The sequence below is a fragment of the Panthera onca genome, chromosome B3, assembly GCF_046562875.1.
Source record: "Panthera onca isolate mPanOnc1 chromosome B3, mPanOnc1 haplotype 2, whole genome shotgun sequence".
In the NCBI taxonomy this organism is placed as follows: domain Eukaryota; kingdom Metazoa; phylum Chordata; class Mammalia; order Carnivora; family Felidae; genus Panthera; species Panthera onca.
In genome coordinates this window covers 69,614,021-69,686,109 of record NC_138344.1, presented here as the reverse complement: position 1 = coordinate 69,686,109, position 72,089 = coordinate 69,614,021, and the positions used below count along the sequence as shown (strand labels likewise).

Genomic DNA, 72,089 nt, shown 5'->3' with positions numbered 1-72,089 from the left:
TTTTAATTGGATTGTGTTTTTGTTTTTGTTTTTGTTTTTGCCACTTAATTGAGTTTCTTATATGTTTTGGATATTAACCCCCTTATCAGGTAAATGGTTTGTAAATATTTCCTCCAATTCTATAATTTTTCTTTTGACTCTGTGATTATTTGTTGTCGTTGTTGTTGTTGTTGTTGTTGTTGTTGTTGTTGTTGAGGTTTTTTTGGATGGTGGGAAGTTTTGCTGTACAGGAGTTTTTTTAGTTTGATTTAGTCCAACTTTTCTAATTTTGCTTATGTTGCCTATGCCTTTGGTATCATATCAGAGAAATCATTGCCAAACCCACTGAGGGTATTCTATGTTTCTTCCATGAGTTTTACAGTTCCATTTCCTATATTTAAGTCTTTAATCTATTTTGAGTTGACTTTTATATATGGTGCAAGGATCCAATTTCATTCTTTTTCATGTGGATATTCAGTTTCCCAACCCTTTTGTTGAAGAGACTATCCTTTCCCTACTCTGTATTCTTGGCACTCTTGTCAAAATTTAGTTGATCATTTATGTGTGAGTCTATTTCTGGGATCTGTAGTTTGTTCCATTGGTCTGTATGTCTGTCTTATACTAGTACCATAGTGTTTTAACTATTGTAGCTTTGTAAAGTATTTTGAAATCAGGAAATATGATGCCTCTACTTTGTTCTTTCTCAGTATTTCTTTGGCTGTCAGGATCATTTGTGGTTCAATATGAATTTTAGGGTTTTTTTTCTTTTTCCATTAAAAATGGCATTGGAATTTTGATAAGGATTTCATTGAATCTGTGGATCTCATTGGGTAATATGGATGATAACAATATTCCAATCTGTGATCATGTTCTTCCATTTATTTTCATCTACTTTAATTTCTTACATCAATGATTTGTAGTTCTCAGTGTAGGAGTCTTCTACCTCCTTGGTTTTACTCTTTTTGATGCTATTATAACTGTGACTGTTTTATTAATTTATGTTTTAGATAAGTCACTGCTATCATTTGGAAACACAATAGAATTACCATATGATCCAGCAATTTCACTTCATGGTATGTAGTCAAAAGTATTTAAATCAGGATCTCAAATAAATATATGCACTCCTATGTTCATTGCAGCATCATTCACAATAGTCAAGATGTGGCAACAACCTAAATATCCATCAACAGATGAATGGATAGAAAAAAAATTGGTATATACATGCAATGAAATATTATTCAGGCTTTAAAGAAAGGAAATCCTATAATATGTGACAACATGATGAATCTTGAGTACATCGTGCTAAGGTGAAGCCAACTAGTTACAAAACAACAAATACTGCATGAAAAATCTTATATGATAACACAGTCAAACTTACAGAAAAAGAAAGCAGGGTGGTGGTTTCTGGGGCTGTAGGGAGGGGGAAATGGGAAGGTATTAGTCAAAGAGTACAGAGTTTCAGTTCAACAAAATGGTAAGTCTTAGAGATCTAATGTACAGCATAGAGCCCATGGTTAACAATACTGTATTGCATACTTAAAATTTTGCTAAGAGGGTAGATCTTATGTTAAGTGTTTTTGTCACATAAATACATAAACGTAAGGAAGGAGGAACTTCTGGAAGTGATAGCTTTGTTTATAGAATAGATTATAGTGATGGTTTCATGACTATATACGTAACTCTGAATTCATCAAGTTATATATTTTAAATATGTTCAGCTTTTTGTAAGTCAGTCATACCTCAATAAAGTAGTTTTTTAATTTTTTTAATGTTTATTTATTTTTGAGAGACAGAAAGATACAGAGCACGAGTGGGGAAGGGGCAGAGAGAGAGAGAGAGAGAGACACAGACACCAGAATCCGAAGCAGACTCCAGGCTTTGAGCTGTCAGCACAGAGCCCGACGCAGGGCTCAAACTCACAAACTGCAAGATCATGACCTGAGCCGAAGTCGGATGCTCAAGTGACTGAGCCACCCAGGAACCCCAAGTAAAATAGAAAGAGTAAACCATTTGGAAATGATGAGTTGAAGTAGCCATGGCTTTAGTCCCTTATATAAGCAGAATCCACAGAATGATATTACAATTCACTTTTTGTAGGAAGGAAATAAAGCAATAGATCAATGTTTAGGGCCATTCAGATAAAAATTTGTAATCTTCTACTTCCTAATACTAGTCTGGTGTTGCTAACAAATGATTAGCTTAACTTGGAGTTACTGGGACATAAGAAAATTTGCAGAAAAGTGTATCAATCTGATTATCCTAGAAATTTCTCCACTTGTTTATTCTCCAAAAGAAGGGTAGAAAGAGCTCCAGACACTACTCAGAATAGCAGAAAGACATATAGGTATGAGCATGGGAGCTACACGTTCCCAAAGTAGCTGTTTTTACTGCTATCAATGCAGCAAGGCTTGTAGAAGACTGTTGTTGCTAGGACTTAAATAAAATTTTGCTAGTGACTATGAAATTCTTTCCCTTTAGAGTTAGGAAACCAAGGTACAGGAAAGATAAATGGCATTGCTGAAGCTAAGGAACAAGTTGGTGGTAAATCCAGAATTAATACCTTTGACCCTTGGTTTCCATTCAGTCCAGGTTATTTCTACTACAACATGCTTCTTTTTCTATGATGGTTCAACCATTGCATCTAGTCTGTGGCCCAGAAAATCATAATATATCAAAGCTAGTTTCTTCAGATTGTCCAAATTCTTCACATTTACTCCACTAGACTCAAATCTTCTGCTCTTACTTTATACTTCATCTGGAGATCAACATTTAAAACATCTGTGCAGTTCCAGTGAATAACTTTTCCAATATGGAACATGAAGTCATGATTTGACTCCACTTATCCTGCTGTCTTCTATATTTATTTTGGTTGTGAGTTATATGTTCCAATTCCCCTATTTAATTACAGAATTGATTCATTTCCAATTCATTAGATTCCTCTCTCTCTTCTCTATTTCTTCATGGAAGAGTTTACATCCATGTAACCTACCTGGACCACTATCCAAACCATAATGGAGTCGAAAGACCACAGAATCCAGAACTCTTACTTTTAGAGTATTATTAACATGTATCATAAAAAAGACAGTTGAGTAGCAGCACTGAAATATATACACGATTTCATTTTTAATATATACTGCTAAATGGTCCTGTATGGACGTCTCATGATCACAATGTTTATTTGAAAGAATACATTTAAATATTTACTCTTATTAGATACTTATTGATTAGACCAAAGGGTATTACATCACTGAATGGACACAGCTTACTAATGCCTTCTTTCAATGATCAGTGGACTCATGATGAGTTAAGGAATGGAATTACCATAACTGAGAAGCACTGGGTGTATCATTCCACATATGAATGAAATCATATGGTATTTGTCTTTCTCTGACTGACTTGTTTCGCTTAGCATAATACACTGTAAGGGGCGCCTGAGTGGCTCAGTCAGTTAAACATAATACATTCTAGTTTCATCCATATCATTAGAAATGGCAAGATTTCATTCTTTTTGATCACTGAGTAGTATTTTATTGTGTGTGTGTGTGTATATATATGTGTACATGTGTGTGTATACACACACACACACACATACACACACACACACACACACACACCCCATATCTTTTTATCCATTCATCAGCCAATGGACAATTGGGGTCTTTCCATAATTTGGCTATTGTTGATAGCACTCTATAAACATTGAGGTGCATGTATACCTTTGAATCAGCACTTTTGTATCCTTTGGATAAATACCTAGTAGTGTACTTGCTGGATCATAGGATAATTCTATCTTTAATTTTGAAGAGCCTCCATACTGTTTTCCAGAGTGGCTGCACCAGTTTGCATTCCCACCAACAGTGCAAAAGGGTTCCCCTTTCTCTACATCCTTGCGAACATTTGTTGTTTGCTGAGTTGTTAATTTTAGCCATTCTGATAGGTGTGAGATGGTATCTCACTGTGGTTTTGATTTGTATTTCCCTGATGATGATTGATGTTGAGACCTTTTCATGTGTCTGTTAGTCATCTGAATACCTTCTTTGGAAAAGTGTCTATTCATGTCTTCTTCCCATTTCTTCACTGGATTGTTTTTTGGGTGTTGAGTTTGATAAGTTCTTTGTAGATTTTGGATATTAACCTTTTATCTGATATGTCATTTGCAAATATCTTCTCCCAGTCTGTCAATTGCCTTTTAGTTTGTTGATTGTTTACTTGGCTGTGCAGAAACTTTTTGTCTTGATGAAGTCCCAATGGTTCATTTTTGCTTTTGTTTCCCTTGCCTCCAGAGACATGTCTAGTAAGAAGTTGCTACAGCTGAGGTCAAAGAGGTTGCTGCCTGTTTTTCTCTAGGATTTTAATGGTTTCCTATCTTTTTTCCACTGAATATTCTTTCCTGCTTTGTCAAAAATTAGTTGGCCATATGTTTGTGGGTCCAACTCTGGGTTCTCTATTCTATTCCATTGATCTAAGTGTCTTTTTTGTGCCTGTACCATACTGTCTTGATGGTTACAGCTTTATGATACAGCTTGAAGTCTGAAATTGTGATGCCTCCAGCTTTGGTTGTCTTTTTCAACATTGCTTTGGCTATTCAGGGTCTTTTCTGGTTCCATACAAACTTTAGGATTGTTTATTCTAGCTCTGTGAAGAATGCTAGTGTTATTTTGATAGGGATTGCATCGAATATTTGGACTGCTTTGGGTAGTATCAACGTTTTAACAATATTTGTTCTTCCAATTCATGAGCATGGAATGTTTTCCGTTTCTTTGTGTCTTCTTCAATTTCTTTCATAAGCTTTCTATAGTTTTCAGACAACAGATCTTTTGCCTTTTGGGTTGGGTTTATTCCTAGGTATCTTATGGCTTTTGGTGCAGTTGTAAATTGTATTGACTCCTTGATTTCTCTTTCTACTACTTCTTTGTTGGTGTATTGAAATGCAGCCGATTTCTGTATATTGAGTTTATGCCCTGCGACTTTGCTGAATTCACGTATCAATTCTAGCAGTCTTTTGTTGGAGTCTTTCGGGTTTATCATGTGGATTATCATGTCATCTGCAAAGAGTGAAAGTTTGACTTCTTCTTTGCCAATTTGTATGCCTTTTATTTCTTTTTGTTGTCTGATTCCTGAGGCTAGGACTTCCAGTACTATGTTGAACAGCAGTGGTGACATTGGACATCCCTGTCATGTTCCTGACCTTAAGGGGAAAGCTCTCAGTTTTTTTCCCCATTGAGAATGATGTTAGCTGTGAGCCTGTCATATATGGCCTTTATGATGTTGAGTTATGTTCCTTCTATCCCTTCTTTCTTGAAGGTTTTTATCAAGAAAGGATGTATTTTGTCAAATACTTTTTCTGCATTTATGAGAGGATCAATCCTTTCTTTTATTAATGTGGTGTATCACATTGATTTATTTGTAAATATTGAACCACTCCTGCAGCCCAGGAATAAATCCCACTTGTTCATGGTGAATAATTCTTTTAATGTACTGTTGAATTTGATTTGCTAGTATCTTTTCGAGAATTTTTGCATCCAGATTCATTGTGGATATTGGCCTGTAATTCTCCTTTTTAGCAGGGTCTTTGGTTTTGGAATCAAGGTAATGCTGGCTTCATAGGATGAGTTTGGAAATTTTTCTTCCATTTCTATTTTTGGACTGGTTTGAGAATGAGTATTAACTCTTCTTTAAATGGCTGATAGAATTCCCCTGGGAAGCCATCTGGCCCAAGACCCTGAACAGATACAAAAAGATCAAGATCATACCATGCATATTTTTCAGATCACAATGCTATGAAACTTGAAATCAACCACAAGAAAAACTTGGAAAGACTTCAAATACATGGAAGTTCAAAAATATTCTATTAAAGAATTAATGAGTAAACCAGGAAATTAAAGAAGAAAAAAAAGAATTCATGGAAGTAAATGATAATGAAAACACAACAGTCCAAACCCTTGAGGATGCAGCAAAGACAGTCCTAAGAGGAAACTACATTGCAATACAGGCCTATCTCAAGAAGCAAGAAAGGTCTCAATTACATAACCTAACCTTACACCTAAAGGAACTAGAAGAGGAGCAGCAAATGAAGCCTAAAGGCAGCAGAAAAGAGAAAATAATACAGATTAGAGCAGAAATAAATGATATAGAAACAAAACCAGTAGAACAGATTAATAAAACTCAAAGCTGTTTTTTTTTTTATTTTTTTAGTTTATTTTTGAAAGAGACAGAGCGCGAGTGGGGGAGGGGCAGAGAGAGGGAGACACAGAATCCCAAGCAGGCTCCAGGCTCTGAGCTGTCAGCAGGTGCTCGAACTCACAAACCACAAGATCATGACCTGAACCAAAGTCTGATGTTTAACTTACTGAGCCACCCAAGTGCCCCTAAAAGCTAGTTTTTTTTTAAATAAATAAAATTGATCAAGACTTATCAAAAAGAAAGAGGATTCAAATAGATAAAATCATGAACAAAAGAGGGGAGATCACAACCAACAAACACCACAGAAATGCAAACAGTTATGAGAGAATACTATGAAAAATTATATGCCAAGAAACTGGGCAATATGGAAGAAGTGGAAAAATTCCTAGAAACTCACATACTACCAAAACTAAAACAGGAAGAAATAGAAAATTTGATCAGGCCCATAACCAACAAAAAATTGAATCAGTTATCAAGAATTTTCCTTGGGTTTGGCTTCTTAAAATTCTAAGGTCACTGTGCTTCACCTCAATTATGGCATAGATCGGAATCATGGAAATGGTGAAGTTGAGAATTATGAAGACCATTTACAGGGGGATTCATTCAGTCTTAGGAATTAATTCCATCAAAATTTGATTGAAGCCAGCTTACCCTCTTGTCTTCTCATTCGTGAGATAATACTTCATACATGATCATTTTATATATCAATCATGTTCTTAACTTTTTGAAAATTATACTTTGACAGTTTTGGAGATCCACCAAGATATTCAAGTGGACTCACCTTCTGGGGACAATAAACTGTGTTTTCTGAGCTATGCACTTCATAAGACATTTAGACTTAGTTACGTCTCTTCTGGGTTCTTACCTTCACTAACATTTTGATCTCTGTTTTATTTTTCTGCTTTGGTAGTTTTTGTTTGTTAGTTGGTTTGTTTCTGGTTATGCCAAGTTTGTTTCCAGTGCTGGTTTTGCACATGACTAATAAGTTGTTCCTCATTGGTGACAACAGAGATTGTGAATTTGGTTACATGATTTAATAATTTGGCAGTCTCTATTAGGATAGTGAGGATCCATCATGGGTTGAATTCTGTACCCCCCATCAAGATTCATGTTGAAGTCCTAACGCCTGGTAATTCAGAATGTGAATTTAGTTTGGAAATAAGGCCATTACAAATGTAATGAGTTAAGAGTAGGGTGAGCCCAAATCCAATATGACTAGTGTCCTTTTAAAGGGGGGAAATTTGGACACAAACAGACATGCCTGGAAGAAAACTAATGGGGGTGGGGGGGAGGGAGACAGAGAGAAGACAGCCATCTACAAGTCAAGGAGAAAGACCTGGAACTGATCCTTCCCTCACAGCTCTTAGAAGGAACCAGTCCTGTGACCACCTTAATTTTGAACTTCTGGTTTCCAGAACTGTGAGGTAATAATTTCTGTTTCTGATACCTAGTCTGTGGTGCCTTCGTTGCAGCAACTTTAGCAAACCAATACAGGACCTATTCGCTATCAAATGAGAAATGAGGAGAATTTGGTTTGTTTGTCTGGGTTTTTTTTTATCTATTTCTGTAAAAATATGTCTTGTTTCTGATGGAAACAAAGTTTCTTTGAGCTCCTATGTCTGTATGTGTCTCTACTTTTGATGTCTTGGTAGATAGGAATCTACCTTTGATCTGTAGGTAAGGTTGTAAAACTGAATCTAGGAGCTTTATGATGCCTTTGTTTCTGTAATTGATAAAACTTTTACTCATTGTATGACTATGAAATATTTTTCTACCTCAAGGAGCTACTAATAACGTTTATACAAAGCCTCCGAAAATAAAGGTTTTGTAAGAATTGGTTTATAGAAGTTAACAAGTGCTGACATGAATCTAACATATCCTTTATCCCAAAAAAAGTTTTAAAAAATGAACTTCTATATTAAATATGCTAGTTTTTTTTCAGAAAAAAAATTCTTATAAAATTTATTAACTCAGAAGCATTTTTATACAATATTCTAAAATCACATAATCTAAATAAATTCTTGGACAATTCAGACTAATTTGATAATATGTCTTACAGAACAGCTACAGATCTCCCTGATCTTCACAGTACAGACCATAAAACAAGCACTTAAAATTAGAAAAGATGTAAAATTCTATGTTCAACTAGTTTATTATACTTCTGACAGTTCTGTAGTGTGTCCACTTAAACATAATATCTAATATCCTTAGCAATTTTAAGACCTTGATTTAGTGTTAAATAAAGTAATTATAGGATATTGTTTGCAAATTGTTAAAACAAGATTAAATAGTGGAGCACCTGGGTGGTCCAGTTGGTTGGGCGTCTGACTTCGGCTCAGGTCATGATCTCACGGTCTGTGAGTTTGAGCCCTGTGTTGGCCTCTGTGCTGACAGCTCAGAGTCTGGAGCCTGTTTCGGATTCTCTGTCTCCCTCTCTCACTGCCCCTCCCCTGCTCACATTCTGCCTCTCTCTCTCTCTCAAAAATAAATAAACATTAAAAATTTTTAAAATAAGATTAAATAGTGAACCATTGGTCACAGTGTGTGTGTGTGTGAGAGAGAGACAGAGACAGAGACAGAGAGACAGAGAGAGAGATTTATGTCTTTGTAGAGTATCTATATCTTTTGATCAAGTTAGTGAATGTGCTCATTTAAGAATAACATTTATTGCCTATAAGAAAGTGTAAGAAGGATATGTGTGGCTGCTGGGCATTATATTTAGTGTGTTCATAAGCTTTGCTAGTTTACTAAAATGATCATATATGACAGACAATTCTCAATTCCTTCAAAAACACAGTGAAGTAGAAATTAATTATGTTGGTTAAAAGTTATCATTGGGGCACCTGGGTGACTCAGTCCATTGAGTTTCCAACTCTTGATCTCAGCTCAGGTCTTGATCTCAGGTCATGACTTCAATCCCTACATTGGCCTCCATGCTGGGAGTGAAGCCTACTTTAAAAAAAAATTATAATTAATATGGGTGACTGAGAATATACCAGAAGTAACATGACCAAAAAGTATCACTGACTATGCAAGTAATAGAATCTGGTTTGTTTATCAAGGAAAAAAAAATACATTTACCTTAAGATAAAATGTTATTCCTGAATTGGAAAGGAATAGTAAGAGGTCCGGAAGATGGCGGCGTAGGAGGACGCGGGGCTCACAGCGCGTCCTGCCGATCACTTAGATTCCACCTACACCTGCCTAAAGAACCCAGAAAACCGCCAGAGGATTAGCAGAACGGAGTCTCCGGAGTCAAGCGCAGACGAGAGGCCCACGGAAGAGGGTAGGAAGGGCGGAGAGGCGGTGTGCGCTCCACGGACTGGCGGGAGGGAGCCGGGGCGGAGGGGCGGCTCGCCGGCCAAGCAGAGCCCCCGAGTCTGGCTGGCAAAAGCGGAGGGGCCGGACGGACTGTGTTCCGACAGCAAGCGCGACTTAGCGTCTGGGAGGTCATAAGTGAACAGCTCTGCTCAGAAAGCGGGAAGGCTGGAGGACAAAGGGAGGGAGAGCTGCTGAGCCCCCGGACGGCAGAGCTCAGCTTGGCGGGGAACAAAGGCGCACGCCAGCGCCATCTCCCCCGCCCATCCCCCAGCCAAAATCCCAAAGGGAACCAGTTCCTGCCAGGGAACTTGCTCGCTCCACGCAAACACCCAACTCTGTGCTTCTACAGAGCCAAACCTCCGGCAGCGGATCTGACTCCCTCCCGCTGCCACAGGGCTCCTCCTGAAGTGGATCACCTAAGGAGAAGCGAGCTAAGCCTGCCCCTCCAGCCCCCGTGCACCTTGCCTACCCACCCCAGCTAATACGCCAGATCCCCAGCAACACAAGCCTGGCAGTGTGCAAGCAGCCCAGACGGGACACGCCACCCCACAGTGAATCCCGCCCCTAGGAGAGGGGAAGAGAAGGCACACACCAGTCTGACTGTGGCCCCAGCAGTGGGCTGGGGGCAGACATCGGGTCGGACTGCGGCCCCGCCCACTAACTCCAGTTATACACCACAGCACAGGGGAAGTGCACTGCAGGTCCTCACCACACCAGGGACTCTCCAAAATGACCAAACGGAAGAATTCCCCTCAGAAGAATCTCCAGGAAATAACAACAGCTAATGAACTGATCAAAAAGGATTTAAATAATATAACAGAAAGTGAATTTAGAATAATAGTCATAAAATTAATCGCTGGGCTTGAAAACAGTATACAGGACAGCAGAGAATCTCTTGCCACAAAGATCGAGGGACTAAGGAACAGTCACGAGGAGTTGAAAAACGCTTTAAACGAAATGCAAAACAAAATGGAATCCACGATGGCTCGGCTTGAAGAGGCAGAGGAGAGAATAGGTGAACTAGAAGATAAAGTTATGGAGAAAGAGGAAGCTGAAAGAAAGAGAGATAAAAAAATCCAGGAGTATGAGGGGAAAATTAGAGAACTAAGTGATACACTAAAAAAAAATAATATACGCATAATTGGTATCCCAGAGGAGGAAGAGAGAGGGAAGGGTGCTGAAGGGGTACTTGAACAAATTATAGCTGAGAACTTCCCTGAACTGGGGAAGGAAAAAGGCATTGAAATCCAAGAGGCACAGAGAACTCCCTTCAGACGTAACTTGAATCGATCTTCTGCACGACATATCATAGTGAAACTGGCAAAATACAAGGATAAAGAGAAAATTCTAAAAGCAGCAAGGGATAAACGTGCCCTCACATATAAAGGGAGACCTATAAGACTCGTGACTGATCTCTCCTTTGAAACTTGGCAGGCCAGAAAGGCTTGGCACGATATCTACAGTGTGCTAAACAGAAAAAATATGCAGCCGAGAATCCTTTATCCAGCAAGTCTGTCATTTAGAATAGAAGGAGAGATAAAGGTCTTCCCAAACAAACAAAAACTGAAGGAATTTGTCACCACGAAACCAGCCCTACAAGAGATCCTAAGGGGGATCCTGTGAGACAAAGTACCAGAGACATCACTACAAGCATAAAACATACAGACATCACAATGACTCTAAACCCATATCTTTCTATAATAACACTGAATGTAAATGGATTAAATGCGCCAACTAAAAGACATAGGGTATCAGAATGGATAAAAAAACAAGACCCATCTATTTGCTGTCTACAAGAGACACATTTCAGATCTGAGGACACCTTTAGATTGAGAGTGAGGGGATGGAGAACTATTTATCATGCTCCTGGAAGCCAAAAGAAAGCTGGAGTAGCCATACTTATATCAGACAAACTAGACTTTAAATTAAAGGCTGTAACAAGAGATGAAGAAGGGCATTATATAATAATCACAGGGTCTATCCACCAGGAAGAGCTAACTATTATAAATGTCTACGCGCCAAATACCCGAGCCCCCAGATATATAAAACAATTACTCATAAACATAAGCAACCTTATTGATAAGAATGTGGTCATTGCAGGGGACTTTAACACCCCACTTACAGAAATGGATAGATCATCTAGACACACAGTCAATAAAGAAACAAGGGCCCTGAATGATACATTGGATCAGATGGACTTGACAGATATATTTAGAACTCTGCATCCCAAAGCAACAGAATATACTTTCTTCTCGAGTGCACATGGAACATTCTCCAAGATAGATCATATACTGGGTCACAAAACAGCCCTTCATAAGTTTACAAGAATTGAAATTATACCATGCATACTTTCAGACCACAATGCTATGAAGCTTGAAATCAACCACAGGAAAAAGTCTGGAAAACCTCCAAAAGCATGGAGGTTAAAGAACACCCTACTAACGAATGAGTGGGTCAACCAGGCAATTAGAGAAGAAATTAAAACATATATGGAAACAAACGAAAATGAAAATACAACAATCCAAACGCTTTGGGATGCAGCGAAGGCAGTCCTGAGAGGAAAATACATTGCAATCCAGGCCTATCTCAAGAAACAAGAAAAATCCCAAATACAAAATCTAACAGCACACCTAAAGGAAATAGAAGCAGAACAGCAAAGACACCCCAAACCCAGCAGAAGAAGAGAAATAATAAAGATCAGAGCAGAAATAAACAATATAGAATCTAAAAAAACTGTAGAGCAGATCAACGAAACCAAGAGTTGGTTTTTTGAAAAAATAAACAAAATTGACAAACCTCTAGCCAGGCTTCTCAAAAAGAAAAGGGAGATGACCCAAATAGATAAAATCATGAATGAAAATGGAATGATTACAACCAATCCCTCAGAGATACAAACAATTATCAGGGAATACTATGAAAAATTATATGCCAGCAAATTGGACAACCTGGAAGAAATGGACAAATTTCTAAACACCCACACTCTTCCAAAACTCAATCAGGAGGAAATAGAAAGCTTGAACAGACCCATAACCAGCGAAGAAATTGAATCGGTTATCAAAAATCTCCCAACAAATAAGAGTCCAGGACCAGATGGCTTCCCAGGGGAGTTCTACCAGACATTTAAAGCAGAGATAATACCTATCCTTCTCAAGCTATTCCAAGAAATAGAAAGGGAAGGAAAACTTCCAGACTCATTCTATGAAGCCAGTATTACTTTGATTCCTAAACCAGACAGAGACCCAGTAAAAAAAGAGAACTACAGGCCAATATCCCTGATGAATATGGATGCAAAAATTCTTAATAAGATACTAGCTAATCGAATTCAACAGCATATAAAAAGAATTATTCACCATGATCAAGTGGGATTCATTCCTGGGATGCAGGGCTGGTTCAACATTCGCAAATCGATCAACGTGATACATCACATTAACAAAAAAAAAGAGAAGAACCATATGATCCTGTCAATCGATGCAGAAAAGGCCTTTGACAAAATCCAGCACCCTTTCTTAATAAAAACCCTTGAGAAAGTCGGGATAGAAGGAACATACTTAAAGATCATAAAGGCCATTTATGAAAAGCCCACAGCTAACATCATCCTCAACGGGGAAAAACTGAGAGCTTTTTCCCTGAGATCAGGAACACGACAGGGATGCCCACTGTCACCGCTGCTGTTTAACATAGTGCTGGAAGTTCTAGCCTCAGCAATCAGACAACAAAAGGAAATCAAAGGCATCAAAATTGGCAAAGATGAAGTCAAGCTTTCGCTTTTTGCAGATGACATGATATTATACATGGAAAATCCGATAGACTCCACCAAAAGTCTGCTAGAACTGATACATGAATTCAGCAAAGTTGCAGGATACAAAATCAATGTGCAGAAATCAGTTGCATTCTTATACACTAACAATGAAGCAACAGAAAGACAAATGAAGAAACTGATCCCATTCACAATTGCACCAAGAAGCATAAAATACCTAGGAATAAATCTAACCAAAGATGTAAAAGATCTGTATGCTGAAAACTATAGAAAGCTTATGCAGGTAATTGAAGAAGATATAAAGAAATGGAAAGACATTCCCTGCTCATGGATTGGAAGAATAAATATTGTCAAAATGTCAATACTACCCAAAGCTATCTACACATTCAATGCAATCCCAATCAAAATTGCACCAGCATTCTTCTCGAAACTAGAACAAGCAATCCTAAAATTCATATGGAACCACAAAAGGCCCCGAATAGCCAAAGTAATTTTGAAGAAGAAGACCAAAGCAGGAGGCATCACAATCCCAGACTTTAGCCTCTACTACAAAGCTGTCATCATCAAGACAGCATGGTATTGGCATAAAAACAGACACATAGACCAATGGAATAGAATAGAAACCCCAGAACTAGACCCACAAACGTATGGCCAACTCATCTTTGACAAAGCAGGAAAGAACATCCACTGGAAAAAAGACAGTCTCTTTAACAAATGCTGCTGGGAGAACTGGACAGCAACATGCAGAAGGTTGAAACTAGACCACTTTCTCACACCATTCACAAAAATAAACTCAAAATGGATAAAGGACCTGAATGTGAGACAGGAAACCATCAAAACCTTAGAGGAGAAAGCAGGAAAAGACCTCTCTGACCTCAGCCGTAGCAATCTCTTACTCGGCACATCCCCAAAGGCAAGGGAATTAAAAGCAAAAGTGAATTACTGGGACCTTATGAAGATAAAAAGCTTCTGCACAGCAAAGGAAACAACCAACAAAACTAAAAGGCAACCAACGGAATGGGAAAAGATATTTGCAAATGACACATCGGACAAAGGGCTAGTATCCAAAATCTATAAAGAGCTCATCAAACTCCACACCCGAAAAACAAATAACCCAGTGAAGAAATGGGCAGAAAACATGAATAGACACTTCTCTAAAGAAGACATCCGGATGGCCAACAGGCACATGAAAAGATGTTCAACGTCGCTCCTTATCAGGGAAATACAAATCAAAACCACACTCAGATACCACCTCACGCCAGTCAGAGTGGCCAAAATGAAGAAATCAGGAGACTATAGATGCTGGAGAGGATGTGGAGAAACAGGAACCCTCTTGCACTGTTGGTGGGAATGCAAATTGGTGCAGCCGCTCTGGAAAGCAGTGTGGAGGTTCCTCAGAAAATTAAAAATAGACCTACCCTATGACCCAGCAATAGCACTGCTAGGAATTTATCCAAGGGATACAGGAGTACTGATGCATAGGGGCACCTGTACCCCAATGTTTATAGCAGCACTCTCAACAATAGCCAAATTATGGAAAGAGCCTAAATGTCCATCAACTGATGAATGGATAAAGAAATTGTGGTTTATATACACAATGGAATACTACGTGGCAGTGAGAAAAAATGAAATATGGCCTTTTGTAGCAACATGGATGGAACTGGAGAGTGTGATGCTAAGTGAAATAAGCCATACAGAGAAAGACAGATACCATATGGTTTCACTCTTATGTGGATCCTGAGAAACGTAACAGAAACCCATGGGGGAGGGGAAGGAAAAAAAAAAAAATAGAGGTTAGAGTGGGAGAGAGCCAAAGCATAAGAGACTGTTAAAAACTGAGAACAAACTGAGGGTTGATGGGGGGTGGGAGGGAGGGCAGGGTGGGTGATGGGTATTGAGGAGGGCACCTTTTGGGATGAGCACTGGGTGTTGTATGGAAACCAATTTGACAGTAAATTTCATATATTAAAAAATAAAAAAAAAAAATAAAAATAAAAATAAAAAAAAAAAAAAAAAAGGAAAGGAATAGTAAAAGATAAAACCAAATGGATACAAAAAAAAAAAAACAAAAAAAAAAAAAACAAACCTTCAGGAAGTAAATTTTATTTGCTTTAGTTATATATATATATATATATATATATATATATATATATATATATATGTCTTTATTTTTTAATTTAACTCTAATTCAATGGGTTACATATGTCCTGATGTTTATAGCAGGATTATCAACAATTGCTAAATTATGGAAAGAGCCCAAATATCCATCAACTGATGAATGGTTAGAGAAGATGTGGTATATATACAAAATGGAGTATTATTCAGCCATAAAAAAAAAAAAAAATGAAAATCTTGCCATTGGCAATGACCTGGACAGAGCCAAAGAGTATTATGCTGAGTGAAATAAGTCAATCAGAGAAAGACAAATACCATATGAATTCATTCAAATGTAGAATTTAACAAACAAAACAACTGAACATGGGGGAGAAAAAAAGAGAAAAATCATGAAACAGAGCCTTAACTGTAGAGAACAAACTGATGGTTATCAGAATGTTGGTGGGTGGGGGGTGTGTTAAATAGCTGATGGGAGGGGCGCCTGGGTGGCGCAGTCGGTTAAGCGTCTGACTTCAGCCAGGTCACGATCTCGCGGTCCGTGAGTTCGAGCCCCGCGTCGGGCTCTGGGCTGATGGCTCGGAGCCTGGAGCCTGTTTCCGATTCTGTGTCTCCCTCTCTCTCTGCCCCTCCCCCGTTCATGCTCTGTCTCTCTCTGTCCCAAAAATAAATTAAAAACGTTGAAAAAAAAAAATTAAAAAAAAAAAAAAATAGCTGATGGGAGTTAAGGAGGACACTTGTTGTGATGAATACTAGTGTTATATGGAAGCGTTGCATCACTATATTGTATACCTGAAACTAGTATTACACTGTGTGTTAACTAACTGGAATGTAAATTTAAAAACTTGAAAGTAAACTATATATGTGTGTATGTGTATACATATATGTGTGTATATACATATGTGTGTATACACACACACATATATATATAACTTTAAATAATGAGTCTGAAAAGAAGCAATGACAGATGTGAAAATTTTGGCAAATTTTGCACAGCTCAGCTTTGATAGGCTTATTTGAATAAACTTAGAAATGCTTTGCTATCAAATACTACATTAAAGCAAGACTAGATTTGTTTTTGCTATTAGAATTACATAACATTTATCTTGTTTTATTCATTCTTCTCCTAACTGGAAGCAGTACATGTAATTCTTTGTCTTCTGTGTAATTTTCTTAGTATGCAAAGCTTCAGTGGTTCACAAAGTAGGTTGTGAACAAGTTTTTAATAGAAGACAAAAGGAAAGGTAAGGAAAGAGAAAAGAAACTTTCATCAAAAGTAAATAACATTTGTGAAACTTTGGTTCAGTTCTTTATGGAGATGGGGCAGGATATATACTGTAATATATACTCTAGGTCAGTATCAAAAAGTGTGAAAGCCATTGCTCTGGGTGACTCTACCCTTGCCATTTAGCTATTCTCCTCTCATTGACATTCTATGGCTGAGCTGCTTTGGCCAAAACAAGTCATTCAAGACATGAAACCTGTGGAGGAGGCAATTTATACATTCATAATCGAGAAATAGAAATTTAAAGGAGACAGCAGTAATGTATGGTGACAGATGTTAGATAACTTTATTGTGGTGATCATTTTGCAATATATACAAATATCGAATCATTTTGTACACCTGAACCTGGAATAATGTTAAGTTTCAATTATACATCAATTAAAAAAAGATAAATTAATTAATAGGACAGCAGTAAGGGAAGTTAGAAGGGGACAGAGCTGCAAGTGAAAGGAAGTGAGAAAAGAAGGAGGAATGGTGGCACAGGGAGAAGGAGAAGTAAGGAAGCTGAAAAATGAGAGGGAACGGGGCTAGAGATCTTCATAGCCCAGAGACCATACGTGACTGAGGAAAAATGAAGAGGAAGAAGCAGAAGGGAAAAGGGAATGAAGATTTAATGGGTTTGAATAACATAATACTAATCAAGGAGAAAGATCCTGGTGTTTTCCCAGTTCTTTATATTCTGAGAATACATGGCTTCTACCCAGACATGTACCCATTGGGATTGTATATGTGTGTTCTTAAAGATTGTGTGTGCTCTCAAAAACACTTCCGTCCTTGCACAGGCCTGACAGAGACCCACAGAAGGGGTAGAATATGGACAAGCTGCAGCATACAATAAGAAGACTTCATTCATTTCTGTCAGCAAACCCCAACTGAGTACCAGTAGGAATTCCTTTCTGTGAGACAGACTCCTGTCAAAAAAAGGAGACAGCTCTCCCTGTTCTGAAGGCCTTAAAGAAGTCTACCGTCTTTTGTATTTCCAACAATTACTTCATATAAATATTATTCCTTAGGAATTGAGGCTCAAAATTATTGTAATCTTAAGTTTGAAATACTTCATATGTAACTCCTCTCTTTTCAAAAGTAAATGTCCCTCCCTCCTGAGTGAAAGAGAAAAATAGACTCAGTACCAGTGTGTATAATCAAAGCAAGGTAAGACAAACAAGAGCTTCTCACTGAGTTTGACCATCAATAATGGACATCAGTAATCAACAAGGGCTCTTCACAACAGCAGACATTCCTTAAGAGATCTTCCTGTAATTCACTAGCTGTCTGCATACTCTCCTCATTGCCACCTGCATTTCTTGGTTCCTGAATGTATAGATAACTGGATTTAGGAAAGGAGTGAGAATAGCATCAAAGATGGCCAGAAACTTATCCAGGTGTATGGAGGGAGATGGCCATGTATAGACAAATATCAAAGGACCAAAGAACAAGAATACCACAGTGATGTGAGCTGACAGTGTGGACAGAGCCCTGGATGAACCAGCCGAAGAGTGTTTCTGAACAGTGAGAATGATGATGATATAGGAAATGATCAGTATGAGGAAGGAGCCAACAGAAATGAATCCACTATTGGCTGTGACCATAAACTCTAGTCGGCCGGTGTCCGTGCAGGCAAGTTTGATGAACCGAGGAAGGTCACAGTAAAAGCTGTCCAACACATTAGGACCACAGAAGGGTAAGTTTACCACAAACGCCAGTTGAACCATGGAGTGGATGAGGCCAGTCATCCAGGCAGCCACTAAAAAGAAGAGGCACATTCTTGGGCTCATGATGGTCAGATAGTGGAGAGGCTTACATATGGCAACATATCTGTCAAAGGCCATGGCGATGAGCAGCACCATCTCCACACCACCAATGACATGGATAAAGAAGATCTGGGCGATGCAGCCACCAAAGGAGATGACTTTACGTTTTCTGAAAAGATCATAAATCATCTTGGGAGAAGTGACAGAAGAAACTCCCAGGTCAATGAAGGAGAGGTTGGCCAGCAGAAAGTACATGGGGGAGTGTAAGTGAGGGTCAGAGGTCACAGTGAGCATAATGAGGGAGTTTCCCATCACGCTTGCCACATAAAACGTGGAGGAGAACACCAAGAGGAGAAGTTGGATCTCCCAGGAATCGGTGAGTCCCAGGAACACAAACTCTGACACCACAGAGTGATTCACTCCATCCATTGGCGTTGTTGGCACAGCTGCCTGAAGAAGGACAATAGGAGAAAATGTAAATGATGATAATTATGTTAATATATTAGGAGAGATGGCCACAATTATGAAAGCCTGTTTCTACTTTAGCATTAGAACTGACCTAATATGCTCATGGCCTCTCGAATGTGATTACCCAGAAAAATCAGTGGCTGTCGTGTGGAGCTGCTCTCTACCACCAAGTTGTCTCTGCATTTGATACCCTCTGCTTCCTTCCAGGGTTGGTGCTGCAATTACTCATGAGCTATAAGATAGTCAACATGAGCCAAAGCTTTTGATTTTGGGTCCCCAACTAATACAATCTGGCCCCAGTCACACAGAACTAATCACTATTGCAATCCCTTCCAAGTCTGTAAAACTTCATCTGACACACAGACCCTTCTTCTCTTCCATCCCAGTCCCCACCTCTGGAAACATATTCATCTTTAATATTACTGAAATGCTTAACACATTTACAAAGTCTTGCTTTATTATTACTAGCATGAACACCAAGCTTTCTTTGCATTTAATACCACTCTGCTTCCTCCCAGGGTAGATACTATGATGTTTTTCATGAGATACAAGATTGGTCAACTTGAGTAATAAGAATTCAACCACCAAATTCTTTTGATTTTTGTTTCAAGACCAATATAACCTGGCTCCAGTCATATAAACTTCACCACTCCTCAGCTATTTCATTCACTTCCAAGAATACAAGACTTATTCTGACAAACAGACCCTTCCTCCTAACTCCCCACCTCTGGAACATATTTATCTTTAAGGCTTATTAAATTTTAACCACATCTGTGAGGTCTTGCTTTATATCGCTAGCATTTATTTTGCTATGTCTTGTGTTTTAATGAACTAAGTACAACTTCTAACTCACCAAAATACTGTAAGCTCCTTGAAGGCAAAGATTATGATTTATTCATATTTGGATTCCCTGAAGTAATGAAGAAGTGGTCCACACAGAGGTGCAGGTCCATAAATTCTCTGTTCGGAGTTTGCATCATGCTAAGTGCAGAAATTGAGAGTGCTTAGAAACTTCTCCAGCAATCTTACATCACAGCCAAATCCATAAGTAGGAACTTATATTTTCTAGAGTGTCAATCCATGAAGGATTGTTGGGGGGGTGGGGGGAAGGAGAGCAGGGGAACCTACTCCTTCACCATTTAAGAAGCACTGCCATAGAATACAGGACATATGATCCGAGAGGCCTAAACCATGAAGGGCATCATGGTATGGTGAAAAGTATTTTGTTCAAACCTCCATATAAATTACCTTGTAATTTTAGTTTTATTTAGAGAAGCAACATAACATAGTGGAAAGAATATGGATACTGGATTCACAAAATCAAGACTTATACTCTGGTTTACCCACTAAGTAGATATTGAGTAAGTTAATTAAATTCTTGAACCTCAGTTTATCTATAAAATTGCAATTAATAATACTAATTTTTCTAAGTTGTAGAAATAAAGTTTTTCATCATGTATTCAATATGTAAATATTTAGCAAATATTGATAGCAAATATTGATTTAGCAAATATTGATTCCCCTTTATTTTGCTCATCCTTAATAGTGTTCAATACATGAGATAAATGAATGAATAAGAAAATTAAATGGCATTGGCCAACACAGAGCATCAAAATTTCTTTATTAATTAATTTGGTTTTTTTTTTATTTAAATCCAAGTTAGTTAACATATAGTGTAATGATGATTTTAGGAATAGAATTATTAAGGATTCACCACTTCCACGTAACACCCAGTGCTCATTCCAAAAAGTATCCTCCTTGATACCCATCGCCCATTTAGCCCATCTGCCTCCCCAACCAGCAACCCCACCAGCAACCCACAGTTTGTTCTCTGTATTTAAGAGCCTCTGATGGTTTGTCTGCCTCTGTTTTTATCTTATTTTTATTTCCCTTCCCCTGTGTTCATCTGTTTTGTTTCTTAATTCCACATATGAGTAAAATCATATGATATCTGTCTTTCTCTGACTTATTTTGCATAGCATAGTACACTCTAGTTCCATCCACATTGTTGGAAATAGCAAGATTTCATTCTTTGTGATCTCCAAGTAATATTCCAGTGTGTGTGTGTATGTACACACATACACACACACACACCACATCCTCTTTATCCATTCATCAGGCTATGGACATTTGGGCTCTTTCCATACTTGGGCTTTGTCAATAGTGCTGCTATAAATATTGGGATATATGTGCCCCTTTGAATCAGCACTCCTGTATCCTTTGCATAAATACCTAGTAGGATCATCAAATTTTCATGTCTCAAAGATCTTTCAGCAATACATTATAATCATCTCCTTCCACATAACACAATATTCATAGTATTTTAGCAGTCAAAATAAATACCACCTTATGTAGCTTAAATATATTTCCTCTCACAACTCACTGTATTTCTTTATAGTACTTACGACAAATGTAATTTATTGATTTTTTTCTTTGTTCTCCTTCCTGATGTACTGCAACCTCCACGCAGTGAAGAACTACATCTGTCATGTTATCCAGTGTATCCTAAAACTTAGAATCACACCAGGTACAGAATAGAGATATGTAAATATATCAGGAAATAAGTATTTGCTGAAATAAGAGGATATATTTAGATGATTAAAAATATGTTTAATTAGATAGGGAAGGTGGCAGCATAGGAGGATGCTGGCCTCACTGCATCCTGCTGATTGCTTAGATTCCACCCACATCAGCCTAAATAACCCAGAAAACTGCCACAAGACTAGCAGAACGGACTCTGGGAGCCAAGCATAGACAAGAGGCCCACAGAAGAGAGTAGGAAAGGCGGAGAGGCTGTGTACGCTAAACGCACTGGTGGGAAGGAGCCGGGGCAGAGGGGCAGCCTGCCTGGCAAGGCAGAGTCCCTGACTCTGGCTTGCAAAAGTGGAGGGGCTGGACTGTATGAGCTCTGACAGCCAGTGGGACTTAACATCTGAAAGGTTAAAAGTCAACAGCTCTGCTCCTAGAGAGCAGAGAGGGTGAGAGGACATTGGGAGGGAGAGTTGTTGAGCCCTGAGAGACAGAGCTCAGCTCAGCGAGGAACAAAGTCGCTGGACAGCGCCATCTCCCTCTCCCATCCAAAACCCCAAAGGGAACCAGTTCACTGAACTTGCTTGCACCTTACAAACACCCAACACTGTGCTTCTGTGAATCCATCCCTCCGACAGGTCTGCCTCCCTCCTGGTGCTGCAGGGCCCCTCCCGCAGGGGACCACCTATGGCAAAGCGAGCTGAGGCTACTCCTCCCACCCCTGTGCACCTTGCGGATCCACCCCAGCTAATATGCCAGATCCCATTGAAGCAGCACCCCAAGCCTGGCAGTGTGCAAGTAGCCCAGACAGGGGCCACACCACTCCACAGTGAGTACTGCCCCCAGGAGAGGGGAAGATAAGGTACACACCAGTCTGAATGTGGCCCCAGTGGTGGGCTGGGGACTGACATCAGGTCTGACTGTGGCCCGCCCACCAACACAAATTAACTCCAGACAGCACAGCGGAAGTGCCCTGCAGTTCCGTGCCACCCCAGGGACTATCCAAAATGATGAAATGGAAGAATTCTCCTCAAAAGAAACTCCAGGAAGTAGTGACAGCTAAGGAATCGATGAAAAACAATTTAAGCAATATAATGGAACAAGAATTTAGAATAATAGTCATAAAATTAATTGCTGGGCTTGAAAAAAGTGTAGAGGACAGCAGAGAATCTATTGCTACAGAGATCAAGGGACTAAGAAATAGTCATGAGGAGCTAAAAAATGCTATAAATGAGGTGCAAAATAAAATGGAGGCGACCACAGCCCAGATTGAAGAGGCAGAGGAGAGAATAGGTGAATTAGAAGATAAAATTATGTAAAGAGAGGAAGCTGAGAAAAAGATTTAAAAAATCCAGGAGTATGAGGGGAAAATTAGAGAACTAAGTGATACAGTCAAACAGAATAATATGTGTATAATAGGAATTCCAGAAGAAGAGAAAGAAAAAGGTACTGAAGGTATACTTGAACAAATCATAGCTGAGGACTTCCCTGAACTGGGGAAGGAAAAAGGCACTGAAATCCAAGAGGCACAGAGAACTCCTTTCATACATAACTTGAATCGATCTTCTGCATGACATATCATACTGAAACTGGCAAAATACAAGGATAAAGAGAAAATTCTGAAAGCAGCTAGGGATAAACAGGCTCTAACTTACAAAGGGAGACCCATAAGACTAGTGGCAGACCTGTCTACTGAAACTTGGCAGGCCAGAAAGGAATGGCAGGAAATCTTCAATGTTATGAGCAGAAAAAATATGCAGCTGAGAATCCTTTATCCAGCAAGTCTGTCATTCAGAAGAGAAGGAGACATAAAGGTCTTCCCAAACAAAAACTGGAGGAATTCATCACCACTAAACCAGCCCTACAAGAGATCCTAAGGGTGATTCTGTGAGTTAAATGTTGCAAGGACCTCAAAGTACCAGACATATCACTACGAGCATGAAACGTAGAGACATCACAGTGACTCTAAACCCATATCTTTCTATAATAACACTGAATGTAAATGGACTAAATGCTCCAACCAAAACACATAGGGTATCAGAATGGATAAAAAAAACAAGACCCATCTATTTACAGTCTACAAAAGACTCATGTTAGACCTGAGGACACCTTCAGATTGAAAGTGAGGGGATGGAGAACTATCTATCATGCTACTGGAAGTCCAAAGAAAGCTGGAGTAGTCATACTTATGTCAGACAAACTAGACTTTAAATTAAAGGCTGTAACAAGAGATGAAGAAAGGCATTATATAATAATTACAAGGTCTATCCTTCAGGAATAGCTAACAATTATAAATGTCTATGCACCAAATACAGAAGCCCCCAAATATATAAAACAATCACAAACAGAAGCAACCTTTTTAATAAGAATGTGGTCATTGCAGGGGACTTTAATACTCCACTTATGACAATGGATAAATCATTTAGACACAGGATCAATAAAGAAACAAGGGCCCTGAATGATACATTGGATCAGATGGACTTGACAGATATATTTAGAATTCTGCATCCCAAAGCAACAGAATATACTTTCTTCTCGAGTGCACATGGAACATTCTCCAAGATAGATCACATACTGGGTCATAAAACAGCCCTTCATAAGTATACAAGAATTGAGATCATACCATGCACACTTTCAGACCACAATGCTATGAAGATTGAAATCAACCACAGGAAAAAGTCTGGAAAACCTCCAAAAGCATGGAGGTTAAAGAACACCCTACTAACGAATGAGTGGGTCAACCAGGCAATTAGAGAAGAAATTAAAAAATATATGGAAACAAACGAAAATGAAAATACAACAATCCAAACGCTTTGGGGTGCAGCGAAGGCAGTCCTGATAGGAAAATACATTGCAATCCAGGCCTATCTCAAGAAACAAGAAAAATCCCAAATACAAAATCTAACAGCACACCTAAAGGAAATAGAAGCAGAACAGCAAAGGCAGCCTAAACCCAGCAGAAGAAGAGAAATAATAAAGATCAGAGCAGAAATAAACAATATAGAATCTAAAACAACAGTAGAGTGGGTCAACGAAACCAAGACTTGGTTTTTTGAAAAATAAACAAAACTGACAAACCTCTAGCCAGGCTTCTCAAAAAGAAAAGGGAGATGACCCAAATAGATAAAATCATGAATGAAAATGGAATTATTACAACCAATCGCTCATACATAAAAGCAATTATCAGGGAATACTATAAAAAATTATATGCCATCAAATTGGACAACCTGGAAGAAATGGACAAATTCCTAAACACCCACATGCTTCCAAAACTCAATCAGGAGGAAATAGCTTGAACAGACCCATAAGCAGCGAAGAAATTGAATCGGTTATCAAAAATCTCCCAACAAATAAGAGTCCAGGACCAGATGGCTTCCCAGGGGAGTTCTACCAGACGTTTAAAGCAGAGATAATACCTATCCTTCTGAAGCTTTTCCAAGAAATAGAAAGGGAAGGAAAACTTCCAGACTCATTCTATGAAGCCAGTATTACTTTGATTGCTAAACCAGACAGAAACCCAGTAAAAAAAGACAACTACAGGCCAATATCCCTGATGAATATGGATGCAAAAATTCTCAATAAGATACTAGCAAATCGAATTCAACAGCATATAAAAAGAATTATTCACCATGATCAAGTGGGATTCATTCCTGGGACGCAGGGCTGGTTCAACATTCGCAAATCAATCAACGTGATACATCACATTAATAAAAGAAAAGATAGGAACCATATGATCCTGTCAATCGATGCAGAAAAGGCCTTTGACAAAATTCAGCACCCTTTCTTAATAAAAACCCTTGAGAAAGTCGGGATAGAAGGAACATACTTAAACATCATAAAAGGCATTTATGAAAAGCCCACAGCTAACATCATCCTCAATAGGGAAAAACTGAGATTTTTCCCTGAGATCAGGAACACGACAGGGATGCCCACTCTCACCGCTGTTGTTTAACATAGTGTTGGAAGTGCTAGCATCAGCAATCAGACAACAAAAGGAAATCAAAGGCATCAAAATTGGCAAAGATGAAGTCAAGCTTTCACTTTTTGCAGATGACATGATATTATACATGGAAAACCCGATAGACTCCACCAGAAGTCTGCTAGAACTGATACATGAATTCAGCAAAGTTGCAGGACACAAAATCAATGTACATAAATCAGTTGCATTCTTATACACTAACAATGAAGCAACAGAAAGACAAATGAAGAAACTGATCCCATTCACAATTGCACCAAGAAGCATAAAATACCAGGAATAAACCTAACCAAAGATGTAAAAGATCTGTATGCTGAAAACTATAGAAAGCTTATGAAGGAAATTGAAGATGATATAAAGAAATGGAAAGACATTCCGTGCTCATGGGTTGGAAGAATAAATATTGTCAAAATGTCAATACTCCCCAAAGCTATCTACACATTCAATGCAATCCCAATCAAATTGCACCAGCATTCTTCTCGAAACTAGAACAAGCGATCCTGAAATTCATATGGAACCACAAAAGGCCCCGAATAGCCAAAATAATTTTGAAGAAGACCAAAGCAGGAGGCATCACAATCCCAGACTTTAGCCTCTACTACAAAGCTGTCATCATCAGACAGCATGATATTGGCACAAAAACAGACACATAGACCAATGGAATAGAATAGAAACCCTAGAACTAGACCCACAAATGTATGGCCAAGTAATCTTTGACAAAGCAGGAAAGAATAACCAATGGAAAAAAGACAGTCTCTTTAACAAATGGTGCTGGGAGAACTGGACAGCAACATGCAGAAGGTTGAAACTAGACCGCTTTCTGACATCATTCACAAAAATAAACTCAAAATGGATAAAGGACCTGAATGTGAGACAGGAAACCATCAAAACCCTAGAGGAGAAAGCAGGAAAACACCTCTCTGACCTCAGCCGTAACAATCTCTTACTCGACACATCCCCAAAGGCAAGAGAATTAAAAGCAAAAATGAATTACTGGGACCTTATGAAGATAAAAAGCTTCTGCACAGCAAAGGACACAACCAACAAAACTAAAAGGCAACCAACGGAATGGGAAAAGATATTTGCAAATGACATATCGGGCAAAGGGCTAGTATCCAAAATCTATAAAGAGCTCACCAAACTCCACACCCGAAAAACAAATAATTCAGTGAAGAAATGGGCAGAAAACATGAATAGACACTTCTCTAAAGAAGACATCCAGATGGCCAACAGGCACATGAAAAGATGCTCAACATCGCTCCTTCTCAGGGAAATACAAATCAAAACCACACTCAGATATCACCTCACGCCAGTCAGAGTGGCCAAAATGAACAAATCAGGAGACTATAGATGCTGAAGAGGATGTGGAGAAACAGGAACCCTCTTGCACTGTTGGTGGGAATGCAAATTGGTGCAGCCACTCTGAAAAACAGTGTGGAGGTTCCTCAAAAAATTAAAAATAGACCTACCCTATGACCCAGCAATAGCACTGCTAGGAATTTACCCAAGGGATACAGGAGTACTGATGCATAGGGGCACTTATACCCCAATGTTTATAGCATCACTCTCAACAATAGCCAAATTATGGAAAGAGCCTAAATGTTCATCAACTGATGAATGGATAAAGAAATTGTGGTTTATAGACACAATGGAGTACTATGTGGCAATGAGAAAGAATGAAATATGGCCCTTTGTAGCAACGTGGATGGAACTGGAGAGTGTGATGCTAAGTGAAATAAGCCATACAGAGAGAGACAGATACCATATGTTTTCACTCTTATGTGGATCCTGAGAAACTTAACAGAAACCCATGGAGGAGGGGAAGGAAAAAAAAAAAGAGGTTAGAGTGGGTGAGAGCCAAAGCATAAGAGACTGTTAAAAACTGAGAACAAACTGAGGGTTGATGGGGGGTGGGAGTGAGTGGAGGGTGGGTGATGGGTATTGAGGAGGGCACCTTTTGGGATGAGCACTGGGTGTTGTATGGAAACCAATTTGAAAATAAATTTCATATATTGAAAAATAAAAGAAAAAAAAGAAAAGAGAGAGGACCCAAATAGATAAATCATGAATGAAAATGGAATCATTACAACCAATCCCTCAGAAATACAAGCAATTATCAGGGAATACTATGAAAAATTATATGCCAACACACTGGACAACCTGGAAGAAATGGACAAATTCCTAAGCACCCACACACTTCCAAAACTCAAACAGGAAGAAATAGAAATTTTAAAAAGACCCATAACCAGCAAAGAAATGGAATCAGTTATCAAAAATCTCCCAACAAATAAGAGTCCAGGACCAGATGGCTTCCCAGGGGAGTTCTACCAGACATTTGAAGTAGAGATAATACCTATCCTTCTCAAGCTGTTCCAAAAAATAGAAAGGGAAGGAAAACCTCCAGACTCATTCTATGAAGCCAGCATTACTTTTATTCCTAAACCAGATAGAGACCCAGTAAAAAAAAGAGAGCTACAGGCCAATATCCCTGATGAATATGGATGCAAAAATTCTCTAGAAGATACTAGCAAATCGAATTCAACAGCATATAAAAAGAATTATTCACCATGATCAAGTGGGATTCATTCCTCGGCTGCAAGTCTGGTTCAACATTCACAAATCAATCAATGTGATACATCATATTAATAAAAAAAAAAAAAAGAACCATATGATCCTGTCAATTGATGCAGAAAAGGCCTTTGACAAAATTCAGCATCTTTCTTAATAAAAACCCTCAAGAAAGTTGGGATAGACAGAACATACCTAAACATCTTAAAGCCATTTATGAAAAGCCCACAGCTAACATCAACCTCAATGGGGAAAAACTGAGAGCTTTCCCCCTGATATCAGGACACAACAGGGATGTCCACTCTCACCCCTGTTGTTTAACATAGTGTTGGAAGTGCTAGCATCAGCAATGAGACAACAAAAGGAAATTAAAGACATCAAAATTGGCAAAGATGAAGTCAAGCTTTCACTTTTTGCAGATGACATGATATTATACATGGAAAACCCGATAGACTCCACCAGAAGTCTGCTAGAACTGATACATGAATTCAGCAAAGTTGCAGGACACAAAATCAATGTACATAAATCAGTTACATTCTTATACACTAACAATGAAGCAACAGAAAGACAAATAAAGAAACTGATCCCATTCACAATTGCACCAAGAAGCATAAAATACCTAGGAATAAACCTAACCAAAGATGTAAAAGATCTGTATGCTGAAAACTACAGAAAGCTTATGAAGGAAATTGAAGATGATATAAAGAAATGGAAAGACATTCCCTGCTCATGGATTGGAAGAATAATTATTGTTAAAATGTCAATATTACCCAAAGCTATCTACACATTCAATGCAATCCCAATCAAATTGCACCAGCATTCTTCTCGAAGCTAGAACAAGCAATCCTAAAATTCATATGGAACCACAAAAGACCCCGAATAGCCAAAGTAATTTTGAAGAAGAAGACCAAAGCAGGAGGCATCACAATCCCAGACTTTAGCCTCTACTACAAAGCTGTCATCATCAAGACAGCATGGTATTGGCACAAAAACAGACACATAGACCAATGGAATAGAATAGAAACCCTAGAACTAGACCCACAAATGTATGGCCAAGTAATCTTTGACAAAGCAGGAAAGAATAACCAATGGAAAAAAGACAGTCTCTTTAACAAATGGTGCTGGGAGAACTGGACAGCAACATGCAGAAGAATGAAACTAGACTACTTTCTTACACCATTCACAAAAATAAACTCAAAATGGATAAAGGACCTGAATGTGAGACAGGAAACCATCAAAACCCTAGAGGAGAAAGCAGGAAAACACCTCTCTGACCTCAGCCGTAACAATCTCTTACTTGACACATCCCCAAAGGCAAGGGAATTAAAAGCAAAAATGAACTATTGGGAGCTCATGAAGATAAAACCTTCTGCACTGCCAAGGAAACAATCAACAAAACTAGAAGGCAGCCAACAGAATGTGAAAAGATATTTGCAAATGACATATTGGACAAAGGGCTAGTATCGAAAATCTATAAAGAGCTCACCAAACTCCACACCCGAAAAACAAATAATTCAGTGAAGAAATGGGCAGAAAACATGAATAGACACTCCTCTAAAGAAGACATCCAGATGGCCAACAGGCACATGAAAAGATGCTCAACGTCGCTCCTCATCAGGGAAATACAAATCAAAACCACACTCAGATATCACCTCACGCCAGTCAGAGTGGCTAAAATGAACAAATCAGGAGACTATAGATGCTGAAGAGGATGTGGAGAAACAGGAAGCTTCTTGCACTGTTGGTGGGAATGCAAACTGGTGCAGCCGCTCAGAAACAGTGTGGAGGTTCCTCAGATAATTAAAAATAGACCTACCCTATGACCCAGCATTAGCACTGCTAGGAATTTACCCAAGGGATACAGGGATGCTGACGCATAGGGGCACTTGTACCCCAATGTTTATAGCAGCACTTTCGACAATAGCCAAATTATGGAAAAAGCCTAAATGTCCATCAACTGATGAATGGATAAAGAAATTGTGGTTACATACACAATGGAATACTACATGGCAATGAGAAAGAATGAAATATGGCCTTTCATAGCAACGTGGATGGAACTGGAGAGTGTGATGCTAAGTGAAATAAGCCATACAGAGAAAGACAGATACCGTATGTGTTCACTCTTATGTGGATCCTGAGAAACTTAACAGAAGACCAGGGGGAGGGGAAGGAAAAAAAAAAAAGAGAGAGAGGGAGGGAGCCAAACCATAACAGATTCTTGAAAACTGAGAACAAACTAAGGGTTGATTGGGGGGTGGGAGGGAGGGGAGAGTGGTGATGGGTATTGAGGAGGGCACCTGTTGGGGTGAGCACTGGATGTTGTATGGAAACCAATTTGACAATAAATTTCATATAAAAAATATGTCTAATTAGGAGCATCTGTGTGGCTCAGTCAGTTAAGTGTCCAACTTCAGCTCAGGTCATGATCTCACAGTTCGTGATTTCAAGCCCCGCGTCGGGCTCCATGCTGACAGCTCCGAGCCTAGAGCCTGCTTCAGATTCTGTGTCTCCCTCTTACTCTGCCCCTCCCCCCCTCACACTCTGTCTCTTTCTCTCAAAAAGTAAACATTAAAAAAATCTGTTTTAATATATCCAATTATATAATTAAGATAGGTAAAGAGTTTGTGCATAGTTCCTAAGCAACAGAGAAAAACAGAAAATAAAGGATTGTGAAAGTGAAGAAGAGTTAGGAAAAAGAGAAGAAATAAACAAGATTAAAAGGGAAATCTAAAAAGGTTGAAGGAATTAGGAAAATATATACATAACAAAGAAAAGAAGAATAAAGCTTACTTTAAATTAAATAAAGATAGTTTATGAGGTATGATTTGCAATACTTTCTGGACCCATTCTTGACAAATTCTGTAATCACAAATATAGTATTATATCTCCAGGTGTCTTTTAGGTGCTAAGGCTCTTGGGAAAGTGTCTCAAAAGCCTTTATCAGCTATGCACATAGAGCTGTGAATTTATTTGTCTTTTGGCTCTCCAATATCCATCAACTGGGTAAGAACCGAGAATTTTAGGGAAAATGACTTTAAAGCCAAACAAGCTATGAATATGGAATTAGATGTGCTCAGAGGATAAAAATATATTCATTCAAATATCAGCAAATACAGAAGCTTGAAAAGTTTAGGTCATCAGAGTTTTAAAGTGACTTGAGACAGGGTCACATCCAAATCTCAGTCCAGAACAAAAGTCATAAAGAGGTTTTTAGATAGAGACACAAGGATATGTTTATTCACCTAGAAGTCATCAAATACCCATAGGGAAAAACTCCTAAGTGATGATGTTCTGAAATCATCTTCTCTTATTTATTTTCTCTTCTTTGAAATAAATTTTCTTAACCACATTAATTATAGCCATAATTTTATAACTAATTAAACATCCATGATGCAAAAGACAAGGCCCAACTCTGTCTTCTTTTTTGTGATTAATCCTTTTTCTTGGTCCATATGGAAATGATTAATCCTCTGGACAAATCTCCATATATTTAATCCTGTATAGGTGAAGGAAATATTGGTAACTATTCTAGTTCTAAAGATCTAAATAATAGAGTTATCAAGTTAGAAGAGATCTACAGACAGCTGTTAGGTTTGAAAATAGTGCTAATCTAAATCATCATCCATATAAATTTTCTCAATATAAAAATATTGTGAGTTTAACATCTCCCTAAGCTCATACTTTCTATATTTATATCTTTCAAACTATCACCAAACCTTCCTTATACTCAAGTAAAATATTCCTCTGCTTTTACTTTTTATTACTCTAGGAAAAATAAATCTTTGTCCTTTTCAAATAACCTTCTCTCTACCCAAATGCAACAAAATCAGTCACCCCTAAGCTTTTTGTTTGCAAGATTCAACAAACTCAGTATTTTTTATATTTCCTCTTAAGACCTTTTTCTCACTCCCAACCAAAAAATTCTCATTTGTCAACCTTCTTTAAGCCTTTCTTCATTCTACTTACAACTTAGAGATAAAATTCATGTAAAACACTCTAATTCTAAACCATTTAAGGGACCATAAAACTTAGTTCAATCCCCTAGTAGCTTTATAGGTTTTTTTTAGTAGTCCACATTGCATTTTAAAATGACATTACATGGGAAATTATTTATTCAGCTTTGGAGTTTCTGGTCTCCATGTCTTTAATTTTTATTGAAATGTCTATGCAGTCCTTTTCCATCTTATAAACTTAACAAGTTCCTAATAAATTTGCTTTCCTTTTCACAGAAGATGATCAGTTTATACCCATCTATTTTGAAAAGCTAATGGAGAGACAAATACAATTAGTCTTGTTTTTTTGTACCTTCATGTGCCATCAGTCTTTCTCATCTGTTAGTCAAGTGGCAGAGGGTTTAGGATCATTCATGTAATCAGCATTAGGAAAAGAGTGATTAATTGAAATCTATGCTGATCACAAATTTAGAAAACAATTTGACCATTTCTAATGTCTTTCACATTACCCAAGGTACAATGTGATTCTAGCTAAAAGTCAAGGTCCATTAACCTTTTCTAAAATGTCAACCAAATTTTTCACAATTATTCTTCTATACTGTTCAGTTCCTTATTCTAGACACTATCTGCTTGAGGATAACACTCATAAACGAGGATATGACTTGTATTCATAGCAATTCTAACAACAAAATCGTGTCTAAAATTAAAGGCACTTTTTTGCATTGCTAAATTTATTTCCAGCCTTCCATTCTACCTGTACAAAGGGAACAGCATCTTCAGGGAGTCTGAAATTTTCCTGTGCTTTCTAACACAAAGTGCCATATAAAATCCTGCCATTAGAAGAAATAAAGCTAATTACAGCTCAAGAATACAGTAACCAAGTGACACTGCAAAAACATGATAGTTTAGAAGGATCTCCTGGATCAGGGGACTTTACCCCTAGAGAGCTATTTGGTTTGACCAGACCAACCAATGATCTAAAACTCATAATAAGACACTAGTGAGGAAGAAGCAAATAAGAGTGGAATATTTTTGTTTAATATTTATGCTATTTCATTGGAAATTTTATAAATATTTATGATTACCCATTAGAATTAACCTCTGAAAATAGGTAAATATTAACTCAAAAAAAACCCCACAAAACTATGGTCATCTTAATCATCTCCAAAAAAGGCACTGTGCTTATTTTTTCAGTATAATTTAAATAGAAAAATATACACTCAACTTCATTTTTTTTTTTAATTTTTTTTTAACATTTATTTATTTTTGAGACAGGGAGAGACAGCATGAACGGGGGAGGGTCAGAGAGAGGGAGACACAGAATCTGAAACAGGCTCCAGGCTCTGAGCTGTCAGCACAGAGCCTGACGCGGGGCTCGAACTCACAGACCACGAGATCATGACCTGAGCCGAAGTCGGATGCTTAACCGACTGAGCCACTCAGGCGCCCCCACTCAACTTCATTTTTATGTAATCTTTATATTGAGTAATTATGGATGTATACAAATATAAAACTATACAGAAATTTAAGCTCTTAAATTTGAGCTTAAAAGTGAATGAAACAGGGACCACTGGGTGGCTCAGTCAGTTGAGCATCTGACTGCTGATTTCCGTTCAGTTCATGATCCCAGTGTCATGGAATCAAGCCCCCCATTGGACTCCATGCTAAACATGGAGCCTGCTTGGGATTCTTTCTCTCCCTCTGCTCCTCTCCCCTGCACTCACTCTCTCTCTCTCTCTCTCTAAAATATATATAGATACATATATACACATACATACATAAATGCATAAAAGAAGTTTTTAAAAAAGAAAGAAACAGCTGAAACATGTATCAACTGATGATAAATTAAAGATATTATGATATATCCATACAAATTCTCTGGTGCCATTGAAAAGCAAGTTCAAAGTTTACGTAATTAAAGACACCCATAACACACTGTTGAATGAAATTCTGGGTAGCAAAACAGCATATATAGTGTGTTGTTGTGCATATAAATAGATATACGTATCTGAACAAATAGACAATAAACTTTTAAAAATAAATACCTCAGGACAGTGGTATTGTTAGATGAGAAACCAAGGATTTTGATTTTCAGTTTCGTGTACTTGTATCAGTCAGGATCCTGCCCAGGCAAAAAATGTCACACCCAAATTAGGTAACTGGAAAAGAACTTAATAAATGCACAGAGTCACCTGCAGAAGAGTTGAGTGGAGGGACACCTGGGTGGCTCAGTCAGTTAAGCATCAGACTTCAGCTCAGGTCATGATCTCACAGTTTGTGAGTTCGAGCCCTGCATCGAGGCTCTGTGCTGAGAGCTCACAGCCTGGAGCCTGCTTCAGACTCTGTGTCTTCTCTCTCTGTCCCTCTCCCACTCATGTTCGTTCTCTCTCTCTCTCTCTCTCTCTCTCTCTTTCTCTCTCTCTCTCTCTCTCTCTCTCTCTCTCTCCCCCATCTCTCTCAAAAATAAACATTAAAAAAATTTTTTAATAAAAAAATAATTTAAAAAAATAGAAGAGCTGAGTGGAACTGAAGGGGTAAATGGAAGCTATTTTTTTACTCTCTGAATCCACTCTTGTCTTTTATCCAGGGGACAAACAGAATAGGGAAGATAATATTAGGACAGAGAGTGATTGGGGGAGGGGCAGAGAGAAAGGGAGACACAGAATCTGAAGCAGGCTCCAGGCTCTGAGCTGTCAGCACAGAGCCCAACGCAGGGCTCGAACTCTCCAACCGTGAGATCATGACATGAGCCAAAGTTGGATGCTTAATGGACTGGGCCACCCAGGTGCCCCCTGGCAGGTCATCTTACTCAAGTACAGTGAATAACCTCAATTATGCTCTTATATTGGCATGAATACTGTCATTCTCTGTGCTTTTCTGAGAAGTCCAGCTATGTACCTCTCCCTAGAATTCCATGCTAATGATTTTATAAGCTCATTTCTTAGTTTCTCAAAAAGCCAAATAATTAGGCCTGCCACAAAATGGCAAGATTTGTGCCATAATCTATTGTTTCCTTCCAAGGGAAGCATATAACTAAAGGTATTCCTTGAAGTTCTTTCTATTATAAGGGTTTTCCTTTACCACTATCCTTCAAGGCAATCTCTGAGTAGTTTAAATCTTTATTTATTTTTGAGAGAGAGAGAGAGAGACAGAGTGTGAGTGGGGGAGGAGCAGAGAGAGAGGGAGACACGGAATCCGAAGCAGGCTCCAGGCTCTGAGCTGTCAGCACAGAGCCTGACGCAGGGCTCGAACTCACAAACTGTGAGATCATGGCCTGAGCCAAAGTCAGACGCTTAACTGACTGAGCCACCCAGGTGCCCCCAATCTCTGAGTAGTTTAATGCAATGGCCGTTTACTTACAGCTGATGCTAATACAACGTGCATAACTATTCATAAACCAGTCTGTTTCTTCTCATCCATTGTTAATTGGTCATAGAGAATTTCCAATATCCAAAGAGAAATATGGTGAAAAGAATAGGAGAATCTGGGAGTCTGAGCTTCCTGCTCAGGCCTCAAAAGGCTACTTGTGCCTTCCAGACTGTCTATCAAGCTTTTTCTTGCTCCAGACACAACTCAAATTTTCCCAATATATAGACTGAAGCAACATGTTCAAATATGGTATATGTTTCCTCCAAATGTAAAGAAATTCACCAAGGATTGGGCTTCTTTCTCTGGTGGGTATCAGAAGGTGAAGATACTCTAGAAGAGATATTCTGGTATACTCCAAACCACTTGGAGATTTCACTGATGTTGAAGGTCCCTGAAATTTTGATGTATTTTTCTCATCATTTGACATACATGTGTCTTACAAAAACATCTAGGGTACCTACTACTTGTAGTTCACAAAGTCTAATTAGCATGATGTCATTAGAGTCGTGGACAAACATAATATTCCATATATACTGAAACCATCAGCTACCTTCTCTGACACGTATCTGAGAAGGATCAGGAAAATTATGTCAAAATTTAGGTTCCCGGGGAAACAGATGTTGAGATAAAGATCAACACACAGGAAGCTTTTTAGGGAATGCTATTAGCATGAGTTAATTCCATTTGAAAGTAGGGAATTAAGGGGCACCTTGGAGGCTCTGTCAGTTAAGCATCCAACTCTTGGTTTTGACTCAGGGCATGCTCTCACAGTTCGTGAGTTGAAGCCCCGCATGGGCTCTGCGCTGGTGGCCTGCACAGAGCCTGCTTGGGATTCTCTCTCTCTCCCTCTCTCTGCCCCTGCCCCTCTCTCTCTCATTCTCTCTCTCTCTCAAAATAAATAAACCTTAAAAAGAAAAGAAAGTAGGGAATTGAGCAGTAGGTGGCAGAGGGAAAATGTGCCAAACTTGTGGGAGCTCTGCACCTGGGATGAGATTCCAGAATTGTCCCAAGTAGACTGTTAATCAATCATTAAATGCAAACTAACCCAGAAAAGTGAGCATGTTCACAGGTATGTCAGCTCTCTTTAGTCAAGGGAATTCCCAAAAAAGGGCAAATGGATGCAAGACGTCAGATAACGTCTTCCCCAACAGTGGGGAATAAATATTTCTGTCCTGAATAAATCTTTCTGTCCTGAAGGAAGGGATCTGGGTAGCAGGTCATAACACATGTGACATCCACCCCTAGGTCACTTGCATCTCCTTGATTCATTTCAGTTCTAGACACAGCTCCTTCAGAACTTTGCTGAACTTCTTATCCTGCAGTCACTTGAGAGGAAACTTAAGGGGATGAATTGTAACACCTGCTCCTGAAGTGAATCATGAGCCCACAACTGGTACTCCTATCCCTCCTCTGCTATGTAGTCTAGAGTTCTTGGTTAGCAACTCTGCTGGCCTAAATGCCTCTTCTGATAAGGTGACCTAAGTCTTTATGCATAAACGTTCCAAAACCCTGTTTATTGTGTTCTTCTCAGGCTATGAATGTTGCATTTGTCTATTTACCATTAAAATTGGTTGAGGGAGTTCTAAAAGACACCCATATGAATCACCTGGTGCCAAACTGTATCCTTCCTACTCTCACATATAACAGCAGCCTTACTTCTTCCTAAAGATCAATTACCCCTGCCAGGGTAGTGATTCCTCTTCTTGTCTGTTTATTCTTGGTGCAAAAAGCCTGAATTTCCTGGGCAATAGCCACAAACCAAACTTTAATGGAACTCTTTTGTTGTGTCTCTGATGGAAGTGTTTCGTCTTGTTATAGAAACCAGGACTTCTAAACACATAGTGCCCAGAGTTCCAAGATGGGAAGCTCAAATTTCCCAATCGTATCATGTATGCTGCCTAATGGGGACACAACACTCAATAATAATTATTTATTGTATGTGTAGTATATATCTCAAAATATCAAGTCCATGCTGGTACATCAGCTGTACCTGCAGTAAGCCATTCCAGTTCCTCTATTAGACCAGCAGATTCTGGTTGGTACAGTTTGATGGGACTAATAGATCCAACGTTCATGTGCCAATTCCCGCACCTGCTTTTCTTTAACGTGGATCCTTGCTTGGTATAATGTGATAATTTGTGTTATAATATGTCTATATTTCAATTACACTGTAATCCTTAGGGGAGATAGTTTGTCCAGAGCTATAAAGAATTGTGTTGTGATTATTTCAATTGATACTTGCTATAAACTTCACATCTTTTCTTTTTTCACTACCAATTTTTCTAATACTACAGGGTACGCCAAATAGGATTGTCTAAGTACAGGGTTATTTGCATAAAGTCTGGAATGCCACAAAAAAAAAAAAAAACTTTTCCAGATCTATACCCTTTCACATCTTTTAATATATAAGTTTGAGTGCTATTCCTGTTGTTGAATGTTTCCTCCAGAAATAGGAGAAATCTACCAGACGTTGTGCTTCCTTATTAGTAATAGAGGGTACAAGATTCAATAGTTTTCCTTTACTTTGAGAGGATCTCCAGACATGCTCAGACCATTAAACTCCTAGTTTTTTTCAAACTTGATTGAGGATAATTGACAAACAAAACTGTCTATATTTAAAGTTTATAATGTGATGACCTAATACCTACATGTATTGTGCAATGATTGCCAAGTTAACACATCCACCACCTCACATAGGTAACTCTCGGGTGTGTGTGTGTGTCTCTGTGTCTTTGTGTCATAAAAATGCTTTAGATCTACTTTTAGCAACTTTCAAGTACACAATACCATATTATTAACTATAGTCACCACACTGTACATTAGATCTTATGAACCTATTTTCCTATAACTGAAAGTTTATACCCTTTGACCTATATCTCCCCATTTCCACCTCCCCCAAACTTCTTGAAACCACCATTCTATTCTCTGTGTCTGTAAAATCAGATTCTTTTTGTAAAAGAAATTATCCCACATATAAGTGATAATGTACATTATTTGTCTTTCTCTATCTGGCTTTTATCAGTTAGAATAATGCCCTCCAGGCTCATCGATGTTATCGCAAATGGCAGGATTTGCCTTTTATGGCTAAAGATTCCATTTGCATATATACCCCATTTTATTTATTCAACGTGCACTGAAAGAAATTTACATTGTTTCCATATCCTAGCTACTGTAATAATGCTAAAGTGAAGACGGGTATGCAGATACCTCTTCAAGATACTGATTTCATTTCCTTTCAATATCCACGCAGAAGCAGAATTGCTGGATCATGTGGTAGTTCTGTATTCAGTTTTTTGATGAACCATCATATTGTTCTTTGTAAACTTTCATAATGCTCACTATAAATGAGCAGCTGTACCAATTTGCTTGTCATCAGAAGTGCAGAAGGGTTCCCTTTTCTCCACGTCCTTGCTAGCATTTGTCTCTTTTTTTGTAATAGCCATAATAACAGGTGTGAAGTGATATCTCATTGTGGTTTTGATGTGCATTTCCCTGATGATTAGTGAGGGTGAGCACCTTTTCATACACATATTGTACATTTATATGTCTTTTTTTGGGGAAAAATGTCTTTTCAGGTCCTATACCCTTTTTTAAATTGGATTAATTACTTTTTGCTATTACTTATATGACTTTCTCATTATTTTGTATAATAACCCCTTATCAAATGTATGATTTGCAAGCATTTTCTGCCATTCTGTAAGTTGCCTTTTCAATTTATTGTTTCCTTTGCTGTGCAGAAGCTCTTTAGATTTGTTTCTTCTCAATCGTTTATTTTAGCTTTTGTTGCCTGTGTATTTGGTGTCTTACCCAAGAAATTATTGCCAAGACCAGTGTCAAAGACCATTTGCCCTGTGTTTTCTTCTACATTTGAGTCTTTGATCCATATCTTGAAATCCTAAAATTTTAATGATGTGAAATTTCCTCATTCTTTACACAACTTATTCTCTCCCTTGACAACACATACATATTACCAATGGATGAATGTACTTGCCATTTCCTCCTTATCTGGTTTGATGGCATGATGTCATTAATATAATAGACAATTATGATGACATATAAAATATCCAGTTGGCCTGGATCTCTTCAACTATAAGATAAAGGGTAAAACTGTAAATATATACTTATGACCATTTCATAAAAATGCTGTTTCTAATCTCCTTTCTGAAAGATATGGGGAAAAAAATGGACGAGATCAATGATCACATATCATATGGCCAAGGCTGTGTTAATCTGCTCTTGCAAAGTTACCACCCTTGGTAAAGCAACTGCAGTTAGGTCTGTTACAAGGGTGAGTTTACAATAGTCCATTGTCATTTTTCAGGATCTGCCTGACTTTTGTAGGAGTCACAGTGGCGAATTAAATGGACAGAGGATGGGGATCACCATTCCAATATTGTTTGGGTATTTTATTGCCACCACTGTCCCTACAGAATATAATGTACTTTTTGAAATACTGTCTGGATGTGTGTATGTGACAGTCTCAGCGCCTCACCCTCTACGATAGCTGAAACCCACAGGGCACGGAAACAGTGTGGGGGTTGTATCAACTACCAAGTACCTTCATTCAAATCATACATCAAGGAAGTGGTGCAGTGATCATGGGATGGGAGGGGGTATCATCTGGTGGACACACTATGCATTGCTCTAGACTAGGAGTCTGTATATAGTTAACTCCCACATGCCTTCATTCAAACAAAAGGGCCACAGTGACCCTTTAGGAATTTGAGTATGGTCATGGTAGAATCTAAGAAAAGACTTAGAAATGATAAGGAAGTGCTCAATGTTGATGACTATTTACCAGTAAAAAAAAAGGAATACATAAGAGATATAAACCTCTTTCTTTAAATAGATCCATAGGAAATAACTGGAAGAGTAGAATTTGTTCAGAAATTCAAATGCAAAATTGATTTGAAAGTGATGGGCCAGTGACATGGCAACCAAGGACATAGTTTCTGGTGCCTGGCTCTCTGGTAATTTCTGTCCTGCTCCTGGGCCAATTGCAGTCACCCCTCATTTCTTGGGTTACAGCTAGGGCACCAGGAGGATCAGAAGCAGTGATGTTGGTAATTCAGTCTAGCTTTAACTTCTACCATTCTAACATAGAATTAGCAATTTTATACACTGCCAGATAGAGGAGCCTGATAAGGACACCAAGGAAGCAGAAAATGGAGAAATAAGAATCAAACAAAGTAGAAAAAAAGAAAATTGAAATTGAGACTTAAAATCGTAAGCAGAAGGAAGATAAAATAAATCTTGGTTATTCAATTATGTGGCATGCTCCTAACCATGTAGGTGACAAAGCACATATGATTTGGTTTTTGACACTTTGATGTATAGACTATCAAAGAATAACATCGCTTCTAAATTAATGGTGAAATCGATATCATAATATCATAGATAGTACTTTTCTAGGCATATAACATCTTAAGTGTTGAGTATTTTCCTGAAATTGTAAAATGTCTTTTCTACAACCAGCATGAGGGAGAATCTATGATTTCATATCTTCATAGCCAGCAGTTCACAAGATCGTCCGGTAATGCACAACATGACTGCACAATCTCCTCATTGCCGCTTTCATCTCTTTGTTCCTGAATGTATAGATGACTGGATTCAGAAAAGGAGTGATAAATGCATCAAAAATAGCAAGATACTTATCCAGGTTGGATGTGGGAGAAGGCCATGTGTAGAAAAACATCAGTGGCCCAAAGAACAAAACTACCACAGTGATATGAGCTGACAGTGTAGAGATAGCCTTGGATGAGCCACCAGAGGAATGTTTCCAAACAGTAAACAAAATGAAGATGTATGAAATGACCAGCACGATAAAGGAGCCCACAGAAATGAGCCCACTATTCACAGTAACCATGAACTCCAGTTCTTGGGTGTTTGTGCAGGCAAGGCTGAGGAGCCGGGGAAGGTCACAATAAAAACTGTCCAACACGTTAGGGCCACAAAAAGGCAAGTCTACCACAAAAACTACTTGAATCAATGAATGGATGAAGCCAATGACCCAGGAAGTGACTACAAAGTATAGACACATCCTGGGACTCATGACGGTCAAGTAGTGCAGAGGCTTACATATGGCCACATATCTGTCGAAGGCCATGGCTATAAGCAGCACCATCTCAGTGCCCCCGACAGCATGGCTAAAGAAGATCTGGGTAAAGCATCCACAGAAAGAGATGGATTTGCGCTTCTTGAAAATATCACAAATCATTTTAGGGGCTATGATTGAGCAAAACAACATATCAATGACTGAGAGGTTAGCCAGGAGGAAATACATAGGGAAGTGCAAATGAGCATCCAAGGTTATAGTGAACACAATGATAAGGTTTCCCATCATGCTTGCCAAGTAGAACAAAAAAGAGAAAACAGAAAGGAGAAGTTGGATCTCCCATGAATTAGTGAGTCCCAGGAGCACAAACTCTGATACTGTCGACTGATTCCTTCTATCCATTGCCTCAGATACCAGGATCAGTTTTCATGTTACCTAAAGGAAGAAAGAAAATAAAAAACAATTGCCTAGCCAAGTATTAGTGTTTACATAAGGAAGCCTACAGTCCATAAAAACAGTTATCCTATTAGCAGTTCACACAGCCAAATAAGCTTCATCTGATTTATATTGGTCTTCTACCTGGAGGAGGCAAGAGGTGCCCAATGCCAGTGTGGATCCAAAACTGCTACAACTAAATGAATTCCACCTCTGGACCTGTTTCCCTTCTGGTTTCTGGTTTCTTCTACTCTCACTCTTATTATTTCTTCCTGCCCTGCATTCTACCTCAGTAACATACAGGGTCAACTTCAAATACTTTTGACTATGATTTCTTATAAATGGATAGGATTTCAGCCACTCGTGTGAGCCACCTAACAATTCCTCATGCACAGCAAAGAACTTTCAAAGTCTCTGTTATTCCTGTTGCTTAATTAGACTAAACATTTTCCTTCTTTCCACTTTCAAAATTTCTCATTCTGTTCTCTAATGTCCCAATTTTCAGTGTCCCAGCTCAAATATCCCTCCCTGTGAAATCTTCCAAACCTGCCTAAGTCTCTCTACTCTGTACTGTTAGCATTTATTTCACTCTATCTCTCATGATTATATCCATTTCCATCTCTCAAGTTAACCAGTGTAGTCTCTTGGGTACAGGAATAATTTTAGTTCATATGGGTATCCCCTACCTCCATTAAAAACACCAGAGGTAACTAACACAAGTCGTTATTTAATGAGTGCATCACACTGATTGAATGAAGGGAAAAAATTAAAGGCAGTAAAGAATGACCCTGGAGTCAAGAGAGTCCATCATAATTCACTAAAGTTCATATTAATAGTATATTTTATGGTACAAGTCAGGAGTTATCACAGGATCCCAAGCTTCATTCACACAGTTGTCTAACTACACAAAATAATTATTTCAGAAAAGAATTCTATCATCAAGTGAAATATGGGATCTCAATTATTAATTTAAAATAGTTGATAGAGGGGCACCTAGGTGGCTCAATGCGTTAAGCATCCAACTTCAGCTTAGGTCATGATCCTCACAGTTCGTGAGTTCGAGCCCCGTGTCAGGATCTGTGCTTACAGCTCAGAGCCTGGAGTCTGCTTCGGATTCTCTCTCTCTCTCTCTCTCTCTCTCTCTCTCTCTCTCTCTCTCTCCACCCCTCTCCTGCTTGTGCTTTGTCTCTCTCTGCCTCTCAAAAATAAATAAATGTCAAAAAATTTTAAATAGTTGATAGAAGTTATTTGATATGTTTCAACTGGAAAAAATCATTTTATCTTTTAATGATACTCACTTTGAGAAAAAATTTTCAATTTTTAACATAATACATGTAATGACCTGAGGCAAATAATCTCCTCTGGTAGTAGACACACAAACAGAAATAGAGATGTGGGCACCTGGATGGCTCAGTAGGTTCGGTATCTGACTTGGGCTCTGGTCATGATCTCATGGTTCCTGAGTTCGGGCCCCTCATCAAACTCTGCACTGACATTGTGGAACCAGCCTGGGATTCTCTCTGTCTCCCTCTCTCTCTGTCCCTGCCCCATTTGCATGTGCATGCTCCTTCTCTCTTTCTCAAAATGAATAAACTTAAAAGAAAGAAAGAAAGAAAGAAAGAAAGAAAGAAAGAAAGAAAGAGAAATAAATAGAGATGGGGCACCTGGGTGGCTCAGTCAGTTGGGTGTCCAGCTTCAACTCAGGTCATGGTCTCACAGCTTGTGGGTTCAAGCCTGCATCGGGCTGTGTGCTAACAGCTCAGAACCTAGAGCCTGCTTCGGATTCTGTGTCCCTCTCTCACTCTGCCCCTCCCACACTCATGCTCTGTCTCTGTCTGTCTGTTTGTCTGTCTCTGTCTCTTTCTCATAAATAAAAAACACTAAATAAAGTAAAAAACAAAAAATTTAAAAAAAAGAAATAGAGATACATCCTCATTGAATACCCAAAGATAAGAACTCTGCCACATAAAAGCAGTCTCTTTTCTTTTCAAAATACATCTGGAATGGATAAAAGAATAACAGGAAAGGAACTGGGTGAAAACAGCCAGCCAATATATGGGTCTTCAATGAGAGAGGGTCATAACTGAGTTATAGAGATAAAGGGCAGGAAAAGAACTAAGGGACAATAGCAAGATCGGAGCATGGAAACGTAGGAGACAATTACAGTTCTTTTTTTTTTTTCAATATATGAAATTTATTGTCAAATTGGTTTCCATACAACACCCAGTGCTCATCCCAAAGGGTGCCCTACTCAATACCCATCACCCACCCTCCCCTCCCTCCCTCAGTTTATTCTCAGTTTTTAAGAGTCTCTTATACTTTGCCTCTCTCCCACTCTAACCTCTTTTTTTTCCCTTCCCCTCCCCCATGGGTTTCTGTTAAGTTTCTCAGGATCCACAATTACAGTTCTTTAAAGATGAAAATCTGCCAGAAATAAATTATCAGAGGTCCAACTCAGTGGTGGTTTTTGACTGAGTACAACTTCATGTTACACCAGTGAAACAATTTACATACAAAGAGATATACCTGAGGACCTGCTCACTCTCACAAAGTTAACTGGTGGGAGGGTCCACAGAGGATCAAGAACACCTGGCTCCATTGAAAGTTATTTGCCTTAAATAGAACTTTGTATTTGTTCTATATGTATTCATTATCTATTTCTGCAATAACAAATTACTGGAAACCTGGTAGTTTTAAAACACACCAATGTGACATCTCACAGTTCTGCAGATGAGAAGGCCAAAATGGGTCTTCCGAGCTAGAATCAAGGTGTCGGCAGAGCTGCATTCCTTCCAGAAGACCTAGGAGAGAATTCATGGCCCTCCTTCTTCCAAGGATGCCTGCATTCTTTGCTTCATGACCCCTCCCTCCCTCTTCATGGTACAGCACTCCAAACTCAGCAACTGTTATCACCTCTCCTCTCTGACTCTGTCCATCCTGCCTTCCCCTTGTAAGGTATATGCCGTGTGATTACATGGGGCTGACTCAGATAATCCAGGATAATTTGCCCATCTCAAAATTCTTAATCACATCAACAAAGTCCCTTGTGCCACGTAAAGTAACATATATTCACAGTCTCGGGGATTAAGACATGGACGCCTTCAAGACTATTATTCTGTACACCTCTCACAAGTGAACAAATAATTTTAGTGGGAAAAGGAAGACCTTATCACTAACCAGTGAATCAGATGGAGGAAATTTCAGAGAGCCTGTCAAGAACATGGAAGAGATATTAAAGGATGAAGGACAGATGGTGCATCCAGACCTTTCCTCTGAAACTACACATAAGACACTTCTGACTCCAAACACATCTAGGACCAAGTCTGACCAACTAATATCCACCAATAATAAGGAACCTATCCTGGGATTATCCCAAGATAATCAGCCAACCAACGTGTTCTGGAAAAACTGGGTATATACTTTAGTCCTGAGTGGTTCTCTGAATGACTTTGAGATGATTTTCAGTCATGAATTTAGTAAATATTTTTGAGGACCCACAATGCCAAGCACCATTCCACACATTGAGGTTACAGCATAGGCAAGATTTTCTGCTTCTGTGAAGTTGATATTCATGTCATAAAATTCAATTTTGGTCTGTTACATACAGAGTCTTTTCTCTAGAAAGGATAAGAACCCTTGAAGAAACACTGTAATTCATCAAATACTGGGGAGTCTCAAACACTCTGCTTCCTTCTAGTTCAATGTCCACATTCACAGAATCTCTTCTCAGTATCCTGACTTTTTATATGAATTTTTACATCTTTGATATCTATCACACTAATTTTTCAGTGACTTTCTAATAAACATACATGGATTTTACCTCCCCAAATATATTATAAGACACTTGGAGCAAGTTTTGTGTATCACAGTTGTTTGTACTGACTGAAGAGCAGCTCAGAAATTATGTTGGCTGTATTTCGTAACTTACACATTCATTCATTCAACAAGTATTTTTGTATCAGTTATCAGGACAATTTTAAGTAACAGTCACTTAAACCATTAAATGATTTGACTTAAAACCAAACCTCGATATCACGAACTATGAACTTACTAATAAAATTTTTTTCTATGGAGTGAGCAGAAAAATAAGGCAAAAAACATTCCTTATGATCACTAAGTAAAACAGTGTGTTAGCCAAAACTTTTCTGAGTCTTCTTTGGAAGGAGGAGTATGAAATAGGAATGCAATGAGAATATACTATGAGACAAAAATATAAGTGGTGCTTCCTCCAAATTGTAATGTGAACAGCAAAAAAAAATAACAAGTGAGAAGATAAAAGAAATACTGCTAAACCTGCCTATTAATAAAAATTTAAGGAATAGGGTTAGCAAAATCAGCAAAGGATTTATTGGGTCATTCAGGAAAAAAAAAACTATGTGATCTTTGTAAAGTTTACATAAATAGAGAGTCTAGCACAAGGGCAAAAAGGACAATTTTGGAGAAAAAGAAACTTACATTTTAAAAATCAGAAATTGATAGAAATGACAACAAGGAAGGCAATGGGAAATTGGGTTTTTGAATGCAGCAAGAATTCGAGATGGTCAATTAGATGGGAAAATATGTTAAACAGTAAGAAATGGCAGACTGGGAGCTTGTTCAGATATACAGTCTCAAAAGCCCCAATGCTCAGAATTCCTTCCTACTAGCACCTAGCATTAGAGTCGCGTTCTTTTTGACTAACATACTGCATCCCCTAGTTTTACTTACATTGCTAAGGGAAAGGTGCTGCATTAAGGTATTAGAGACAAACAAGGAAGTTACCAGATGGCTTTCCTCAGCTGAGATATTGTGTATGCAAGAAGTAAGTTTTCACAGTGAAGAAATAACAGATTCATTTATGCCTCATTCAACACCAAAGAAGGATGAGCTTAGATAGGTTGCTGCAGAAGTCAGGGAAAAACACAGATGAGCTCAGGAGGAGAGGGCCAGACCCCAGGAATGAGAGCTAACGCTGAGAAAAGAAGGATAAATGGGTTCAAAGACAAAATGTACCTACTTTACATCCCTTAAAGAACAAAAAAGAAAAATTACTACAAATAACAAATAGGAAATCTGGAAACTTACTCAGCTCCTGTCTTCAAGTATTCAGATTTCTTGAGTATCTCTCCAGTGGCTCTGAGATACAGTCTCTGAATGGCCTCTAGAGGAAGGTCCTAGGTTCAGTCACTTTGAGATATCACAGGCCTTCCATGGAAACAGGGCTGCTCCTCTAAGGCCATTGCCATTAGAAGATATTCCACTTTGCGTTCTTTACTTGTGGTCTAGCTATTTCTCTCAAGAATCATGACAAGAATTACAGCCATCATTTCATTTAGACTATGTAAATGATCATGGTATGCAGTAAATTCAGATTCTGCAGCATTTAATGGAACCATCATCTAATGTCTTGATTTATATGGAATTAGAATTGGGCAACCTCTTAGAATAGACTCATGGGAATTTTACATTTTAAAATTTTCTGGGGAAGAAAAACAGAGAGAAGCTCATTATGCCCAATGAATAAAATCACTCAGTTGGAAGAGATCTAAAAATGTGTTCTGACCCAGTTCTTTTCTTCGGTTTCTCCACCCAGGACATGGTGGTTTCTCTACAGTTTACCTGGTTTGAAAATTCATTTTCTTCCTTAGTGTCCCACTTTTTATTAACATAGCAATCCAAAGATTCATCCTTACAAAAAGAAAACCTCTCATTCTTTCAAGTAAACCGATGTCCACTTGATTCTTTCTCTGTGAATAGAAAGACATTGTCAGCACTCTCTCAGATAAATGTTTATTATCCTTGATCTTGGGAGAAGCAAATAAACATCACTCGTCTGTACCCTCTAGATTACCCACCTCCAGTCCTTTAGTCTTCCTTCATAGGATCATCTTCTATCCCTTCATCTTTGGCGCTATTTCACCACGAAATCACCGCCATTTCACCATAAAACATCTCACTGGAGGGACCTAGAAAAAAATTCTAACAAAAGTTTAAAGAATATAAACAAAAACGGGAGGATCGATTACTGGTTGTTAAAGATGATACATTTAGTTTCCTACTTTTTTCTCCATCCTTCCACCACCTAGTTTTAACCTACACTACATTAGTTTAGTTTAAGGTGAGTTAGATGCCTAGATACTTTTCTTCTAAGCAGATTTTCTATTATCCTTTCTCCATCTTGATTCTATGAACTTGGGGGTGTGTTTAATGTCACTTATCACTTCTACCTAATGAACTTTCTCTCATATTTGAGTTCCCTGAAGATAAAGGTAAAGCAAGCTTGTTATCACGACCGCACACATATTTGTATTTACTTTGCGTACTAATAACTCTCCCTAAAGACCCCTTGGTACAGTTAACAATTCAGCCTGAATCCTGGGCCTGACCACAGTGTGGATTCCAGACTCTGCAGTGTATCTGCATTCTCACCCCCTGAATCTCCAAGTCATTTCCAAGTCCTTATTAAAACTTAAGGTTAATTCAGTTTTTCATGTTGACAACCATTCATGTTTATTTCCTGCTCTACTCATCATCTCCCCACCACTAACACATGTTTCTTTCTGCCTCTGGGCAAAAGCTAATTGAAATACACAAAAGCAAACCCTTACCTGAGTTTTCCTCCTGATTGAAGTTTACCTAGTTTGATCTTTCTCCTGTTGTCTATTTCATTCCATCCTTCCCTTGGAGCTATTCTCAGACTATAATCTCAAGCACACAGGAGGTGTATAAATGTTATCTATATATGGAACACATAGCTAATTAACTGAACTGAAGGATAGTGACCAACTAATGTTATCCTGACCTGGGATTGCAAAACTAAAGTCAATTAGTCAAGGAAATTGCCTCCTAAAAAATATATTCATTGTGATCCAAGCAACAAAGGGAAGTGTTATAAATGAGTCAGGCGAGGGGCAAATGACACTAGATTATTTAAGAAGATCATCTCTGTTATATGGTTTGCTACTTTAAATCCTATCATCAATAATAAAAGCTTACTTAGGTAATTTGATAATATTCACCTTCTGAGAATGTTATGCAAATTGCATAGAACAGCTTGATAAATATCAATTTCCCTGCATTTAAATGAACTAGGGAACTGAAAGAAAAGGTGAAAATTTTTAAGTAAAAAAATAGCTACACAAGTAACATCTCACTTGTTTTTCATTAGGATCACATAATAAAGCAACTGAGCAAGTTTAACATCACTAGGGATGACGTGTATATTACGTACCCCTGGTATGATTTATAGTATTCTTTTCAAAAACCCAGAATCCCAGTCAAATTATGAAGAAAAAATTCAGACAAACCCAAATTGAGAGGACATTCTACAAAATATCTGACCAATATTCCTGAAAGCTGTCAACACCATGGAAAACCAGGTAAGACTATGAAACTCAAGAAACCAGAGATTGCTAAGGAATCATGACAGCTAAATGTCTTGTTTCCTTGATTGAACTCTAGAAAAGAAAAGGGTAAAATGAAAAAACTGGTGAAATCTGAATAACGTCTATCATTAGTTAATAGGCACGTACCACTGTTGATCTCTCCGTGTACCACAGAAATGTAAGATGATAACAATAGAAGAAACTGAAACTGATACTGGGTGAAGGCCATATGGGAACTCCCCGGACAACCTTTGCAACTTCTCTGTAAATCTAAAATTCTCCCAAAGTAAAAGCTCTATTTAAATGAACCAAAGAGGGTACCTGGATGGCTCAGTCTGTTAAGCGTCTTAACTCTTGATTTTGGCTCAGGTCACAATCTCACAGTTCCTAGGTTCAAGCCCTGCTTGGAAATGTGCATTGAGCTCTAAATGGGGTTCTGTACTTAACAGAGCAGAGCTGCTTGGGATTCTCTCTCTCCCTCTTTCTGCTCCTTCCCCAATCTCTCACTCTCTCTCAATAAATAAACTTTAAAAAATAAATAAGTGAAACAAAAGATCAAAAAAGAAACGTAAAATTGGGGCCAAATATATTTATTAAGTGAAAATCATTCAGGAATGTTGAAGCTCTGACAAACAGACATTCAAGATACAAAGTGAAAGATATACTGGTACACATTAGTGAAAACTCAACAGTCCAATGGAGATGTAAGACTTAGCAAATGAGGACACAAGATCTAAAATGATAGATGGCAACAAAAGACAAGGAGCCTGGCAACTTAAACTCGGAATTTAGATCTTCCATATAGTCCCTTTATGGTCTTGAACTAATTAACTAATTTTCCAGTACCTGAAACTTTTTAAAATAGGGAGAATCTATGAGATGATGTTTACTTTACTTGAAAAATTTAACAACCGTGCGACCCTCCCAAGTTGAATTTTAATAATTTTCCATGTTACTGCATGTGCTATACAAGCAATCTTTCAGCTCTGAGGTATCTTTCTATACTCTGTTAGGATGCAGGCACTGAGGCTCTGCAAACTCCTTTCTTTCTTGCCAGCTCTGCCCTTAGAGGGCACTAGAGGGCGACTGCAAGGCTAGAAACGGAACAGAGGACTTCTTTGCTCGCTCCTCTTTGCTGCCTGTGGGCTTCCTCTCTGCTCACTGTGCCTGTGAGCATCGCCCAACGCCCTGTTCACCTCAGCAACCCTGATTTCTTTCCAAGGCAGCAGCGGTGTTCCAGCCTTAGAGGTGCTCACTTCATCACACCCTCCTCAGGAACACCTGTGTTGGCCACCAGCACCCTTTCCTCAGAGGTGGTGACCCTGCCTTCCTCTGAGCTCAGAGACACAAGCAGCAGCCCCTCCTCAGATATTTGAGTTTCAACTCTACAGGTCCTTCCTCCAAGATCTTAATAGCTTTTTTCTTCCAAGTGTACTTATTCTAACTGCTACCCTTTATTTTCCATCCCTAGGGGTGAGAGCTACTTCGTACAAATGCTATGTCTGTGGTATCTCAGGGTTTATTCTTTTTCAAATAACTAGTTAACAGCTTTATATTTAGTTAACCATTCTTTATACCAACATTTTCCCTCATGATAACTGCTTTGGTTATTATCTCCTTGCTGGGCCCTGAAAAATCCAGATTAGCAATAGAATAATGAGGAAGGCTGACAGATAAGGAGCTGAAAATATAGAAAATCAATCAGCTGTATAATAAGAAACATAACATGAAGGAAAAATTAACATTTATCCTTAAACTGAGATAGTATGTTTACTGTGGGAAAAATAGGAAATGAGCAACACAGGGGTGACTTGGTGGCTCAGTTGGTTAGCTGTTCAACTCTTGATCTCTGCTCAGGTAATTATCTTGCAGGTTTGTGAAATTGAGCCCAATGTCAGGCTCCATACTGGGCTTAGAGCCTGCCTGGGATTCTCTCTCTCCCTCTCTCTCCACCCCTCCTCCCGCTTGTACGTGCACTGTCTCCCAAAATAAATAAACACTTTTTAAAAAATGAACAATAAACTACATATTGCCTTTCAAAGGGGATTGATTAACATTTATACTAATTGTGTTTGCCACCATCTACAGGTATGACCCCTGGTGAGATAAGAAATCCATGACCTGTAAGTCTCTTCTATAACCAGAGTCCAGGGAATGACATCACAGTTCAATCCTCCACATGTTTAAAAGACATTAACTTACAAACTGAGAGCAGAGGCTCCTCATTGCCACCTTCATATCTCTATTCCTAAAAGTATAGGTGACTGGATTCAGAAAAGGATCGTGATAACTGCATCAAAGATGGCAAGGAATTTCTCCAGATGAGATGTGGGAAATGGCCACACATAGAACAAGATTAATGGCCCAAAGAACAAAACAACCACAGTGACATGAGCTGACAGAGTGGAGAGGGCCTTGGACATACTACCTGAAGATTTTCTGAACAGTCACCAAAACAAAGACGTAAGAGATGATTAGAAGTAAACGGGAGGCCACAGAAATAAAGACACTGTTGGCAGTAACCATGAATCCCAATGTGTTTGTCTCTCTGCAAGCAAGCTTGATGAACCGAGGAAGGTCACAAAAAAAGCTGTCTAATTCATTAGGCCCACAGAAAGGCAAGTCTACAACAAAACCCCGTTGAGTCACTGAATGAATAAGGCCAATGATCCAGGAAGTGACTAGAAATAAAATGCACCTCCATGGGGGTCATGATGGTCAGGCAGTGCAGAGGCTTACATATGGCAACATATCTGTCAGAGGCCATGGCGATGAGAGCACCATGTCAATGCCCCCAACTGCACGGATAAAGAAGATCTGAACTACACAGCACCCAAAAGAGATGGTTTTGCATTATCTTAAAACATCATAAATCATCTTGGGAGCTGTGCAACAGCAAAATATCATGTCGGTGATGGAAAGGTTGGCCAGCAGGAAGTATGTGGGGGACTGTAAACCGGGGACAGAGGTCACACTTAGCGCAATGAGGAGGTTTCCCACTGGGCTCGCCACATAGAACACACAGGAAAAGAGGGAGAGAAAGAGCTGGATGTCCCCTGAGGTGGAGAGTCCCAGGAACACAAACTGCAGCACCGCCGAGTGATTGGCCTCCTCCATTGCCTCTGTCAGCAGTGACACCTCTCACGCCACCTGAAAGAGGAGGGTAAGGAGAAACTGATTCAGGAGAAATGGCACTGATCTTAATCCTGGGCCATAATATCATTGTCAGAAAACCTGACGAAGACTGATGTGTGCTCCTGCAGACCATTTCAGTCACAACGCAATTCAGATATCCTTGTAGTATACTGCGTCACAAAAAAGTACTGCAAAAAATAAGGATACCTGTACTTATTTTTATGGGTAGTTCTGTTGTATTTTTTCTGTCGTTTCAGAGATATCTCGTATATGACCACAAGTTAATAGACTTTTGTAAATTGCTCAACTCCATGAAATAATCAAGTGATGTAAATTTCATAATTTGGACATCTCACAGTATAAGATACCATATCCATGGTCACATTGGCAAGTTCTAGGAAAATCATTATGAGCTTTCTTTGAAGACCTGATATGTATATTTCTCATATCTATAAGTTAGCAAGAAAAAATGAGTTAGAGGAAGGAAGGAAAGAGAGGTGTGCAGGATGCCAGAGCGTGGCACTCACCACCCCATCGAAGGATAAGGGCTAGAGAGTGACACAGTTATGGGTTTGTGGAGGACATTCTGCCTAGGTATCATCATACTGTATCTTCCAAGTTATAGCAAAGATGAACACCATACCTGTGGTAACTCTGTTACTACACTCCTCCCTATACCTCCCAGTCTTAGCTGAACTGCCTCTTCTTCCCTGGACAGGCATCGAATGGTATTTACCCCTGCCTCACACACACACTCAAATGTTCCAGGCCACGGCTCCCCTCCACATTCTTCATCCAGCCTGCAATGCCTGGGCCTTCGTTACATCTCTCTACTTCTTCCCATTCCTCAACAGCACACTCTGCACAACTCCTTACTCTATCAAGTCCTTTCTCATACTCTTCCTTGACATTTGTGAGGTGAAGGCAAATTTTTCTTACATTGTGGTGACAAAACCAAAAACACTAACACTAATAGTGCCCTGTTCCTGCTCTAACTTTAAATTTGTTAACGTTTGTCTATGTTTGAGAGACAGAGCATGAATGGGAGAGGGGCGGGCAGAGAGAGGAAGAAGACAGAATCTGAAGCAGGTCCCGGGCTCCGAGCTCTCAGCACAGAGCCCAACACGGGGCTTGAACTCACAAACCCTGAGATCATGACCTGGGCCGAAGTCTGACATGTGTGACCGCTCTAACAAAGACCACTATTTAATTCTCTGTTGCTTGACATAAACGTTCTTATATATGTGTTTTAAATGTCTTTTTAGACTTTTTCTTGACGATGATATAGATGATATTCACATTAATAAAAAGCAGCTCATCTTGGTAGCAGTTAGATTCCTTTCCTAGGGATTATCACCAGTAACCTCCCCATGGATACAATTCATCCAAGCAAATGATTGATTCTAAATTACCCTCCTTGAAGCTGACAGTTATTCCATCCATGCTTTCCACATACCAGTCAATCTAAACTTTTTTTAGTTTTTACACAAGACCTTATTTTCTCTTCCACACAAAAATGGATATTTTTCATGCATCTGCTTAGCTCAGATTTAAATAGTAGTTAACTCCTAGTGTTGGTAAAAAGTTGGAAAACAGGATGGTACACTCGTGGATGACACTGCTTCCTAGCCAGTCTTTCACTTTCTGCCTATACTGAAAGGTTGTTAGAGGCCATACTTGGTATCAGTTTCCACTTTTTTTAATGTTTTTATTTATTTTTGAGGGAGAGAGAGAGAGTGGGAGAGGGGCAAAGAGAGAGGGAGACAGAGGGTCTGAAGCAGGCTCTGAGCTGATAGCAGTTACTCTGATGCTGGGCTCAAACTCACGAACCGTAAGATCATCACCTGAGCCCAATTCAGCCGCTCAACCAACTGACCAACCCAGGTGCCCCCAGTTTCCACTTTAAAAAAAATTTTTTAACAGACACATAGACCAATGGAATAGAATAAAAACCCCAGAACTAGACCCACAAACGTATGGCCAACTCATCTTTGACAAAGCAGGAAAGAACATCCAATGGAAAAAAGACAGTCTCTTGAACAAATGGTGCTGGGAGAACTGGACAGCAACATGCAGAAGGTTGAAACTAGACCACTTTCTGACACCATTCACAAAAATAAACTCAAAATGGATAAAGGACCTCAATGTGAGACAGGAAACCATCAAAACCCTAGAGGAGAAAGCAGGAAAACACCTCTCTGACCTCAGCCGCAGCAATTTCTTACTTGACACATTCCCCAAAGGCAAGGGAATTAAAAGTAAAAATGAACTATTGGGACCTCATGAAGATAAAATGCTTCTGCACAGCAAAGGAAACAATCAACAAAACTAAAAGGCAACCAACGGAATGGGAAAAGATATTTGCAAATGACATATCGGGCAAAGGGCTAGTATCCAAAATCTATAAAGAGCCCACCAAACTCCACGCCCAAAAAACAAATAATCCAGTGAAGACATGGGCAGAAAACATGAATAGACACTTCTCTAAAGAAGACATCCAGATGGCCAACAGGCACATGAAAAGATGCTCAACGTCGCTCCTCATCAGGGAAATACAAATCAAAACCACACTCAGATATCACCTCACGCCAGTCAGAGTGGCCAAAATGAACAAATCAGGAGACTATAAATGCTGGCGAGGATGTGGAGAAACGGGAACACTCTTGCACTGTTGGTGGGAATGCAAACTGGTACAGCCGCTCTGGAAAACAGTGTGGAGGTTCCTCCAAAAATTAAAAATAGACCTACCCTATGACCCAGCAATAGCACTGCTAGGAATTTACCCAAGGGATACAGGAATACTGATGCATAGGGGCACTTGTACCCCCAATGTTTATAGCAGCACTCTCAACAATAGCCAAATTGTGGAAAGAGCCTAAATGTCCATCAACTGATGAATGGATAAAGAAATTGTGGTTTATATACACAATGGAGTACTACGTGGCAATGAGAAAGAATGAAATATGGCCCTTTGTAGCAACATGGATGGAACTGGAGAGTGTGATGCTAAGTGAAATAAGCCATACAGAGAAAGACAGATACTATATGTGTTCACTCTTAGGTGGATCCTGAGAAACTTAACAGAAACCCATGGGGAGGGGAAGGAAAAAAAAAAAAAAGGTTAGAGTGGGAGAGAGCCAAAGCATAAGAGACTCTTAAAAACTGAGAACAAACTGAGGGTTGATGGGGGGTGGGAGGGAGGGTAGGGTAGGTGAAGAGGGCATCTTTTGGGATGAGCACTGTGTGTTGTATGGAAACCAATTTGACAATAAATTTCATATATTTAAAAAAATTTTTTTTAACATTTATTATTGAGAGAGACAGAGAGAGAGAGACAGAGCATGAGTCCGAGAGGGGCAGACACAGAATATGAAGCAGGCTCCAGGCTCTGAGCTGTCAGCACAGAGCCGGACACGGGACTCGAACTCAGAAACTGAAGATCATGACCCCAGCCGAAGTCGGACGCTCAACTGACTGAGCCACCCAGGCGCCCCCCACCCAGTTTCCACTTTTAAACAAGGGAAGAATAGTGGTTTAATTCTGATCTAGTCCATGGAGACAGAGTGAAAGTGTCCACTTAACTGCTCCTACAAAAGGAAAATAGGTTACTAACGATGATCAGCAACTAAATTCCAGTGTGCATTTGTAGTGTCCTGAGTCCCACCCTGTTCAACACACACACAGCATTGACCTCTCACCACACCCCCACCACAAGCCTAGAATGTAAGAAATGACAGATACCTCAGAGATCCTCTAGTGACCAGCTGACTGCCTTCTCGGCCCAGGTCTGTTCATCCTTGTGCTGCCAGCACAGATAGCAAACAAATCATAAATAACATGGGCTCACCTCCAATTCAAGAATGCACGACAATTCTGGAGTAATTTTTAAAGTAGATCAATGGTTGGGGTCGCTCAGACAAAGATCTGTAACCCTCTACTTCCTAACCTGAGTTGCAAATTGCTGACGAGGTTGATTTTAACATAGAATTACCAGAAAACAATAAAATTCACAGAGAAACATCTCCATCTCATCCTCCTACAGGTTTCTCCACTAGTTTGCTCCTCCGGAGATGAATAGAAGGAGCTCAGGACAGAAGAGCAGAAAGATGTACAGGAATGCTCACTGGAGCTTCCTGCTCTCAAAGTGCTTGTTTTTACTGCTATCAATGCAGCAAGCCTTGGACAAGCTGTTGTTGCCGGGACCTGAATGAAACTGCTAGTGATTATAAAATCTGCTTATTTTAGAGTTAGGAAAACCAACGTAGAGAAAGGATAAACAGCATTACTGAAGCTAACCAACAAGCTGGTGGCAAATCCGGAATTAATATGGTTGACTCTTGGTTTTAGTCAATCCAGTTTATTTCCACTACCCCACACTTCTTTTGCTAGAATGGTTCCAGTTGAGCACCCAGTGAGTGGCCCAGGAAATCATAGTATATCAAAGCTAGTTTCTTCAGCATGGTCCAAAATTCTTATTCTGCTGCTACTATATTCTATATCTGGAGACCAACACTCAAAACACATCTGTAAATGTTACTAGAATAGCTCCTCCAATACAGTTCACAATGACATGATTGACTCCACTCGTCTTGCTGTCTTCTCTCTTTTGGTTGTGAATTTATCCACTGTCCTCTCCCTGTTGAATAATAGAATTAATTCATTTCTTCCAGTTGATTACATCTCCCTTTTCACTGCTCTGTGGGTTTTCACTTGAAGCTCTGACCAGTATCAAACACTATGTCCATCCATCTAACTCACCTGAACCCATGCCAAAATGATCATGGACTTAGAGAACCACAGAATGCAGAGCTCTTACCTTTGAAATGTTATTGTCACCTGGCATAATAAGCCATATGTAAAACCTCCAAGCAGGAAACACAGCCAATTAGCGGCACTGAAAAGTTACTTGAGTGCTTCTGTAGAGACCTGGGATTGTCATCGTACTATGTTTAGTCAAGGGAGTTGTATCCTAGAACCATGGAATTTAGCCACAGCAAGCAAAGGGAAAGGTTAGTAATAGGTCACTTCAGGGAAGAAGAGAAGGAAACTAGGGATTTTTGTGGAAATTGTAGATTTTGTCTTTTTACCCCCTTGATTTTCTGATTTGCGAAGGAAGAAACTCCATAAGAATGAAAATGTACACCAAAGCACCTGGGTGACTCAGTCAGCTGAGTGTCCAACTCTTGATTTCAGCTCAGATCATGATCCTAGGATCATGGGATTGAGCCCTCTGTCTGCCTCCATGCTGACTGTGGGTCCTGCTTAAGATTCTCACTCTCTCTCTCTCTCTCTCTCTCTCTCTCTCTCTCTCTGCGCCCCTCTCTCCTGCTCACACACTGTCTTTCTCTTAAAAAAAAAAAAGAATGAAAATATACACCTTCAAACAAGTGAAAACAATGCTTATCATCTCTACAGGAAGGAAGAGAGGGAGAAAAAGAGGAAGAAATGTAGGGCTCCATTGTGGCACTGGAATGTGTCCCATTCAAAAGGATAACCAAAGTAGAAATAAAAGGCATCCAGGGGCATCTGGGTAGCTCAGTCAGTTAAGCATCCGATTTCTGTTCAGGTCATGACCTCACAGTTCGTAAGCTCAAGCCCCACATCAGGCTCAGTGCTGACAGCTCAGACCCTGGAGCCTGCTTTGGATTCTGTGTCTCCCTCTCTGTCTACCCCTCCCCTGATCATTCTCTCTCTTTCTTTCTCTTTAAACATTAAAAAAAAAAAGGCATCCAAATTGGCAAGGAAGAAGTCAAACATTACTATTGGCAACCTACATGGTACTTTATGTAGGAAACCCAACAGACCCCACCAAAAAATTGCTAGAACTGATCCCTGAATTCAGCAAAGTCGCAGGATATAAAATCAATATACAGATATCTATTGCATTTCTATACACCAATAATGAAGCAGCAGAAAAAGAAATCAAGGAATGGATCATGTTTACAACTGCACCAAAAAACATAATATACCTAGGAATTAACCTAACCAAAGAGGTGAAAGATCTCTTCTCTGAAAACTACAGAACACTTATGAAAGAAATCGAAGAGGACACAAAGAAATGGAAAAACATTCCATGCTCATTGATTGGAAGACCAAATACTGTTAAAATGTCTATACTACCCAATGCCATGTACACATTCAATGCAATCCCTATCAAAATAACACCTTCATTCTTCACAGAGCTAGAACAAACTATTTTAAAATTTTTATAGGACCAGAAAAGACCCTGAATAGCTAAAGCAATGTTGAAAAAGAAAAGCAAAGCAGGAAGCATCACAATTCTGGACTTCAAGCTGTATTACAAAGCTGAAGTCATCAAGACAGTGTGGTACTGGCACAAAAGAGACACATAAATTAATGGAACAGAATGGAGAACCTAGAAATGGACCCACAGCTATATGGTCAACGCATCTTCAACAAAACAGGAAAGAATATCTAATGGAAAAAAGACAGTCTCTTCAACAAATGGTGTTGGGAAAACTGAATGGCTACAAGCAGAAGAATGAAACTGGACCACTTTCTTCCACCATACACAAAAATAAATTCAAAATGGATGAAAGATCTAAATGTGAGACAGGAAATCATCAAAATCCTAGAGGAGAACACAAGCAGCAACCTTTTTGACCTCACCTGTAACAACTTACTAGACACATCTCTGGAGGCAAGGGAAACAAAAGCAAAAATGAACTATTGGGACTTCATCAACACAAAAAGCTTCTGCACAGTGAAGGAAGCAATCAGCAAAACTAAAAGGCAGCTGACAGAATGGGAGAAGATAATTATAAATGCTATATTGGATAAAACGCTAGTATCCAAAACCTATAAAGAACCTATCAAACTCAACACCCAAGAAAACAATCCAGTTTAGAAATGGACAGAAGACATGAATAGACTTCTCCAAAGAAGACATGCAAATGGCTAACACGCACATTCAAAGATGCTCAACATCACTTATCATCCCAAAAATACAAATCAAAACCACAATGAGATATCAGCTCATACCAGTCAGAATGGCTAAAATTAACAACTCAAGAAACATATGTTGGTGAGGATATGGAGAAAGGGAGCTCTTTTGCACTGCTGGTGGGAATGCAAACTGGTGCAGCCACTCTGGAAAATGGTATGGAGATTCCTCAAAAAGTTAAAAATAGAACTACCCTACGACCCATGTGTAGGGTATTCCCTACACATGTGTATGTGTATGTGTATTCCATTGCGTGTGTGTGTATGCGTGTATGTGTATATGTATATGTATACATGTATATGTGTGTATGTATATATATATATATATACACATATGTATATGTGTGTATGTATATATGTGTATATATACATACACACATACACACACGATGGAATATTAGCCATCAAAAAGAATGAAATCTTGTCATTTGCAATGACATGGATGGAGCTATAGCTATGCTAAGCAAAGTAAGTCAGAGAAAGAGAATACCATATGATTTCACTCATATGTATAATTTAAGAAACAAAACAGGTGAACTTATGGGGAAGGAAAAAAAGAGGGAAGCAAACCATAAGAGACTCTTAACTATAGAGAATAAACTGAGGGTTGATGGAAAGAGGTGGGTGGGGGGTGGGCTAAATTGGTGATGGGTATTAAGGAGGGCACTTGTTACATACAACTAAGTGTTGTATGTAAGTGATGAATCACTGAATTCTCCTGAAACCCAATATTAGACTATATGTTAACTAACAATAATGTAAATAAAAATCTGGCAAAATAAAAAATAAAGTAGGAATAAGATATGCAGATGTCCTATAAATAGTTAGCTAGTTCTTTATTATGTGTGAGATGTGGAGAGATGAAGAAGGTTTATAATAACAGCACTAGGGATGCACTCAAATGGTTGTGGAGCTGGGATGAGGAAAATCATTAATGGTTTAATCTCTCATAGGTTAGCTCCTTAAAAAGAAACATCAATGAAGCAGAAAATCCCTTCTAGTTATATTGTTTATCTTTACACCAAAAGTATGCAGAGAGTCAGTGATGTGGCCATTGATAAACCATCATTATATAGAGCACTCTGTATCAGTTACCTATTACTGTACAACAAAGTAGCTTAAAGCAACAACATTTTCCTTGCTCCTGAGTCTGCAGTTAAGGCTGAGCTCAGCTGGGCAGGTCTTCCATTGGTCTCACCTGGGTTTTCTCATGAGGCATCAGTTATCTGGCAACTTGACTGGGACTGGAGATTTTAAATGGCCTCATTCTCATGTCCAGGGCCTTAAGCTGTCTATTTGCTGGGCCTGCCTCTCCAGGAGGTCTTCTATCATTAGGTAGTCTTGTCCAAGCTTCCTTACAGGGTAGTAGGAATGCTACAGGACAATAACACAGAAGGTGCAAACTATGCTTCAGTTCTGGAATTCATTGAGTATCATCTTTACCACATTCCGTTGGTCAAGGAGGGGCATGAGACCAGGCCAGATTTCAGGTGGGGAAATCGATTCTACCTCTCGACAAGAAGAGGTGCAAAACATTGTAACCATGTTTCTCAAACAATTGGAGACTCCATAACTACTTATTCTGAGTTGTGTCTATTGGCTAAGTATTTCTTAGGTAGAAATACCCTTACTATAAGGACCCGATATATGTCCTCTAGGTTTCTATGGTGTTGTCGCTCCAAATTTTACTAACTCAAAGGAGTTAACTCATCAACTGTCTTCCGTTCCTGTATTTGTCTTCGATTTAACAGATTTGTAGTTATTAATTTACATTTTCTTAATGAATTTATATTGATACTATATATGAGACTAAGTAAGTTAAAGCACATGACCTTCCACATTCTTCTGTGTGCAGGACAGACCACCTCCTAATTGTCAAAGAATATTCAGAATCACTGAAGCAGAGATAGAGCCACTTTACTTGATTTAAAAGGAGCCTAGAGGTCCTGTGGGAAAGTAATTTCTCACCATCAACACATACAGAACTGCCTAATAAGTGTGAGGTGTCCAAAGGAGGGCAATCTCATACATCTGAGAGAAAATCATTATGAAAGCAAAAGACATCTGGCAGAGTAGGTGAGACTAAGCAAGTAAGTCCTGGTGTTAGAGCAGGGAGTATAATTCTAGATGCAAAATGAGGTTATGCATGACTCCCTTCCAACACAGCCTCTCCACCTTTTCCCCCCGCCCCTATCCCCCATATCCCTGCATGTTCCTGGGCTCTCTGGAAATGAGAGGGCTGTGATACAAAGAAAAGACCTGTGACAGTAGAACCCAGATCTCTTCTGTGGGAAGTCCCTTCCCACAGAAGAGGCTGTGAGGAAAAGTATAAAACAAGCCAAAGGCTGGCAGTCCACAGCAGACCTCAGAGGTTCAGACAGTGGTATGTGGGCAACTAGCAACCAGCAGTTTGGGAGAGGTGGGCAATGACTCAAACAGAAACCTGTGTGCCAGAGTGGCCCCTGTCCTTGAAGCAGAAGAATGGCTGTAGCATGGCCAACAGAACAAAGAGTCCATACTTATATGGGAATCTAACCACCAAGTACTTTAGAGAGAATACTTAGGGAGGAGAACCCAGGAAAAGATTTAATTTCTGCTTCTGAAGCATGTCAGAGAAATGAGACTTGGAATGTTGTGGTAAATGTGACATGTTTGTGCTTGGCGGGTCCTGCAGCTGGTGTTTTGATTGTCTCATTTTTACTTTTTTAACTTGATTGTGTGCCTGCTTATCAAATAGTGTGTGCAGACCTTTATTAAAATGTTGGATACCTAGATAAATATTTTACTTAAACCAAACATTGTCTCTTTACCAACCAAAAGATATGTAAGGACCAGGTTTACAAAATGAATGAACCTCTTCCCCTTCACCTAGAGATAGTCTCTACAATAAATAGTGTTGGGAAAACTGGATATCCATGTGCAAAAGAATGAAATTGGGCCCTTAGCTTACACCATATACAAAATCAACCCAGAATGGATTAAGGACTTTAAATATAAGACCTGAAATTTTAAACTCCTCCAAAAAACATAGAGAAAAACTCCTTGACGTTGATCTGGGCAATGATTTTTTTTTTTATTTGACACCAAAAGCACAGCAACAAAAGGAGAAGTAAATAAGTGCGACTGAATCAAACTAAAAAGCTTCTGCACAGCAAGAGCAACAATCAATACAATGAAAAGGTAAGCTACAGAATGAGAAAAATATTTATAAATTATACATATGATAAGGGGTTAATATCCAAAATATATAAAGAACTCATACAACAGCATGGCAAAATAATAATCTGATTAAAATGGGCAAAGGCCTTTAATAGATATTTCTCCAAAGATATTGAAATGGCCAACAGGTATATGAAAAGATGTTCAAAATCACTAACCATCCAAGAAATGCAAATTAACACCACAATGAGATGTCACTTCATTCCTACTAGAAAGACTATATTTTTTTACCTTTCATTTATACACACACACACACACACACACACACACACACACACACATAAAACTTATTGTCAAGTTTGCTAACATACAGTGTATATACAGCGTGCTCTTGGTTTTGGGGGTAGATTCCTGTGATTCATCATCCCAACAAGTGCCCTCCTAAATGCCTATCACCGATTTCCCCCTTCACTGCCATCAACCCTCACTTTGTGCTCTGTATTTAAGAGTCTCATGGGTTTGCCTCCTCTCTGTTAGTAACTACTTTTTCCCCTTCCTTTCCCCCATGGTCTTCTGTTAAGTTTCTCAACTTCCACATATGAGTGAAACCATATGATAACTGTCTTTTTCTGACTTATTTCACTTAGCATAATATCCTCCAGTTCCATCCACGTCGTTGCAAATGGCAGGATTTCATTCTTTCTCATTGCCAAGTAGTATTCCATTGCATATATAAACCACATCTTTATCCATCGTCAGTTGATGGACATTTGGGCTCTTTCCATAATTTGGCTATTGTTGAAAGCACGGCTATAAACACTGGGGTGCATGTGCCCCTATGAGTCAGCATTCCTGTATCCTTTGGATAAGTTCCTAGAAGTGCTATTGCTGAGTTTAGGGTAGTTCTGTTTTTAATTTTTTGAGGAACCTCCTCACTGTTTTCCAGAGTGGCTGCACCAGTTTGCATTCCCACCAACAGTGCAAGAGGGTTCCTGTTTCTCCACATCCTCACCAACATGTTGTTTCCTGAGTTGTTAATTTTAGCCACTCTGGTGTGAGGTGTTGTCTCAATGGGGTTTTGATTTGTATTTCCCTGATGATGAGTGATGATGAATGTCTTTTCATGTATCTGTTGGCCATCTGGATGTCTTCTTTGGAAAAATGTCTATTCATGTCTTCTTCCCATTTCTTCACTGGATTATTTGTTTTCGGGTGCTGACTTCAGTAAGTTCTTTATAGGTTTTAGATACTACCCCTTTATCCAATATATCATTTGCAAATATCTTCTCCCATTCCATCGGTTGCTTTTTAGTTTTATTGATTGTTTCCTTTGCAGTGCAGGAGATTTTTATCTTGATTAAGTCCTAATAGTTCATTTTTGCTTTTATCTCCCTTGCCTTCAGAGACATGTCTTCTCCTTCTTTGAAGGAAGAAATTGCTGTGGCTAAAGTCAAAGAGGTTGTTGCCTGTTTTCTCCTCTAGGGTTTTGATGGTTTCCTGTCTCACATTTAGGTCTTTAATCCATTTTGAGTTTATTTTTGTGTATGGTGTAAGACAGTGGTCCAGGTTCATTCTTCTGCATGTTGCTGTCCAGTTCTCCCAGGACCATTTGCTAAAGAGATTGTCTTTTTTCCATTGGATACTCACTCCTGCTTTGTCAAAGATTAGTTGGCCATACATTTGTGAGTCCAATTCTGGTTTCTGTATTCTATTCATTGGTCTCTGTGTCTGTTCTTGTGCCAGTATCATATTGTCTTGATGATTACAGCCTTGTAGTAGAGGCTAAAGTCCGGGATGGTGATGTCTCCCACTTTGGTTTTATTTTTCAACATAACTTTAGCTATTTGGGATCTTTTGTGGTTCTACACAAATTTTAGGATTGTTTGTTCTAGTTTTAAGAAGAATGTCAGTGCAATTTTTATTGGGATTGCATTGAATGTGTACATTTCTTTAGGTAGTATTGACACTTTAACAATATTTGTTCTTCCGATCCATGATCATGGAATGTTTTTCCATTTCTTTGTATCTTCTTCAATTTCCTTCGTAAGTTTTCTATAGTTTTCAGCATACAGATCTTTTATATCTATGGTTAGGTTTATTCCTAGGTATTTTATGGTTCTTGGCACAATTGCAAATGGGATCAATTTCTTTATTTCTCTTTCTGTTGCTTCATTATTGGTGTATAGAAATGCAACTGGTTTCTGTACATTGATTCTGTATTCTGTGACTTTGCTGAATTTATGTATCAGTTCTAGCAGCTTTTTTGGTGGAGTCTTTTGGGTTTTCCATGTAGACTATCATGTCACCTGCGAAAAGTGAAAGTTTCACTTCTTCTTTGCCAATTTGGATGTCATTTATTTTCATTTTGTTGTCCGATTGCTGAGGCTAGGACTTCCAACGCTATGTTAAACAACAGTGGTGAGAGTGGACATCCCTGTCGTGTTCCTGATCTCAGGGGGAAAGCTCTCAGTTTTTCTCCATTGAGGATGATATTAGCTGTGGGCTTTTCATATATGGCTTTTATGACGTTTAGGTATGTTCTTTCTATCCCGACTTTCTTGAGGGTTTTTATTAAGAAAGGATGCTGTATTTTGTCAAATGCTTTTTCTGCATCGATTCACAGGATCATATCCTTTCTTATCCTTTCGTCTATTAATATGATGTATCATATTGATTGATTTGCAAATATTGAGCCAGTCCTACAGCCCAGGAATTAATCCCACTTGATTGTGGTGAATAATTCTTTTGGTATATTGTTGAATTCAATTTGCTAGGTCCTTGTTGAGAATTTTTATATCCATGTTCATCAGGGTCATTGGCCTGTAATTCTCCTTTTTTGTCTCTGCCTGGTTTGGGAATCAAGGTAATGCTGGCTTCATAGAATGAGTCTGGAAGCTCTCCTTCTGTTTCTATTTTTTGGAATAGCTTGAGAAGGAATAGCTAAAGAGTTAAAGGATTAACTCTGCTTTAAATGTCTGGTAGAATTCCCCTGGGAAGCCATCTGTCCCAGGACTCTTATTTCTTGGCAGATTTTTAATAACGGATTCAATTTCTTCACTGGTTATGGGTCTTTTCAAATTTTCTATTTCTTGTCATTTGAATTTTGGTAGTGTGTGGGGATGTCTAGGTATTTGTCCATTTCCTCCAGGTTGTCCAGTTTGTTGGCATATAATTTTTCATAGTATTTTCTGATAATTGTTTGTGTTTCTGTGGTGTTAGCTGTGGTATGTCCTCTTTCATTCGTGATTTTATCTATTTGGATCCTTTCTCTTTTCTTTTTGAGAAGTCTGGCTAGGTTTTATCAATTTTGTTTATTTTTTTCAAAAACCAGCTCTTAGTTTCATTGATCTGTTCTACTGTTTTTTTGGATTCTATGTTGTTTATTCCTGCTCTAATCTTTATTATTTCTCTGCTTCTGCTGGCCTTGGGGTTTCTTTGCTGTTCTGCTTCTAGTTCCCTTAAGTGTGCTGTTAGATTTTGTATTTGGGACTTTTCTTGTTTCTTGAGATAGGCCTGGATTACATGTATTTTCCTCTTAGGACTGCCTTTGCTGCATCCCAAAGGGTTTGGACTGTCATGTTTTCATTTTCATTTGCTTCCATATATTTTTTAATTTCTTCTTAAATTGCCTGGTTGACCCATTCATTCTTTAGTGGAATGTTCTTTAAACTCCATGCATTCAGAGGCTTTCTAAATTTTTTCTTGTCGTTGATTTCAAGTTTGATAGCATTGTTATCAGAAAATATGCATGGTATGATCTCAATTCTTTTATATTTATTGAGGGTTTTGTGACCCAGTATGTGATCTATCTTGGAGAATGTTCCAGGTGCACTCAAAAAGAATGTGTATTCTGCTGCTTTTGGATGCAAAGTTCTGAATATATCTGTCAAGTCAATCTAATCAAGTATATCATTCAAGGCCATTGTTTCTTTATTGATTTTTCCCCCAAATGATCTGTCCATTGATGTAAGTGGAGTAATTAAAGTCCCCTGCAATTACAGTATTCCTATCAATAAGATTGCTCATATTTGTGATCAATTGATTTACATATTTTGGTTCTTTCAAGTTGGGAGCAGAAACATTTACAATTGTTAACTCTTCTTGATGGATAGACCCTGTAAGTATGATATAATGCTCTTCTTCATCTCTCGTTACAGCCTTTAGTTTAAAATCTAGTTTGTCTGATGTAAGTATGGCTACTCCAGCTTTCTTTTGACTTTGGTAGAATGACTATTATCAAAAAGTCAAAGCAAGTGTTGGTAAGGATGGGGAAAGAAAGGGAGCACTTGTACAATGTTGGTAAGAATGTAACACAGTATAATCACTAGGAAAATAGTATGGAGGTCCCTCAAAAAAAATAAAAAATAGAACTACCATGTGATCCAGCAAATCCAACTCCTGAATATATATCCAAATGAAATGAAAATCACTATCTCAAAAAGTTACTGCACTCCCATGTCCATTACAGCACTATTAACAATAGACAAGATATGGAAGCAACCTAAGTTCATTGACACATGTGTGGATAAATACACACACACACACACACACACACACACACACACAATGTATTATTATTCAGCCTTTAAAGAGAAATAAATCCTGCCATTTATGATAACACAGATGAACCTGGTGGGGGAGGTGCATTATGCTAAGTGAATTAAACCAGACATAGAAAGACAAATACTTTGCAATTTCATTTATATACAGAGTCTAAAAAAGTAAATAATAGAGTACCAGGGAATAGGATGGTTGTTACTAAGGGCTGGGATGTAAGATAAAGGGGAGATGTTAGTGAAAGAGTACAAGCTTTCAGTTACTAGATGAATAAGTTCTATAGACTTATGTACAGCATGATGACTACAGTTAATAATAATGTATATTTGGGGGCGCCTGGGTGGCTCAGTCAGTTAAGTGACTGACTTCAGCTCAGGTTATCATCTCACAGTTCATGAGTTTAAGCCCTGCATCAGGCTCTGTGCTGACAGCTCAGAGCCTAGGCTTCAGATTCTGTGTCTCCCTCTCTCTCTGACCATAGCCTGTTTGTGCTCTCTCTCTCAAAAACAAATAAATATTTTAAAAAATTTACCTAATAATAATGTATATTTTACATAAGAATAATGTAAGAGAGTAGATTTCCAGTGTTCTCACATAAAAAGGAGAGGGTTAACTAGGTGAAGTGATGAATATGTTAATTGATTGAGGTAATCATTTCACATTACATACAAAACATCATATTGTACAACCTAATATGTACACTTTTATTTGTCATCATACCTTAATACAGTTGGGAAAAAGAAAAAAAGAAATCCCTGTCTGCTAACTGTTAAAATATAAACAGCTTTTATTTTGATACCTACTAATGTGATGCAGAAACCACCTCAAACAACCTTATACTACTTTCTTTCATATTAACTAAGAAGAGGAAGTTTTATGTGTGCCCGAAAGAGCTTTACTTGAAGCCTGGTGTTCAAGTTTTTTTCTTTATGTCCTTGTTCAGGTATATAAGGAGCCTAATGCTATAGAATCAGTAAGCAGTTTACCATGTTAAGGTCATTTTCAGCTTTCAATCAAATAGTTGTTAAAATTGGCTCATCCTCTGCCTGGACTACTGCAAACTGTCTGTTTCTATTAGGCTGAAGGAACCCCAAGAGGTGTCCACTCAGGCTTCAGTAAGAATACTGAAATAACATGACTCTATCATGGACTAACTATCTCCAAGGAGTAGATGGTGCAATGCCCTCCACTCATGCAGAATTTCGTTTGAATACAAGGGAGTTATAAAGTCATTTTATCGTATAAATTACCTCTGAGTTTCAGCCCCTTTGTGTTTTTTTTAAGTTTATTTATTTTGAGAGAGAGAGAGAGAGAGATAACCCACATAAGTGAACAGGGAAGGGGCAGAGAGAGAGGGAGAGAGAGAATCCCAAGTAGCTATGCACTGTCAGTGCAGAGGCCAATGCAGGGCTCAAACCCACAAAATGTGAGATCATGACCTGAGCTGAAGTCAGATGCTTAACCAACTGGGTCATCCAGGTGCCCCCAGTCCCTTTGATATCCATCTAGTAAATAGGTGGATATTTTAATGACAGATTTAAATGACAGAACACAATTGCATTGTATTTTACTGAATTGATGCATGTTTTGTATTTGTTATTTTGTGTTATTAAGTAGAGAGAGAAAAGATATGTTCAGATTTTAGAAGGACAGATAAGAGAGACCCACCAACTTTGAAGTGTGGTGATTAAGAGCAGGGATACTAGAGCAGAAGCTGTGTGGATTTGCAACCAAGCTTCGCCACTTACCACCTCTGTGTCTCTGGGCTAGTTAGTGTATCTTTCTGTGCCTCAGGTACATCTCCTATAAATAAGAATAATCATATTACCTACCTGATTGCTGAGAGAATTAAATGAATTGGTATATGTTAACAACCTCAGATAGTACCTGCCACATAAATGTTCAATAAATGTTGGTAAAGGTAGAGGTGGTGACAGGTGGACAAAAACAATGAATGGGCTTTAAAAAGCTAGTAAGAAAGGTGTTGGATGAGAAGGAGCTATGGCAGTCTCTACCAGGCTTGTAAATGACACAGTTAAGGGCAAGCAAAGTGATAATAAATCTGTACTGAATTTTATTTGGAGTGAATGCACATCTAAGTTTCCATTTGTCAAATAGAAAGGCATGTGATATTATGTGATCCTTTGATCACATAATATTTATAAGGCTGATATTCCAAGGAGCACCCTAAGAGGTCACCAGGAGAAAGAGAAGTATACACAAAGTTTATCAAGAGGAAGAGGAAAAAGGAACAGTTATACACAAACAACAACCATCACCCAAAGGCTAATTTTGCTAAAGAGAAATATCTCTCACTTGGTTAAGCTAATGTCTTAGCCCGTAATTGTCCTGATAAATATATATTTTAGAAATGAATGAACAATTTTAAATAAGTCCAAAATAACATCAGAAGAAAAGTGAATATAGAAGAATGAAATAACTTCCTAAATGAAGTCTGAAGCCTGAATACAATACTGTATGTTAAGTAACTGGAATTAAAATAACTTTTTTAAAAATAGGTAAACTGAGAAAAAAAAGAAGTCTGAAATCTGTTAGTGGCTTAAGAAGATAGATTCATCATGAAGATCTACCAAAAATTGCTAAATAACTGGGATATGAGTACACATGTGGCATTTTTAAAGAATCTTTAAAGTAAGTAGGCATTAATACAACTTTATCATAGTTTATGTTCATTATCTTGATCTTGGTAATAACTTCACAGTATATATGTATATCAAATTACCATATTGTGTACTTTAAATATATACAATTCTATTTGAAGATTTCAGTTATTCCTCAATAAAGTTAGGAAGGGAACTGTGGAGATCTGATTCTCACCTTAGATCTATCACTTAACAAAAGTTGGAACAAATTATCTCAAATTCCAGTTCCAAAATTTCATAATTCCATACATAATCAACAGCTCTAGGTAACCAAAGGAATGGGGTAATAGGAAGCAGATACCTTAGAGGAAAAAAAATCAAACCAATTGGTATTATGGCAGTTTGGTAGACAGTTTGAGGAAAGGACATTAACCAGTTCAAAGCAAGGAAAGTATCACAGTGAAAAGGAATAACATGTTAATTTCCAACACTAAATCATTGAACACATTCTCTGTTTGGCACCTTTTGAGGGATAAAACTGTTGGAAGTGGTGGATTAAGGTGATATCTTGGGTTTGAGGCATTTTCCGCAGTAATTAAAGAATGAATAGGAAGAATTTCTTACTTTATCCCCTCCCCCCCCCCACAATATAAATCAAGATAAAAATGCTTACTACACAGTTTTCATAAATATTAAATAATTACTATAAAGCATCCAGCACAGGAGGGCCTGAAACACAGAAGTGCCAATGTTAGCTCCCTTTATCATAATTAATTTGGGCTGGTGATACACAGAGACATGGTAAATGCTTAAATGTAACCTAGTACATAAAGTTAATAGAGATCTAAAACTTCAATTACTCTATTTTTTTCTGTTGTCATTGAGTGTGTAGGTAAAATTTTTTTAATCTTTAGAGTACTTAGGACATCCTCCTGTAACTCACAAGCTGATGACAGAGTTTCTTCATTGCTGCCTTCATCTCCTTGTTCCTGAATGTGTAGATGACTGGATTCAGAAAAGGTGTGAGAACTGCATCAAAGATGGCAAGAAATTTGTCCAAGTGTGATGAGGGGAAGGGCCAGGTGTAGAAGAAGATTAATGGCCCAAAGAATAAAACCACCACAGTGACATGAGCTGACAAAGTAGAGAGGGCCTTGGATAACCCACCTGAAGAGTGTTTCCAAACTGTGACCAGAATGATGATGTAAGAAATAATCAGTATAAAGAAAGAACCCACAGAGATGAGTCCACTATTGGCTGTGACCATGAACTCCAGCCTATTGGTCTCTGTGCAGGCAAGTTTAATGAGCTGAGGAAGGTCACAATAAAAGCTGTCCAATACATTAGGACCACAGAAAGGCAAGTCTACAACAAAAGCCAATTGGGCCACTGAGTGGATGAGGCCAAGGACCCAGGCTGCAGCCAAAATCAAAATGCACATTCGTGGGCTCATAATGGTCAGGTAGTGGAGAGGCTTACATATAGCAACATATCTGTCAAAGGCCATGGCAATGAGCAGCACCATTTCTGTTCCCCCAATAGCATGAATAAAGAAGATCTGAGATATACAACCCCCAAAAGAGATGGCTTTGCGTTTTCTGAAGAGGTCATAAATCATTTTGGGGGCTGCAATAGAGCAAACCCCCACATCAAGAAAGGAGAGATTGGCCAGCAGGAAGTACATGGGAGAGTGCAAGTTAGGGTCAGTACTCACAGAGAACACAATGAGGAGATTTCCCATTAGGCTTGCCATGTAGAACACAGAGGAAAATAAGAAAAGAAGAAGCTGGATCTCCCATGAATTAGAGAGTCCCAGGAACACAAACTCATATACCACAGATTGGTTGGCTCCATCCATTGCCTCTGCAAACAGAGGTGACACTAATTTTACCTGGAAAAAAAAGTAAATAGAAAATAAACTTTGTGGGGAGTCACTGACTGCATGAATTTCATATCGTAAAGAAAAAACATTGCCTTATTTTACACAGCCAAAACACGTCTAATGTAACCCCTTAAACTATAGTTGCATAAAATAGGTAGTAACTCATTGCTACAAAGCACGGCTTCTAACTCCCTAGTCTCCTTAACTTCCCTAGGTTTTGGTAAGAGAAGATTAAGCAAAATCTTCTGCTAAATCCTAAGGGTCATGAGTGGCAGGCCAGGAATGCCTAGAATAACATGAAAGAAGAAGGAAGAAATGGAAGCTAGCTCATTGATTTCTCCCTCAGTGTGTTACTCCTGCCCATGGAGTCCCCCAAAATTCAGGCAACTTCTGATGATCTTCATGTTCCTCACCCCTTTGATTACCTTCCATATGCAATGCTATCAGTCTCACTACTCTCTTATGTTTGGCCTCATGCTATTGCATTTTACCAAATCATGTTCACCTTTTCCTCTCCAAGAGAAAAGATCATGTAGAAAACCTAAAGGTATCCAGCTGTTGTTGCACAGCTCATGGAGTGGAAGTGATCACAGGGTTTGAGCTGTAAGACCATATGATAAAGTAAGGACAAGCCAAGAGATGTCTTTCTTGCAGAATCTAAACATGGTTGAAGTAATACAATGTA

At 38.7% G+C, this 72,089-nt stretch overlaps 3 protein-coding genes and 1 pseudogene across 4 annotated transcripts; all 4 read right to left on the bottom strand.

Moving 5' to 3' along the window:
- Positions 1-17,878: 17,878 nt before the first annotated feature.
- LOC144616552 (olfactory receptor 4F3/4F16/4F29-like) lies at positions 17,879-18,817 on the bottom strand. The gene has a single exon (XM_078447704.1). It carries the CDS (start codon positions 18,815-18,817, stop codon positions 17,879-17,881), a length of 939 nt encoding a protein of 312 aa, XP_078303830.1.
- Positions 18,818-40,769: 21,952 nt separating this feature from the next.
- Positions 40,770-41,711, bottom strand: LOC132669332 (olfactory receptor 4F15). The gene has a single exon (XM_060619050.2). The coding sequence runs from the start codon at positions 41,706-41,708 to the stop codon at positions 40,770-40,772; it is 939 nt and encodes a 312-aa protein (XP_060475033.2). The 5' UTR covers positions 41,709-41,711.
- A 9,587-nt stretch (positions 41,712-51,298) lies between these two features.
- Positions 51,299-52,233, bottom strand: LOC132668399 (olfactory receptor 4F6-like; annotated as a pseudogene).
- Positions 52,234-70,441: 18,208 nt separating this feature from the next.
- LOC132668398 (olfactory receptor 4F3/4F16/4F29-like) lies at positions 70,442-71,768 on the bottom strand. 2 transcript variants are annotated; one of them, XM_078447705.1, is made up of 2 exons: positions 71,759-71,768; positions 70,442-71,370 (listed from the first exon to the last, which is right to left on the bottom strand). In XM_078447705.1, the coding sequence occupies exons 1-2, from the start codon at positions 71,766-71,768 to the stop codon at positions 70,442-70,444; spliced, it is 939 nt and encodes a 312-aa protein (XP_078303831.1). The 2 variants fall into 2 exon arrangements, with proteins under 2 accessions (XP_078303831.1, XP_060473356.2); XM_060617373.2 differs by lacking the exon at positions 71,759-71,768 and having other exon boundaries at positions 70,442-71,398.
- Positions 71,769-72,089: the final 321 nt, after the last annotated feature.

Excerpts from the sequence above, each read along its gene's own strand:
- LOC144616552 (XM_078447704.1), bottom strand. The coding sequence starts at position 18,817 with ATGGATGGAGTGAATCACTCTGTGGTGTCAGAGTTTGTGTTCCTGGGA.
- LOC132669332 (XM_060619050.2), bottom strand. The coding sequence starts at position 41,708 with ATGGATAGAAGGAATCAGTCGACAGTATCAGAGTTTGTGCTCCTGGGA.